Here is a 72,089-nt window from a genome sequence, read left to right as displayed (position 1 = left end):
CAGAGTTGTGCTTCGTTTGAACACCTCCTCCAAATCTAAAACACTTGTAGTATTAGATGCAACGGTGGCCAAGTTGTCCACCACCGGAGCACTGCGGTCGAGGGATATCGACGGCCGGAAGCCCGCTTGCTCACTCCCAAAAGCCGCCGGTACTGGGGTTCCGAGCCCCTGCACCGTTACTTTACTCCTTCTCAATTCGTCCATGTTGGTTTTATTTTCTGGGTGTCCTTCCCATAGCAATTTTTCTCCATGCACCAGAGAAGAGCAAACACTAGCCCATGCACAGTCAGAAAAGAAAAGTGCATGAACACATATTTACACATCAATAGGTATGCCCCAATCCGCCAGCTGGGGTCGCGCCTGATCTGGCCACTCCACACAGTCTGTCTGTCTGTCTGTCCGTCACACGCATTTTTCTCGGAGACGGTTATAGCAATTGACACGAAATTTGGTATAAAGGTGGGAACTGTGAACGCTCACGCATACAGTGAATTACATCCTTTTACGTCCAATTTAAGGGAGGTCCCCATACATGCAATAGGGAGGTGTAAAATTTTTTTTCATCAAATATAGTCATGTGGGGTATCAAATTAAAGGTCTCGATTAGTACTTTTCAAAGCCGATCTTAGTTTTGACATTCGTTGGAAGTGTGGGGAGCGCGGGGGGTTCAAAGTGACCACTTCTTTAAGGGGGCCATTCTCAGAAACTACCAAGCCGAAAAATCTGAAAAAAAATCAGGAGGCTGCCACTATACCACCACCGGGGGCTCCGAAATACCTTCCATGCCGATATCTCTTTAAATAAAGTTAATAATAGTATATTACTACAATTTTTTGTAATTGGTTAGAAACCCCCCTTACGTTCATCCTAGTACCATGAGAGCATGATCCTACCAAGTTTGGTGGAAATCGCACTATTGCTAACAAAGTTATAATAACTAAAATTTGTTGCTTCTTTGAAAATTGAAGACTATGAATATGAATATCACCCGAAAGTGGATACTCTCACATAAAATGTGAATATATTACGTGCTACGTACTAAGAAATACACAAAACCCTTCGTACCTGAAGCGTCCAGCTTCCGGTTTCCCGACTTTTTTTGGTATGCATTTACGCACAGAGTGTTGGACTCCCGCAACAGTACAACAGTCGGACTTCCAATTAAACACTGTCACCAGAGAACTCTCTCCCGGCTTTGGGAGCCCTCAAGTCAGGAAATCCCTTTCATTAACGGAAGGGAATGTGTGTGTGATAGCATAGCCAGGATAAAACTGTACACGCCCATGAGAGAATGATGAGAGGGGGAACTCGAAAGAAAAAGACAAACAAGTAGTAGTTTTGTGTATCTCTTATATAAGAATATTTGAGTGAACATTTTTCGCATTTGCTTCTAGGTCGTAATTTATATGCATATATTATCTCAGACTATGCGATCTGATTCTTATTCGGTCTTAGCTTCCAACAAATTTGCACAAAAGAGACAATTTTGACATACTAGACCTTTGCTAGTAATACTGCGGTTTCCACCAAACTTGGTAGTATCATTCTCAATATTAATGCCTACATTATTGCATAATGATGATTTTATGATTCTAGGATGCATTTCAAAGGATCTGCAGACAATTTCTGTAAAAGTTAGGAATATATTATTATTAACCTTATTTGAACAGATATCGATATGGAGGGTATTTCTGAGCCTAAACACCATATAGTGGCAGCTTCACATTTTTTTCAGATTTTTCCGTTGCATGGATTCTTAGAAAGGGCCCCGTATTCTCCCCCTTTCCATGGATTGTCGGAAGTGAAAAGGACTAATCGGCCTCTCATTTTATACCCCACATTACCATATTCGATGAAACCAAAAATTTGGATTCCCATTTCGCATGTGTACGATTAAGATTAACGAGAATATCCACTTTGGCGTGATACTGACATGCAAAGTCTTGAATTTGCACCGAAGCGACAACTTTGACCTAGTATAACTTAGTAATGGTGCGAATTTCCCTTGATAAGATCATACTTTATGCTGAAGCCTACATTGATGCATGATGATTGTGTGATTCTAGGATGAATTTAAAGGAGTTTTGCAGTCAATTACTAAAAATTACTTACTTTATTTAAACAGATATCGGCATGAAGGGTATTTTAAAGCCTGGGCACCATATAGTGGCAGACTTTTCGTTTGGGTAGTTTCTGAGAGTGGGTCCATGAAAGAAAAGATCACTTTCGACCCTCGGATTTTCCACCTTTCCACCAAGTGTCAACGCTGGACTTCTATATTTCTTGGAAGAAAAATTAGACCTCCCTTTTGCATGCATGGAGACGTAGAATGATGTCACTCACTGTATGCTTCAGCGTTCACAATTTACATCTGTCTAACAAATTTAATGTCAATCGCTATAACGGTTTCCAGGAAAAATGTGAATCACAGACATACGGACAGGCAGATAGTAAACCGGTTTTAATAAGGTTTTGTTTTACACAAAACCTTGAAAATGCATCCTTCGAATGGAGGCCCAGTAAAGGCAAACATTTTTGGCATCAAATTTTTATACCAATGCAGCTACGTGCAATAATACCATCACACAAACACACGCAACCACGACCTTGACCGGAAAGCCCCGCCCACTGGACATCATATTTTCTGTCCTGTAAAAATTCAGGGCTTGCCTAAGCAGTTTCACCTGCTGTGTATAGGCTTCATGGCCTGCTCACTTTAAATATATGATGACAAACCCGACCGGAAATCCATGGATCCCCTTCTGAAACGTCAACGCTGGAATCTATCGAGTTGGATAATTCAAATAAATCCATTGAAAATAAAATAGGTTGGACGGATCCATCTAAATGTTATAATGAGCGGAAACAAATTATTTTGTGTGCAAATGAACAAAGTAAGATTAAAAAATTCCATTTAAAAAATAATATTTTTTATGGTATTAAGTTCTGTTCAGTGCATAGACTCAATAAGAAACCCAGCGAGGAGACAAGGGAAAACCTAGGTGAGTAAAGCGGTCATGAAATATTTAAGAGGCTTTCACTCTGGAGTATTTAAACTGGAGAGATAAGAATTGGGTTTCCCTAACGTCAAGATGATGTCTTTGAAAGCTCAATTTTAAATAAAGCGATGATAACTCATCGCATGACCTTATGAACCTTAATTGATTGGGAGCTGGAATACTTACTGCGAATGCTTTTTTTCTTTTTGAACTTTACAAAATATACAATATGATACAAAAATGATATTTTAAATAATGTTAACGCTGCAACTACGTACTTAAGACTGCTCGTCTTAAAATTCGATTTTTAATTACAGGTGCCCACTCTATGTTCCTTAGTTAACAATGGGTTCGTAATAAATTAAAATACTATCAAATTCGACGAAATATATTCTGGAGGCATTTATGTGAAAAAAGTGTCTTAATGGATGGAAGTTACTTCGACCTTTTGTAACATGCAATTGGCGACACATGAAATGGAGATATTAGAACTGGGAACCCCCACGTAGCCAGCAAGTGGTATCGCCTTATTTTGAGTTTAGAAGAAAAAAAGAGAGCGTAAATAGCTTAGACTGATACTTTATGAAAGACGTCTTAGTTTTGGCGTCGATTGTAAAGGGAGCGGAGTGAAAATTGGAATTGCTAGTGTACCTCTTTTCCTCTTCAAGGTCTGCTGATTCTGGTCTTTCTCCCGCACTGTTTGATGTGGTAGGAGGTTGATGACACTACGGTTAGGTGTTATTTATCGCCTGTGACACCGTTGGGACTGCAAATTTCTTCTTTTGCTTGGGTCCTCTTTCTTCATTCTGCAACCCTTTATAGAAGCCTCTAATGGCCCTTATCATGTTTTTGATGACTTGATGCACATTTTGCATGTCCTTGATAAACTCGAAGAGCTCAACTATTTTAGCTCCCAGCTGCATGAAAAGTAGTTCCTAAACACTCCCCCCCCATTTAGTGGGGCATTTAGCGAGAATAGGGATTACAGAGGACCCCTACATCACAAAACTCACTTCCTGGGATCCTATCCTCCAACGGAGGTCATCCCAATAACAAAGAGTATAGCCTTGGGAAGCAAACCGTGGACACGGAGGTCGGTAAAAGTAGTCTTCATTCTGAAAATGGATAAAAACGATTCTTTTCACCCTAAACCTTTCAGACCTATTTGCTACACATTCTTTGTAGTGAAAACAGTAGAAACGTTTTTTGCCCACTATATTTGAGTTAATCTTGGGCTGCACATCAATGAAGGCAAGGCAAAGTATATGGTGGCAACGTCAGCACCGAGAACCAACCAATCAACAACATAAAACCGCACTGGTCAAACGGGAAGGATAAGGTCAGGAGAATACAACTTTGAGACCGTTGATAATTTCTATCTAGAGTCGAAAATCACAACCGATAACAGCTACGATGATGAAATCCGCGCACGGTTGTTGTCAGCCAACAGAGCCTATTTCAGCTTACAAAGACTGTTCCGCTCGAAACGTCTCACCATAGGGTCAAAGCTCTTACTGTACAAAACAATGATCTTGCCAGTTCTCATATATTCCTCGGAGACTTGGGTTCTTAGCAAGAAGAGTTGCGAACTCTTGACCGCGTTCGAAAGAAGAATCCTCCGAAGAATTTTTTTGCCCCCTACATGAGGATGGACGATTCCGTAGCCTACCCAGTGACGAAATCTATGAGCGATACCATGACCGTCCGGTTGTGGATAAAATCCGGCTCAATAGGTTACGGTGTGCCGGTCACTAAATCCGTATGGTAGTGAACGAACCCCTAGCAAAGCTAACAAATACTGAAGGAAATCTCCAGGGTTACTTTGACGATATTGTATTGATCTGAATGAGTGAATATGGTATCATTCTAAAGTTGTTGTCGCTTATAAGGTTGACTGACAGACTATAATTAATAGGTGCACTATGACAATCGCAGGGACGCAGTGCCATTTCCCTAAATACCATTATTTCCGAGTTGTCACAATCTCGGCAGATGCTACGTTTTACCTAATATTAGCACCAAGCGCCAAGAATTCCAGTTCGATGATCCTGCCTACTTAAAAGATAAAGGGACGCTGGTGGTGGTGGACGGTGTTAGGCTAATGAGAGGATCTTTCGTCAACTCCCCGCAACATCGAGCACGTATGCAGAATGTTGTACTTCTGTATGGTTTGAACCAAATTGTGCCAGAGGGCCAGGACATCAATGGAAGCCGTCAGGGATTTAGGAACAATACCTGCAGCTGACAATATTATGGGAAGTACAAACAAATTTCTTTGATTTCCCGAGCTAGTAGTTTATAGTTCATCTTCTTCTAAACGTATTTCCATTCAATGTTGCTATTATGGGGAATAGTAACATCAATAATATACGCGGAGCGCGCCTTATCAACTAATAGCACGTCAGACTTGTTGTGTGGTATGTAGCGATCAGTTAGAACTTGTCGGTCCAAATACATGCTGTAAGCAGAACTATCAAGTACTGCTTGCGGCTCATATCGGTAAACCGGACATTTTCCCATGATCCGGCCACGCTTGTATGCAAGGTTTTCATGAATCACTTTATAAACAGCATTATACCTGTTCCTGAAGGGGTAGCGAATGCATTCAATGCGCTCATTTTATTCTTCCTCGAGAGATGCATGCTTCAGATCACCAACTCGAGCATCGCTGAACATGTCTACTATTCGCAACAGATTTCTAATGTGGTAGTCAGTACCAGCATACAATTTGATGTCATCTAAGTAAATCAAGTTTGGTAGCTATATGGGTGTGCTCTGAGCTATTAGCACCCGTCCATGTATAATGGTGGACTTTTTATACCAGAAGTACTGCACTGACCAGGGCCCAGTTAAGTAACAACACTTAGTGTGTATTTGTTACACAATTGTTTATTTTAGTACTTCCGTGTTGTGATATAGAAACAAGACTATTGTAATATCGAAACAAGACTGATGTCGTATCGAAGCAAGCCTTGTATATTTATATTTCCCTAAAATTGTTTACATAATATACATATGTTCCTTATCTTCTATGAAACTATCTAATACATAACGGGTATATTAGGGTCATTCTGAGCAGCGAAGATGCGCAAATGCATCATCATTTATTATTCAACAACAGAACATGTTGTGAAGGAAAACATTTGACCTGAGCCGGGTATGACGAGATATGGAAAATGGTAAAGACCGAAATATTTATAGGGGTCATATGGAGGAAAGAAGATGCGCAGATGCATCTTCGTTTATTATTATTTAGAACCAGGATTTATGCTGGTCGTTAAAAGATGCCGACGGTGCGGACGGCTCCATAACTGGCCCTCCAGCTCTTCGAGCTGTTTATGGCTCGTCGAACTTCCTCTTTGGTAACATCAGCAAAATTCATGCTCGGCGTACTGGCATGGCGGGTGCCTTCGGCTCAGCATGCTGAGCGGGTAACCCTTAAAGTCCATCCCAATATTCTTTCGCTTCCGTCGCCGAAAACTGCACTGTCTGGACGCTCTGTTGGATTTTGTTGAGTTCAGCCTTGATGAATGTCAGAACATATAGGGGGGCCAATATAGACTCGCATCACTATCTCGTTGGCATGGTGCTCCGAGCTCGAATAACAATACCACCTAGAATCCCCTCTCACAATCAGGTGAGAGTGAACACTGAAGCCATCCACAACACAACCCTCCGCGACACCTATAAGAGGGAAACGGATGCCGCAATAACCGCAGTCAACAGAGGACCTGGAGATGAAGCATCAACAAATGATCTTCACAATCACCTGAAGAACGTTATCATGGATACGGCCACAAACATACTTGGCCCCAGCCGCAAAAGAAGTCGGAACGGCTGGTTTGACGATGAATGTAAGCTAGCAACGGAACGGAAGAATGCCGCATACCGAGTAATGTTGCATTCTCAAAGAACGCGGGCACGCGCAGAGACTTATCACGAGCTCCGTCGAGCGGAGAAGCGACTTCACAGACGGAAAAAGGAAGCGTGGGAGAACCAACAAGTCTATGCACTAGAAAAGTACAGGGAGCAACCGCACCAGGCGCGCAAGTTTTACCAACAAGTCAACAGGATGAAGCCTTATACACCTCGATGCTCCTCCTGCCGAGACAAAGAGGGAAATCTGATTTCCGACAGAATGGGCATATTAGATCGATGGGTTGAGTATTTTGATGAACTACTGAACAACCAGAACATCGGCGAATTGGAGGTCCCGCCAACTGAAGACGACGGACAAAAACTGCCACCACCAAGTTTAGGAGAAACAGTTCCTGCAATTCATCGGCTAAAAAATCATAAGTCGCCAGGAGCCGATGGAATTACAACCGAATTGGTTAAATATGGAGGCGACCAGTTACACCAAGTGGTTCATCAACTTGTGCTCAAGGTATGGGACAGCGAATCAATGCCTGACGATTGGCAACGAGACATTATCTGTCTCATACATAAAAAGGGAGATATCACACAGTGCAGCAATTATAGAGGTATCACGTTGCTGAGTACCATCTATAAGATATTCTCCACTATCTTGCTAGGCCGGATAGCCCCATACGCCCAGAACATCATTGGCCCATACCAAAGAGGTTTCACTCCAGGCAAATCAGCGACAGATCAGATTTTCTCTCTGCGGCAAGCGATGGAAAAACTGTTGGAATATGGACAACAGTTGCACCATCTGTTCATCGATTTTAAAGCCGCCTATGATAGCATAGCCAGGATAAAACTGTACACGGCCATGAGAGAATTCGGTATCCCGACAAAATTAATAAGACTGACTAGGCTGACCCTGACCAATGTGCGAGGCCAGATAAAAGCAGCAGGATCACTCTCAAGACCATTCGACATCAACGACGGTCTACGACAAGGGGATGCGCTATCATGCGTCCTCTTTAACCTGGCCCTCGAGAAAGTGATCCGTGATGCCGAGGTAAATGCAAGAGGTACGATCCTCTTCAAGTCCACCCAACTACTGGCCTATGCTGACGATATCGACATCATGGGAAGAACCACCCGAGACGTACAAACTGCCTTCATCCAGATCGAGCAGGCGGCACGAGATCTTGGGCTGCACCTCAATAAAGGCAAGACAAAATATATGGTGGCAACGTCAGCACCGAAAGCGAATCAACCAACAACATCAAACCGCACTGGTCAAACACAGACACGAACAAGAATGAGAATTGGAGAATACAACTTTGAGACCGTTGACAATTTCTCCTATCTAGGGTCGAAAATCACAACCGATAACAACTACGATGATGAAATCCGCGCACGGTTTTTGTCAGCCAACAGAGCCTATTTCAGCTTACAAAAACTGTTCCGTTTGAAACGTCTCACCATAGGGTCAAAGCTCTTACTGTACAAGACTATTATCTTGCCAGTCCTCATGTATTCCTCGGAAACTTGGGTTCTTAGCAAGAAAAATTGCGAACTCTTGGCCGCGTTCGGGAGAAGAATCCTCCGAAGAATTTTTGGCCCCCTACATGAGGATGGACGATTCCGTAGCCTACACAATGACGAAATCTATGAGCGATACCATGACCGTCCGGTTGTGGATAAAATCCGGCTCAATAGATTACGGTGGGCGGGTCACTTAATACGTATGGATGAGGATGATGCCACCCGGAAAGTCTATATGGGCAATATCTATGGTAGAAAAAGAAGACGAGGCAGATCCTACCTAAGATGGAGCGATGGCGTGGGTCAGGACGCCAGACAGCTTTTAGGGATATCGAATTGGTGGACCTCGGCGCAAAACCGGGATGTCTGGAGTTCCTTATTAAGGCAGGCCCAGACCGGATACCGGTCGTTGCGCCGTTGATGATGATGATGATCTGAAAAAATTCCACTAGTTCATCGCGTACGTTGCATTCTAAACACGTCTGGCGTTACTTTCGCCATACCGTTGCAACCTGCTGCATGTAAACGAAAGTTTCTGCTTTGGTATGTCCAGTATGCTGGCATTACCAGAGCTGAATTGTGTCAGCCTAGCAATGTCCTACCTTTGTCAGTCTCTTCTGTCACTTAAACCAATAACGCGAAAGCGAACCTTCTGACCGTCCAATCTGACAGCCGCAACCACACCACAATACCCAAGTGATTATAGTTGCAGCAGTTACCTATCAAAGCACAATCCAGATGCATACTTCGTCTATGCAAAGGATCCATTTCCGAGAATTCTATACACACTCTTTGGAATTTGTTCTGAACCTCAGATGAAACTTCAGCCGGACGTTGAAGGAGAGTACTTCGGCGAGTACTGTTACCTGCAGTGCCGCGTAATGTTGTTGATGCCGCACCTCTGTCCCTATCGACTCGCGATGACCTCAAATCGAACACGGGATGACGTGACACTGACGACGGGTGGGATACCGCAAGTAATAAAGCAGTACTTGTCTGTAACTCATTGTATATTGGCGTGTGTGTATTGCAGGAAGCGGGCGACAAATCTCTGGTGCAACAATGGGCGCTGTTATTGGCCCCGTTGTTTTTTCGTAATAGGAACGGATGATAAAGAGGTTCATATCCTCAGTCTGTTTCATCCGCTACCTACGCGAATCTGCTTAAGTGGTTAGATTACGGCCAAACAGCGGCAGCTCATTTTTGGGGTTTGCATTAATACCTAACTGTCAGGTGTGGTGATTGCTTCCTCAGTGAGTAATCCAAAAAATTGCAAAGTTGCTGTACTTTCCTCACTTACCCTTTGGACGCTGCGGTAGCGTATAGCCTTTCAGGCTGAAGTTATCTATTCCTCTTCCTTCCACAACCGGGCTTGGGGCCGGCTACGGCAGAGTTATTATTATTGTTATAGCAAAGTTAGCACAGTCTCGGTTTCATTACAAAACATATTCCAGGTGCTACATAATTGCAAAAAGTCCATCAAATCAATCTATTTACTGTAAGTGCTAGATAATTCACTGATTTAAGAAACATCGAAGAAAATTACCCAAAAATACGGCTCTCTGATGATGACAAGTAACGAAATTCTCAATACTGGAAGCTTCTATCCTCTCTTTCAGTCCTATGTACGAGTCCCTGATTGGAAACAATAATTGGAACTATGTGACTCTATCTTTCATTGTCGTTTGATATCTGGGATGAGGTTAACGTAGGTTGGACACACTTTCTACATTTATCTCAATTTCAATTTATTTTTTAAAATAAAATTTTTTTTTTAAATTAAATCAAATTAAATCGAATTTAGGCAGGAAAGTGCAGTGTAGAGGATCGTTGACGAAGACGGTACCTCAAAAACTCCGAGAGAAGTTTACAAGCTGTCTACTTAAATAAAGGCCTCTAAGCCTTAAGGACCATTCCCGTATCCGCTCTTTTTTTCTCAGCTCTTTTCTCCACTCGTTCCGCTTGGTATGTCTACCAATAGAGTAAAGGCAAATTTCTTGGTAACCGCCGTGGCTGTACGGATGCCGCCGTTTTGGCGGCCACTCAATTCGCTTTGGTCTATATCACAGTGGATGCTATCCGCTTCAATCACAAGCGTTCAATGAGGAGGCAATTGAGGTTGTCTTTGACGTTCTTGAGGACTGCTCCTGCAGAAGGCTCAAACAGCAACTCACAGCACAAAGCCTGTCAGTAAGTTTGACGGCGAAGCACGACTAATTACTGACAGAGCTTACGCTAGCTTACCGTGCGACAAGCCAACTGCTGCGTGAAATGAAGCAATTGGGTGGTGACAAAGTCGGCATCGAGCTACTTCAGTCTTTAGAGCTGCAGAGGTTTCCGAAGAGCGCACAGGCCATCCTGGCATCTCAACTGCAGCAAATGGTGGCATTATTAATCGCTACCGACTTTGAGTTAACAGAAAACGTCAGTGCTTTCGGAAAGTACGACTAGAACAAGTTGTAGATCCCCACTGAAATGGGCAATCGGGTAGTAGGTCATCGAAAACTTCAACAGGTACCGTGGCGTGCTGATACCATTGCAGGTTCGCCAAAAAGACCATGAAATTTACCATCCCCTGCAATTTCTCATAAAAAAATTAGACTAGCCGGGAGTTCTGACGACTGCTACCCGAAGTGCAACACCAATGCGCCTGACACCCTTAAGCCAGCGCAACTACCTGGCTGATATAGACGCTGAAGTCTCGGTTCTTTTCCTATAACGGCATCAGAATTTGCCACCGGAGTTTTTGAAACAGCAAATTTTTCGTATGGCTACAGGCAGGTAGACTTGAATCTATGACTTCGACTAGCGTTTCCATAATAATAATAATCATTGGCGCAACAATCCATGTTGGATCAGGGTCTTGAAGTGTGTTAGAGTACTTCATTCAAGACCGTAACGGTACACAACAGTATACTGTAGGAGGCAATGTGGTCAGCATTGCGCTAGACCGAGATTATTACCCTGATTTGACTCAGTTACTCATTCACAGCTGAGTCGACTGGTATCCGACGTCAAATCACGATACAAATCCCACTGCCACCAGCGAGATTTGAACCGCGACCTTCCGTACGACAGCCTTGCGCTCTAACCACTCAGCTATCCGGACAACAGCGTTTCCATGGTAATTCATTATTGCGGATATCAGTTTTCCCATCTTAGGCACGAATTTCTTGTGCCACTATGTACACTACACTATGTATCTACATAACAGGTATGTCATTGACCCTACAGCTTCCCTTGGGTTATCAGAAAGAATCTCATCCTACTCACGCAGCACTTTTCAAAAATACCGCAATGTCACTACCGAGCGTAATCTCTCTGAGCCCCCTAAACGTAATTTTTAACATCACTGGCTCCCCCATCTTTCCTAAAGTGCATCCATTACCACCGCAGAAACTCACAGTTGCGCAGAAAGGGATCAAAAAATTTTCATAAGCAGGGTATTTGTAGACCCTGAACCCAATGGCGAATGGAGACCGTGTTGCAACAATAGAGGTCTAAATGCTCAAACGATTCCTGACCGACACTCCATTCGGCTTATACATGCTTTCCGCATTATATCCCAAACTGCCCTATTTTCTCATCCTTGGACTTAGCTAATGCATACCATCAAATCCCTGTAGCTTGCGATGACATTCCGAAAACGGCAATATGCCCAACTTTCGGTCTATTCGAGTTCACTAGGAAGAATTTTGGACTGTAAAACGCGGGGCAGACCTTTCAGAGATTCATCCACTCTGCGCTGCGAAACCCCCACTTCTGTTTCATACATTTGGGTGATGTTCTGGTCGCACTTTCCTCTCAGTCCCTTCTCCAGGTGGGATCTAGTATTTAACGTTGAGAAATATAAATCGTACAATCGCCACATAACCACATAATTAGCCCTGAAGGCATTCAACCAGGCCCAGTCAAAGTACAAGCGATTTCGAGCTTCTTGCTTCCGAAGACTACTAAGGATCTGAGAAAGTTGTTGGAGATGTTAAACCCCTACCATCGTTTTTTGCCCAAGGCCCCACTATCAGCCGATCCCTAAGCCGTACTTGTCTGGCCCGAAACCAAAGGCTCCCGCCTGATTGTGCGGTCACTAGACGTATTCGAGCGTTGAGATCACCAAGCAACACTTCTGGCATTCCCTCAACAAGATACACCACTAACCGTGTTCGTCGATGCCTCAGTCATTGGCATACACCAAAAAATCACCCAAAACTGGCAACCTTTGAGCTTCTTTTCCAAATAACTGAATCCCGCTCAACGGAACTACAGCACTTATGATCGTGAGTTATAAGTCGCGTACCTGGAAATTAAACACTTCCAGCATTCCCATGACCTTTCACAGTGTTCACTAATCATAGGGATTTACTTTTGCTTTGAAAAAAAAAAGCCCGACAAAACGTACCTTCTGCAACTTCGGCACTTGAGCTTTATCAGCCAGTTCACTTCCGACATTCAACACGTGTCTCGAAAAGATAACGTAGTTGCTTATGCTTTATCACGTGTTGCAGAAGTCCAGCACCACGCCGCCGTTGATTTCCCGGGAATCGCGGAGGCGTATAAGAACCACGCAGTTCTTCAAAACCTGCGGACCAACTCCAAATACATATTGAGGGAGTTCCCCATCTTTGGTTCAACTTCTAGTACTGCGAGACCTCAGACATGTCAGAAGTGCAAGACTACAAAACATGTGAGGCAAGAAGGGGGCGTGTTCCCATTGTCCATTAATCATTTCGACACAATCCACTTCAATTTAATAAAAAAAATTTCTCTGAAAAACAAATTGAGTTCAATATCTCTAACAAAAAACCTTTTCCGAACTCCTGAATCCCATACCTTGCGTGTCAAACGCACACAAATTTGAATCGCGTTGGCCATCACATCGAAGAACAACTTTCAGTTTTTGACAGGGGAAATTTTTTTCCGGTGTCAGTGCAGAAAGGAAGTGCAAAAAAGTTTTTTGTTAGATAGACTGAATTCAATTTGTTTTTAAAAAGAAAAGACTTTTTGTTAAATAAAAATAATTTACAAATTAATTAGTAAAAAATTAGTAAAATAAATAAATACAGCATTACCATTATGATTGTTGTACATGTTGCCAATATCAACCAAATCGCATCTGCCTAGCTTTGTAAATTAGTCCGAACCGGACAAATTCGAGTCTGCACGCTAATTATTAGTACCCTTAATGGAAAGACGGAGGAACTCGCAAGAACTCTTTGGAACAACCGCGTTGATATATACTCTCTATAAACAAGTCGGAACACCGGAAAAGAACGTTTCGGATATGAAGGTTTTGTGTCTTCATCTTGCTACGCATATTTTTCCATTTGTATATTTTTCATGTACTTCGTCTTGCCTTCATTAATGTACAGGCCAAGATCTCCGGTCTCCTGCTCAATCTGGATGAAGGTAGCCGTAATATCTCAGGTTGTACTTCCCATAATGTCAGTATCGTCAGCATAGGCTGCCCGATCTAGCAGGATAGTGGAGAATATCTTACAAATGGTGATTGTGGTTAGTGACTTAACCCACAATACTGGGAACTCGCTCTTAAACCATAGTGTTGGGGTAGACTCACCACCAACCTTAGCTCCGATCGAAAAGTGTTGTCAGGCTTTGGTATTAAGAAAGAGACTTTATTCTTTGCTATATGTACTTTTATATAAATTATTTGCTTACGCATAAATTAATCGCTATCGTATTAATTTACAATGAGAACTTATCTTCTTCTTCTTTTTCTTCAGCCTTTGTCCCGTTCACAAGCGGGGTCGGCTCGTCGTGATCGGCTTCGCCATTTGGCTCTATCTGATGCCTGATCTGGGTGCAATCTCGAGGCTTTCAAATCCCCATCCAGCATTTGAAATTCGCTTGCACGCCAGAATTTGATGTTAATACACGGATGAATTCACAAACAAAATATGAAGGGTTCAGATTTCATTGGTAAAGCGTAATAGCTACGAACTTCAAATGCAAACCATGTGTGTTGTAGTTATATTGAAGTGTACAGATACAAAAAACGTTCACATTTCAGATTGCTATTCTAAATATTATACATGATGAACTTGAATTATTGTTAAGGTTAATGATACGTATGGATTTGTGGATTTCTGAAAAGATGGTACTCAGCAACGTGTACTCTATAATAACCTCCCTCTTTAAGGTTTTGTGGACAATGTCTGTCTGTCTGTCTGTGTGTCTGTCTGTCACACGCTCTTTTCTCCAAAACGACTAAACCGATCCGAACAAAATTTGATAGACAGATGGGAATTATGAGATTCCACGCATACAGCGAGTGGCATAAATTTAGGTGAAATTAAAGGGGAGCTTGCCATACATGCAAAGGGGGGAATCAAAAAAATTTTTCCCCGGGTATAGTCGTGCACGGTATCAAATGAAAGGTCTTGATTTGTACTTTCCGAAACTGACATTAGTTTTGGCGTGAATTGCAAAGTGCATGAGTAAGGAGCCAAAATGTACGCACTTAAAGTGAGGCAGGACTCATTTTCGGAAACTATCCAGCCTAAAAATCCAAAAAAGATCAGTGTGGTGCGCTTAGATGAAATCTAGGCCTCAAAATATGTCCCATTCCGATATCTGCTCAAATAAACTTAGTAATAGTATAATACTAACTTTTAGAAATTTACTGAAAAACCCCCCTTAAATTCATCCTAGGACTTCCGCATTGGACCAGCATAGAGGGCAATATTTTGTATATACTTGCTGAATCACTCGTCGCTTCTCACATCTTTTTCTTTTTTTCAGCCTTTTTCCCGTTCGCAAGCGGGGTTGGCTCTTCGTGATCGGTTTCGTCATTTTATTTTATCAAATGCCTGATCAGGATGTAATCGCCAGGCCTTTAAATCCCCATCCAGCGTATCAAGCCACCGTTATTTAGGCTGGCTTGTTGGTTGCTTACCGTTGACTTCGATGTTCAGAACACACCATCGAAAACGCCACTCTCGCAGTTTTTCCACGATCGGTGCAAACCCATATCGATTGCGGATATTCTCATTTCAGACGTGATCAAAATCTGTCACGCTGCCAGTGCAATGCAGCATCTTCATCCCGCAAGACGCCATTCATTGTCTTTTATAGTCGGCCAACAATCAAAACTATAGAGAGCGGCAGACGGACGACATTGCAGTAAATTTTAGATTTGAGACGTGCGCTGATACGTCGATCATGAAGAACACCAGTTGTGGAATGGCACCTCATCCAGGTTGCGTTAATGCGTAAAGCAATTTCATCACGCAGTTCTCTATTGGCTGATAGCATTGACTCGACATATTCAAATCACTGAGTTCTTTCAATGGCAATAACCTGCCCCTCGAGATATTTAAATTGCTCAGTTCCGGCAATGGCAGTAACCTGCCCAGAACTGAGCGTCTACAGTTTTTCATTAAGAAAGAACTCCCAGCAATCACCACGTAGAGGGGCAAAATTGGATCTGATGGTATAGCTGTTGGTGTTTTTCCAGGTTTTATGTTCTATCGTAGGTACCAAACTACATACTTAATTCTGACCTTACATACAACATTATGTCTAGTCATGTATTACACTGGTGCCATCTCGACGTAACCAGGATGGACCAAAATTTTTGACGCCGAGTCAACTCGCCATCTGCCTTGCTAACGTCTGCCTATTGCAAAATACATCTCTATATGCGATGAGCTCTAAGCTATCGATACTTTCAGTTCAACGCACTTCTGAATTGTCACCGAAAACTTTACTAGTTACGGATCATTGCGATGCAGATGTAGATCTTCGATTAGCCAGGTGTGCGGGATGCTTGCAAAAGAGCTTACTGAATCAATATATGATAACAATTAAAAAGGTATTTGTCCTCTAGTTGCCTGGCGTAGTGCTACCGAGTTGATTGTGAATTGTTCTTTGTAACCTCTTGATCTGAAGCGGTAGCTCTTCTGATCCTCAGACCGAGTGTTGTTTACCTTTCTGCTGTTGTTTACCTTTCTGCTATTAATTAAGATTATGAATTTATAAATTAGCATTCCGGGCTTCCACTAAGATGAGTGCCTAGGGGGATTTACTAGACGTATGTTCTTTATTACTTGGAGTGCATTGTAACAGAAATTTCGTTCAAAGTGTTGTGAAATTCTGCTTTTATTAACAAAATTCAAGTAGGTCAAAGCTGTTTTCCTGATATGTATTCACAATACCCCAAATCATCATAGAGAATAGCCTGACATGTTAAATTTAGTTGCACTATGATCCACCTAGATAAATAATCTTAAATGTAAATTAGACGAAACCTCTCATAATTAAAGCTTCTGGCTTCCTGGCTTGTTTTTATTGCTATTTTCACCCAGTTTCAATGATGGTCTTTAAATCATCACACACTTAATGTTGAGTACCTAAGATTTTAACGAAGGGCTCAGAAGTCCTTTCTCAATCAACACGGCCATCGGAGCAATATTTTCACCTCCCAAATGTGTAACACTAAATTATGTAACATACCATTTCGCTCTTAGGGAGTAAACCACTGCATGTTAGAGGCCGAAAAATAGAGCAAACATGTCGATGTTTAGTATAAGGGCTTATTATTGATCTGGTGGGAGCTGCTAGTAAATTTGACACAACTATTCGAAACGAAATGGGGGCAGTGATCAGACAACTTTTTAAGGATTTGTGCAAAACAAAACCTTATTATAATGGATCCAATGTCTGTATGCCTTTTTTTCAGTGTTGGGAGGTGAGAAGGTTCAAAACCTACCTGTGAGACTTCTGCTCACTAAAATCACTTCCTTCTCGTTTCACTCTCCCCACGAAACTTCTGTAAAGAATTGCGTCGCGGAGCTGGATTAACTTTTGTTTCTCACGCAGTTCTTCCTGTCTAAGCTATTGATGAATAATCTTCAATTCCCCTACAACTTGGTACTAAGTATTCATTGACTCTAGCATAAACTTCACAATATTTTCGGGTATAAAGCGCCTGTTTGCGACCGTTTCTATTCTTGTTCGGTACGCGGTAAACTTAGAGCAATCAAATATAGCGGATAGCTGAGTGGTTAGAGCACAAGGCTGTCGTACGGAAGGTCGCAGACCCGATCTCACTAGTGGCAGTGTAATTTGTATCATGATTTCACGTCGGATACTAGTCAAACCAGCTGTGAATGAGTACCTGAGTCAAATCAGAGTAATAATTTCAGGCAAGCGCAATGCTGACCACATTGCCTAATGCAGAGTACTGTTATCCTGTAGTGTATCGTCACGATCTTGAATGAAGTGCTCTAACACACTTCAAGGCCTTGATCCAATTGGATTGTTGCGCCAACGATTATTATTATTATTATGGTTATATTATGATTACTATCAAATAAGCTCCACATTACCGCATCTTAGGCAAGATGGTAACTTGTCGTGACCAAATCGATGTAAATAAGCACGATAACCTATATATCCACTTAAGAAGTGCGTTAACTGGTACCTTAATTTTCCGTGGGTTCGTTCAAATCATCTCTGAATGTCAGGAATGGCCCGATGTGTCCAGCGACCCGTTTGTGGCTCGTCCCATCTCTTCCGCCACTCTGGGATAGATTCCCACAGTGCCAGCTGCCGTTGAATTACGCGTCTGTGTTATTGGTGCATTCCTTCCTTGGCCTTTCACAGAGACAATAAAAAAGGAAATGCATGTACTAATACGCAACATTCTCCCTTTTTTCTTCAATTTTTAACAGCCATACCTTACGAAATAGAGTTCTCCCAACTTCCTTCTTCCGTTAAGGATACTGTGAGTCCTGAGTCGACATCCACTCGATGACGGACCGGACTATTTGGAAAGCAACCTACTTCCTTTCTTATGGTCCACGGACTCCTCTTTTGTAGGTTTAACAAAGTTTTTAAATCACTAATCACACCCAAGTTTTTAAATCACTAATTTCACTATTTTATTTATCAAAACCTACCACTTGTTACCTCTTCCTCAAAATTCTACAACTCATTTTTATATTTATATACAAATTCTCAATTTTTTCGAATACTGAATGATCGGTCAGAAAGGGATGTCGACTTCGTATTCAAACTTGACCGGTTCATATATTTCGGACTGCAGGCCTAACCGTTGGTCTGGTTGAGGCGAATAAGGGTGCATGTTTTGCAGAGATTAGCAAAGCCGAGGCCCGCTAATTAGAGGGACAGCTGATGAGCTGGACCGGCAGTCTTCAATTTGTAAAGGAGTCTTGGACAATTAAGTTGTTTTTTCAGAACAAAAGCGTGCGTTGTTTAAAAATTCGTAATTTTGTGAAAGTAAATCGACTAAAAAAAAGGTGGAAAATCGTTCATATGCAAACGGTTAATGTGGAAACCTGATTGCAGCCAAGTTCTGAGAAATCATTTCCAATGAACATGGTATTAAATCAACTGGTGCCTATCGTGGTGATCATTTACAAAAGGAACTATTACTATAATGAAGCATCTGGCGGCAAATGCGTGCTACATGGCGTTTTGTTTGATGTAGAACCCAACACAATGGATTTTGTACATAACGGACTATTCAGTCAAATTTCCTGATCAGATAATTTCGTATTCGGTCAATCCGGTGATGGTAATAACTGGGCCAAAGGACACTACACAGAAGAGCTGAGTTAGTTGATTCAGCATTGGAGGTTGTACGAAAAGAAAATCATCAATTACAGAATCGTGAATTTGTGCAGTAGAAGTGAGAAATAATTTTTAGATCACTGCGTTGCATTTCAGTTTCATTTTTATTGCCGGTGATTGATGGACATCACATGTGATTCGAGGAAGGCCCGTTGAAATGGATAGTGTGCGCTGCGACTTGATGCGTCCGTATTAGCTTTTTTTGCCTTCTTAGCGAAATTAACGAAATTTAATGGAAAGTAAAAGTACAGATTCGCTTAGTTGCACTGTGCAGCTTATACTCGAATTGTGTTTGCTGTGCTGTTTCGTGCCCAGAACAATCCGCCCTCGGTTCCGTCCAGGAGCAGGATAGATACGTGCTCGATGGAAGCTAATATTCAACTTATTCATAAAAAATCCAAACGCGGCTTTTAACTTATCCCAGGCACAGGTAGAGCGGACTAGATACTTGCGCATTGATTGCAGAAGAAATTACAATTTCGGTAGGACTCGCGAGGACAGGAACAATTTAGTTCCGCTAACCCTATGCAACCGTGTTGCTAACTAGCCTGCTTCGCGTCCGCCAACACCCGAGATTACACTCTTTGTCCTGACAGTCACTGAGAATTGTTTTAGTTTTTTTGAACGTGCTTCGTACTGAATTCACATTGTGATGGAATTCCTTAAAGAAGTGCAAAAAAGAAAAAGAAAACAAAATATTGAAGCATCCTCCGAGAGTGTAACCACAGTGATTCAGATTGAAATATTAAAGTTGGAGAATTAACAAATTTAAGTGTTTTCAGAGTAACCACCAAGAAAGTCTGAGTGCCTTAGAAACCCTTGGTCGTGTGCAAAGTGGGCCATCCAAAGATCTTTTTAAGGTTTTGTGTGAAACAAAACCTTATTAGAATCGATTCGATGTCTGTCTGTCCGTCTGTCTGTCTGTCTGTCTGTCTGTCTGTCTGTCTGTCCGTCTGTCTGTCTGTCTGTCTGTCTGTCACAGCCGATTTATTCGGAAACGGCTGAACCGATTGTCACGAAAATTGGTAGGAGTATGTGATCTGCCGTTCCCTTTACATGCAGCAACTGACGCCATTTTGTGTTAAGTTTAATGGGGGGGTCCCCATACATGTGAATGGAGGGTGCAAATTTTTTTTTCACAGAATGTAGCCATGTAGGGTATCAAATGAGAGGTCTCAATTAGTACTTTTCGAATCTGGTTCAATATTTGATATTAGATGAAACACAGGGGAGTGAGGGTTCAAAATATGACCCCCAAAAAGTGTAACAGGTCTCGTTCTCAGAACCTATCCAACCGAAAAATCCGAAAAAAATCACAGTAGTGCATCTCTACGAAATCTAGGCCTCAAAATATATCCGGTTCCGATATCTGCACAAATAAAGTTAATAATAGTATATTTCTACATTTTAGAAATTTACCCGGCACCCCCCTTATGTTCATCCCAGAAGTACAAAATTTGGCATGCGTATAACGAAGAACATAATGCACAATTTGGTAAAGTTTGAAGAAAATCCAACTATTATTAACAAAGTTATAGGGGGTGAAACTTTACAATTTTTCGTGAATTTCGTGCACTCTACAACCTGCATGACGTCGTCATTACATATCAATTTGTCAATACCACAACGAAGTAGGTTCGTATGAATTGGGTGTATGTAGGTATATAGTATATGCGTGCTAATGAACTTTGCGGGTAGAGCCTAATTCAGGTAGATATAAGAAGTAAATCGGAAATATGGGTACGATCAATTTATATACGTGCCTATATGTGTACAGTATTCGAAAATAGGCAGTTTGTTTGTTTAAGGTGAGCGTAGCATCTACGGCTGTAATATGTACATATGTCTCGGGTAGAAGAATGTGCGTTGAAATTTCTTAGATAAGATGAACACAAAACCTTTATACCCGAAGCACGAGCTTCCGGTATTCCGACTTGTTTTTGGTATAATTTCCGTACGACCGACATGCAAAACGGAAAAGTTGGAAGTAACGCTTTTTTAAAAATTGGTTTTTTTTCAAACCTCTTGTGCCTTAAAGTTGCCAAAATTCGAAATATTTCGAATATATTTTGAAGTTTTAGGATAATAGTTGGAATCAACTTCTGCTATTTACTTTTATTATATGTAGAATCTGAAGTAAATTCTCCATCTTCTTCTTTTTCTTTCTATAATTATTATTATTATTCTGTTAAGGGAAAGTCGCACCGCGTCCTTGAAGAACTATTGTGCCCCTTTTACTGGTTATAGTGTACCTGTTGATCATAGTATCTCAAGCAGGCCTGTAACCGTTAGGAACTTCAGTATGTTCCCCACTTCCAGAAGTTTCAGCTTTGCATCTGGTATTAAGTGTTCTCCCAGATGTATCGACCTACTTTGCACAAGTGCCGGACACTGTCCCAGGACGTGCATAGAGGTTTCGTCCTCCTCCTCACAGAACCTGCAGGCAATGTCCGTAGATATCCCTAGCTTCCCTAGGTGGTAGTTCAGCCGACAATGACCAGTGAGAATTCCCACTATGATTCGAAGGTTCTTTTTGGTGAGGTTTAAGCAATCCTTTGTGCGCATGGGTTCCTATCCCCCAATAAGCACCCTGGACTGCTCCATCCCTGGTAGGCCCGCCCAATATAGTCCCTCAACCGTTTCTCTTCGTTTCTTAGATTCATAGCCATGAAACCGTTTCCGATTCCACAGAAGGGTTCTGGCCCGTGTAAAGGCATCCCTGCTCCCTTCTTGGCTAGTTCATCCGCTGCCTCATTGCCTTCCAGCCCAGCATGGCCTGGAACCCAAAGTATCCAGACCTTGTTGGATGAGCCGAGTGTATTCAGTCTCTCAAGGCATTCCCAAACCAGTTTAGAGTTCACCTGGTTGGACCTAAGTGCCTTGATCGCTGCTTGGCTATCGGTGAGAATAGCTATGTTCTGCCCCCTGTAGTTCCTTTGCAGATTAAAGGAGGCACATTTGTCTATGGCGTAAATTTCCGCTTGGAATATGCTAGTGTACCTGCCCATTGGCTCAAAGTACACTTTCCTTGGACCAATGACACCGGCACCCGCTCCCTCTGCTGTGAGGGATCCGTCAGTGTACCAAGTAATCAGTTGCTGGTTTAAGCCGTATGTCGCAGCCACGCTCTCCCAGTTTGCCTTGTTACTCCAACGTGTTTCAAACTTCTTATCGAAGTGAAACCTCGTTGTCATGTTGTCCCTCGGTATCAGTAATGCGGGATACCGCCTAGAAGGGATATCAATCATCCTTCGATTTAGGCAGCTCCCCGCCTCACTCATGCTACCGGCCATCCTGAATATTGGTCTCCTTGCCTGCATCTGTATGTGCAGATGGAGAGGGGTTAATCCCAGAAGGACCTCCAGGGATGCCGTTGGGCATGTCCTCACTGCCCCACTGATACACACGCAAGCCAGCCTTTGGAGCTTATGTAATTCCCTGGCTTGTGTGCTGAGTTGGGTTCTTTCTGCCCAGATTACCGCTCCATAGGTAATCATTGGTCTTACTATTGCAGTATATATCCAAAGTAGTATCTTCGGGCTGCAACCCCATTTTTTTCCTGCTATGGATCTGTAAGTCATCAGAGCCCTCGTGGCTTTCCGACAAGTGTTTCCGACATGTGTCTTCCAGAGTAATTTTTGGTCTAGCGTGATTCCCAAATATTTGACCTCTGTTTCTCGTTTCACCTCCATATCATGTAATGTTATGGTTTTCAGGTGATCCAGCTTACGCCTCCTAGTGAATGGTACTATGGTGGTTTTGGTTGGGTTGATCCGCAGTCCCACCTTCCTGCACCAGGCACTAGTAACCCTTAATCCAGTTTGGATTCTATCATATAGGGTATCTTCATATTTGCCCCTACAGATTAGAACAATGTCGTCCAATATTAGTTAACACGTCCAGGAGTTCATACACTACCATACTCCACATCAGCGGCGATAGTACTCCGCCCTGTGGACAGCTTTGAGTGGTGTTCATGATAATAGAATTTGTACCTGTTTGTATCTCTATTTGTCTGCTTTCTAGCATTTTGCCCATCCAGAGTGCTAGGGTGTTTCCCACTCCTTTGCAGCTCAGGGCATCCTGTATCTCTGTGTGCGATGTGTTGTCGAATGCTCCTTCGATATCCAAAAACGCGCACAGTGCAATTTCTTTTGTTTCTATGGCGTCCCGTAGTACCTCTGTCAGCTGATACAGAGCAGTTTCAGTTGACCTTCCTGCCCGGTAAGCGTGTTGACAGTGATGTAAGGGATTACGCTTTAGAACGTTAGTTCTAATATAGTTGTCTATGACCTTCTCCACCGTTTCGAGTACGAACGATGTTAGGCAGATTGGTCTGAAAGATTTAGGGTGAAAAGGATCCTTTTTACCCGCCTTCGGAATAAAGACCACTTTTGCCCGTCTCCATGCCCTTGGTATGTAACCCAGTGCTATGCTCCTCCTTACCACCCTCAGAAGAGACTCTAAGATAGTTCCTAGGCCTCTCTGGATAAGTGCTGGGAAAATGCCATCTGCTCCGGGAGATTTCATTGGTTGAAAGGTTCCCACTGCCCATCTTAGCCTAGCTTCTGAGCATACCTCTTTTGCTAGTTTCCAGCTCTTTTTCCTTCCCCTTTTATTCGTTGTTGGGGTGTCAGGCAGATTATTGTCGCCTGCCGCCGAGGGGTAGGACCCCGGGAAATGAGTTCTGAGAAGCAGGTGTACCCTGTCCTCCTCATTCTCGGTGAATGTCCTATCTTCCTTTTTCAAGCAGACAGAGGATATTCCCCCGTCTTTGGCTACAACCTTGTACAGCCTGGTTGCTTCTGTGATCTGTTCAATCCCTTCACAGAATTCCCTAAAGCTGTTCCGTTTTGCTTCCCTGATGGCGTTGCTAAACGCAGTCAGTGCATTTTTATACCTCCGCCAGTCCCCGGTTCGTTTTGCCCGGTTAAAGAGATTTCGTACCTCCGTTCTCATTCTGGCTAAGTTCCTGTTCTACCATGGTACATCCCTTGATGACTTGACTGTCTTGGCCGGACGCTGGCCTCATATGCGTCAATGACGATTGTGTTGAGGTCTTTCACCACCGTTTCTAATTCTAATTCGCTCCTGATGTCACGGCCCCCTTGAAGGTGGGCAATGTTGTTGCTCAGGTGCATTGTGTAGGATTCCCAATCCGTTCTCTTGGGATTCCTTATTATTCTTTTTATTTCGGAGTTACCCTCAATGTCGAATCTGATTATCCTGTGATCAGACATTGAGGGTTCATCCGACACCCTCCAATTCCTGACCATCCCATTCATTAGGATATTTCCTAGAGTTATGTCTAGTACCTCTTGTCTGGTGCTGGTCACAAATGTTGGAGTGTTCCCTACGTTGTATATTTCCAACTTATTACTAAGAATAAATTCGAGAAGGTACTCACCTCTACGATTTGTGTCACTGCTTCCCCACACTTCGTGGTGGGCGTTAGCATCGCAGCCGAGAAGAAGTGGTAACGCCCTCTCCTCGCAATACGCCGTCAGCTTTGCGACTTGTTCCGGTGGAGCCCGGCTCTCGTCTCCTGGGAAGTATCCCGATGCTACAACTACCTCTCGAGTGCTCCTCCCGGCTTCCAATGAGACTTGGATCGCCACAAGGTCCCCGGTTAAGAACTCTGAAAGACATATGTATTTTAAATTACGTTTGAGAATTATGCAAGCTCTTGGTTTTTCACAAGAGGAGTCCCAAATTACCTAGGAGTCCTAGGTCTAGGTCGTCCAGCTTCTGCTCTTCACTGGGCAGCAGGTCTATTTCCCAGGTTGATCCCGTTCTTTCCGCCTCTATGGCTTCCGGGACTTCTTCAGGGACCTCGGTAAGTTTTCCACCCGATGCCTCCTCCGAGGTCTCTTTCCTTGGCTTTTCCTTGTGCACATGCACGGGTATGTTGCCAAATCGGTAGTTGATATGACAACTCCGATGTTTAATTGCCTCTAGGGATCGGTCATCTACCCCGATCGTGAGGAGTTTACCCTTTCCCTCCACCTTGCTTCTGAAGACTCTCCATAGTCGAGTATGGAGATCTTCGTTCTGAGCAATTAGGAGTCTCATAAGGTCTTCTGTTACTATTGCCGCGGCCTTTGGGAGAAAAACTGTCACCATGTGGGCTCCTGGTATATCATCTCCAGCACATGTTGACAGTTCCACCCCTTCCCATTCTGCGGTACCTTCCATCGCGCAGTCCACCAGTATAAGGCCTAGTCGAAAGCGTATCCCGGTGAACACCAGTTTCGACGTCCAACCCTTGATCATCTGCTTGACGACAAGTTCTTCAATGATTTCCTGTTCCTCCTGAGCGAGTATTTGCTCGGGAAACCTTTTTGGCAGTATGGCCAGTCGAATGCCCTTGACCGCACTAGCATAGCTAATGCTGGGCTTCCTGGGTCCTTCTTTCACTCCTGACCTGCCCGGGTTTTCTCCTCCCGTGGGTTCAGGTCGGGGTTTTTTGGGAGCATTCCCTTCATGCGGGCTGATCTCTGCTGCTCCCCGCTTTCTCGGCTCCGATAGAGATGGCTTAGGTCTGTCCTGAGCCTTCTTAAGGGCCTCTTCTGGTTTTAGGCCTTCCTTCAGATAGCGCAGGTACCATTTAACCCCGGCGCCACTGAGACCTGTCTCCTTCCTGACGTCTGTTATATTTATCTCAGACGTGCTTTTGCTGGTCCCTGCTCTTTGAGCAGTGGTGTTCGTTGGCTGTAGTCCATGGAGTATACCAATGCTCACCTTGGATCCACTGCTTGACGTCCCAACTTCTCCCTTCTTGGGTGTAGTCACCTGACTTTCAGTAATTCGGAGACGTGCCTCCGCCTGATTAACCAGTTTTGGTGCGGTACGGGGCCCCGCTTTTTTGGTTTTTGTTTTCTTTTCAAGTTTTGTACTCATTTGATTCCCACGAGTATGGCGGTTAAGAGGTCCGCCGTGCCATAGCCCCCCGTAGCACGGTAAGATCTAACTTACTCACTGAGGCGACCAGGTATCAGTGAGGCTCCGTTCGAATACAGTCAGTTATCCCCGACTGCAAACTATCCAATGGGCACGGTTCGCATGACACCCTGGATTGGGGGAGGTGTTTTTCGACTCCCCAGTCTAGATCCGTAGCGTTTTGTTAATAGTAGGGTCACCTCGTACAGGGTGTGGCTATCACCACTCACTAACGGTCTTGGTAGACGAGAGGCTTGGCCCCTGAAAAGGCACACACCGTCCCAGAGGAGAGACAACTCATCCTTAGAGAAAGATAGGTTGGCCTCGGGGAGCTATGTTCCGCATCAGTCTATCCTGCAGTACACTGCTTGACCCCTTTCTATAATTGAATATGTTCTAGCTTTTACTATCACTTGAGGGAAATTATTGAAAAAACAAGTCGGAATACCGGAAGCTCGCGCTTCGGGTATAAACGTTTTGTGTTCATTTTATGTAAGAAACGTATGTAGCATCAAATCCAATATACCCCTTCACATTTTTGCAAACAAAAAAAAAAAGCATACGTAGATATTCCAGTCATAGATATTATTCTCACCTTAAATAAACAAACTGCCTATTTCCGAAAACTGTACATATATATGCACATATACAATATAAATTAATCGGACCCATATTTTCGATTTACTTTCTGCGCAAAAGCATACATATGTATGATACATATATAGTACGCACATTAAATACGGCTGATTTAAGGGGGTCATCCCGTGTGAAGGCCGTTTTTTTTTGGTTTTTTTTAGAAACTGTTTGTGAAGAACTGGAGAAAGATACAAAAACGAATCACCATAGATTTATTAATATCTTGAGCGTGCATAATAATTTTTCTAGCCCGATCACATAGTTTGTTCTTGAAATACAGAGCAATTTATACACCCATCTCCCAGAAAAAGGTGTTTTTCTGCTGCCACGCTAGAGGTCGCTGCGATCATCTTAGAGAAAAAAAGTAAACGGCATTTTAACGTACAGACCTAACTACGGTCCGCAAACTAGGATTATTAAAAAATATTAAAAAGTAAATTTTTGGGGCCTTGTTAAACTTTTTTTTTTGATTTTGGTGTTTTTTTATGGTTTCTTCAATGAATAAAAAAAACTACAGAATGAATCGCAATTATCGTAGTTTGCGGACCGTGGAGATATGTTCTGAATAAGTCCTGCAAATTTCAAAGAATTTCGTTGGATAGACTTTGGGCTATGGTGGCAGCCGATTTTCAACACGCAGTTTCAAGAAAAACGCATTCAAAAAGTCGAATACGATTTTTAGCCATAAAACCTTAACTGACCATTAATCTGCTATCCCTAGTCCATAAACCTTAGGTTTCTTGAAGAAACACATGTAGGGCTTTGGTTTAAATTCTTGTCCTTTTAGCAAAGTCATTCGAACATCATTTGGACCAATAAATACGAGCTTTATTACGGCGATCGACGTAAATTTGGCATGTTACTTATCACGTGTTCAACACCATAATTTCCGAACGACTACGAATATCAAAAGATAATTTTGACTATATATTCTACACAATTTCTAGATACAATTGATGTCAAAAAAAAATTCAATTCCGTGGATCCGACACACGGGCTGCCCCCTTAATGTGCAAATATATCTATCTAAATTATATATATCTATCTAAATTGTATATACCGACATACACATGTCTGTTTGAAGTAATTAATATACATATACAAATGGCTAAAAACCTAAATCAAAATAATTCATTGCGACGCCATTTATATGAACTTACTTACTTGTGGAATGAAGTACATCCATCACGTCATACGGGTTGTAGAATGCACGAAATTCACAAAAATGGCAAAGTTTCACCCCCTATAACTTTGTTAATAATACTTGGATTTTCTTCAAACTTCATTGATTTTTTGCAGATTTTTCGGTTGTATAGGTTCTGAGAACAAGACCTGTTATAATTTTGATGGTCATATCTTGAACCCTAACTCCATTATCTTTTACCCGATATCAAATATGGAACCAGTTTCGAAAAGTACTAATTGAGCCCCTTCGTACCCCACATGGCCACACTTTCTAAAAAACTTGCATCCTCCATTCACATGTAGGTGTGAATTTCTTTGATTCTAAAAGGTGTATGACTTCATTGCAACATATCAATTCGTCAATACCACAACAAAGTGAGCTCACATAATGAGAGGTCGCAGGGAAACATTTCGTTTTAATTTGTCAATCATTTATATATCAATGTCAATTGCTCGAGACAAAGATATGTTTGTATTGATATTTGGGTTAGGCATTCAATATACGTACTTTATATATACTATACATATGTATACTTTTATGTACGAAGTAAATCGGAAATATGTGTACATCAATTTATATAGGTGCATGTATAAGTATAGTATTCGTAATAGGCAATGTTTGTTTGTTTAATGTGAGCATAATATCAACGTCTGTTATAGTGTGTGTACGTATTTCTTATAGTTTGAAAAAAATATTAAAGAATATTTAGGGTTTTTAGCGATATATGAACAAAATTTTTTTCTTCCTTAATTTCTGAATTTCACTAGTAATTGGGATTTCGTCTTCAGAAAGCACTATACCGAGTTATAGAAGCATCACATCCCCGCTGCCATTTTTCCGCGTCTGTCTGTCTGTCACCCCCGATTTATTTGAAAACAGCTGAGGCTATTGTCCCAAAGTTGGGTGAAAACCTGGGGTCTGCTCCCCATCTATGTAAAAGGAGGGAATAACATTTTTTTTCACAGAATGTGGTCTAAGTATCGATTTAAAGGCTTCAAACCTTTCGAAAGTGATCTTTTATTTAACATAGGGTATGAGAGCTTAAAATGTGTGCCCAGAAAGGGCGAACCTGCACAACCAAAAATCTGAAAAAAATCACCTATATGCACCTATAAAAAATCTAGACCTCAAAATCATCCCATTCCGATAAGTTCACTAATAAAGTTAACAATAACATATTACCATATTTTTAGAAAGTTACCTCACGTTCTCCCGTTAAGTTCATCCTAGAGGTACAAAATTTGATATTTATTCATCAATTTATAGCTGTCTAAGAAGTGTATGACGTCATGATCATATAAAATGATCTCATGTGAACGGAGGAGTTGCATATATCAAGGAATATTTTGAACTTATAGCTATGTACAAATGGAAAAGCGTTCTCACAAGAGATGAACACAAAACCTTTATACCCAGAACTTCTGGTATTCCAACTTATTTTGTCGTAGCTACGTACATGCACTCATTAGTGGAACAATTTCAAAGATGCACTACTGAAACAAAAAGAAATCAATTAAGTATCATAACAGCTTCAACGCTACGTAAGATTTTCTTTTTAAATTTATTTCTCCGAAAATTTTTTGTTTTGTTTGTTTTTTTGTTTTTTGTTTTGAATAAAAAACAAGTTATGAAGCCGAAAGCTGGACGCTTTGATACCTTTTGGAAAACCGAGTGTGGAAGTTTGTCCCACGTACCTTGCATCCTCCAAGTAAAATATACAGATATGTGACAACACCCAATTTCGCGTGATACTGATATTCAAACTCTTGAATTTACAGAAGCGACAACTTTGAATAATTGGGTGATTTCCACAAAACTTGATCAGATATATATATATATATATATTTCGGAACCTAGGGACCATGTAATGGCAGCCTCTTGATTTTTTTCAAAATTTTCGGTTAGGTAGTTTCTAAGAATAGGTTCGTGAACGACATGATCAATTACGAAACTCCGCATTTCCCACATTTCCAGCAAAAGTCAAAAATAAGACTTGTTTCGGAAAGTAATAACCGACACCTTTCACTTGATATCCCATATTTGCTGAAAAAAAATGAACACCCCCCCCTTTTGTCTGTGTCTGGTGCCCCCTTAAATTCGGCATTGAATGATTTAACTCACTACTTGAATGAGCGTTTTCAGTTTTCATTTTTCTAAACAAATTTGGTGTCAATCACTATAACTGTTTCGGTATCGACAGACGGGCAGACAGACAGAGAGGCAGATAGTAAACCGATTTGAAAAAGGTTTTGTTTCACACAAAACCTTAATAAGTCGGGAAACCGGAAGCTGGACGCTTCAGTTACGAAAGGTTTTGTGCATTTCTTAGTACGTAGCACGTAATATATGCATATACAATATTATGTGAGAATATCCACTTTCGGATGATATTGACATTTATAGCCTTGAATTTGCAAGGAAGCGACAACTTTGACGTATTATAACGTTGTTAGCAATAGTGCGATTTCCACCAAACTTGGTAACATCATGCTCTATGTTACACCCTATATTGTTGCGAAATTTCGTCGTCCTAGCATGAACTTAAGGGGGGTTTTGCAGCGAATTACTAAAAATTATAGTAATATACTATTATTAACTTTATTTGTGCAGATGTCAGTGTGGAAGGTATTTCGAAGCCCAGGCACCATATAGTGGCAGCCTCTTGATTTTTTTCAGATTTTTCGGTTATGTAGTCTCTGAGAATGGCCCCCGTAAAGGAATGGTCACTTTCAACCCCCCGCACTCCCCACCTTTCCAATAAATGTCAAAACTAAGCCCGTTTTTGAAAAGTACTAAACGAGACCTTTAATTTGATACCCCACATGACAATATTTGATGAAAAAAAAAATTATACCCCCCTTTTGCATGTATGGGGACCCCCCCTTAAATTCGACGTAAGAGGATGTAACTCGCTGTATGCGTGAGCGTTCACAGTTCCCACCTTTCTACCAAATTTGGTGTCAATCGCTGTAGCCGTTTCCGAGAAAAATGCGTGTGACGGACAGACAGACAGACAGACAGACAGACAGACAGACAGGCAGACAGACGGACAGACAGACAGACAGACAGACAGACGGTAAACCGATTTTAATAAGGTTTTGTGTTTACACAAAACCTTAAAAATGATAGAAATGTCAAAAAATTCCTGGAAAATTATTAATAAAAGTAAACCATGTGTCGAGGAGCAAATTTTTCTGAATGCACGGCTAAGTTCTAAATACCGAAAAAGCACTATTCAATATTCAAATTAATAATTGATAATACCGTGACAGATGTTTGTGTCTATATCTAATATTACATTACGGCTTTGAATTGATTTACTAATACTAACACAAGCATTGAAAGATTCATCATTTTGTGTGCACTCGCGTATGCCCTTACGGTTGATAAACAACACTTTATTTTCATTTATTGCACAATTGAATCGGTGGAAACGATAGTAACAACTATTAAAATGCGCCACTTATTGCAAAATAAAACCCAAAAATCAATTTAACATCTACAGCAGATGCTCTAATTCACAATACCAACCGCGACAGCAAAATTGCACTCATATGGAGCTACGAAGGGATCGCGCGACCACAATCGATTTTCCGGCAGTTAATATGATTTTCCGCCCTTAAATTAGTTCATTCCTCTCATCCCTAAAGTTTATTTTCAGACTTCTGGTAGGGTCCACACTGAACTAAAGCCAACCAAAGAGGCGATAACCACGAAACCTTACTATGTAGAATCCATTGATCTGTGTGAGGCATTTCAATCCTTGAAATGTCTAAATATCGAATCTCAAGATTGCGTACTATATATTCTGATTTACTAGAAAATTTATTCAGTATTCTGCCAGCAGTTCGCTCTTCACATCAGAATGTTTCGTGAAATTCTCATCAATCGGTTAACCTTGTTTGTAACGTTTATTCTGAATTTCAACGGTGTAAGTTCACTGTACGGAGTCGGAAGTGCGCCAATACATGTAAAGGTTGGGGAATTCGAAGTGTTTTGTCCAAGCGGATTTCGAGTAACAATCCCAGTAGACAATGGTGCCGCCTTTGGAACTTTCAAAGGCACGCACCTCAGCCAAGGCTATTTGGAAGTGGCTACGTGGTTTGTAGAAGTGCGCCCAAAAAATGGCCTACTAACTTTTGAGAATAGCACAGCGAATATTAAGACTGGAGATGAAATTTTACTGAACATCAACTTGACTGCATTTGGGCAGCAAAAGGACTACATATGGGACAGAGCCATAATAGGTGGAAAGAATTCCAAACCAGCTGCCGAATGTATGCCATGGACGAAAGTCCTACTAAATACTTTAGGAACAGTTACTCAGATGTCAGTTTTCGAATCTGTTCAACTGGATGTGTTCAACCAAGCTGGTTTCGAGATATCGATTCCAGTAGAAAGGGATGTCAAATCCATGACTTTCAAGGCGAAGCTTTACAGCAGAGATAATGCACTTCCAATCGATAGCTGGATTGCAAATGATGTGAGACCACAAAACGGGCAACTTATATATACGAACTGCACATCACATATTGAAACGGAGAATGTGTTCGATTACGAAATAAACCTTACCACATTTAACCAAAAACAGCGTTACATGAATGGCGTATTCCTGGTGTTGGCGTTCGTTCATTTTCGTGAATGTAGACCGACGCAACTAGCTCTTCCATCTGTGAAAGTGGAAGTGTTTTACCCAACTGGTTTCCAGGTATCACTTCCCGCAGAATATGGTGTCACTTCCATGACTTTCAATGGTAGACTCAACCAAGATTTAGATAATTTTGGAGCCAGTACGTGGATTTCAAACGATATACGCCCTAAAAATGGTCAGCTGACGTTTGAAGACAACGCATCAAAGCTCAGGATTGGAGACGTAATTTATTATCGAATAATTGTCACTGCATTTGGGCAGATAAAACAATACCCAGATAGAGTACACATAGTGACAAGCTACATTAACAAAGTGGGACACAGGAGCATTTGGCAGGCTCCTCCGATGGACGACACAAGTACTGAATGTAAGCCATCGATAACAGCGGTGAATGGTATTCAACAGAAGTGCGCGGAGCGTCTAATATTCGATGAGCAGTTCTCAGGGAGTCGAGTGGATACATCTAAGTGGACCCTACAAGAACGGTTTGGTGGTCAACCTAACTTTGAATTTGTTACATATTTAAGTCATCAAGATGTAATTTACGTCAACCGAAGCCATCTTTCCATAGAACCCAGACGCATGACGGATATTTATGGAGATAATATTTTCGACTCCAATCTCACTCTCAATCTTCAACCAGATTGCACTGGAGAACTAGAGACAAGTGATTGTATTAGGACAAATGCTGTTGACATAATGCCTCCAATAGCATCAGGTCAAATTACTACAAAAGGGTACTTCTGTTTTTTGTACGGTTTCGTTCAAATTAGGGCTAAGCTTCCCGATATTCCTTGGTCCTTCTTGCAATTCCTGTTAGAACCTTCGGAGAATGCGTATGGCAAATACAACTTCAGTTCTGGACAAATGCGAGTGGCGTTCATTACTGGTTTAGATACATGCACTCTTTCAGGCGGCATTATTTCCAAAGGTGACGGATCATTACGAAATCAGCATATATGCCAAAAATTATGCAGTAATAATCAGAAATGGAGTTCCGATTATCATATTTACGGTTTAAAATGGGCCCCAACCTCCATCACTCTGTCCGTCGATGGGGAACAATATTGCAAAATAAACCCGATGAAAAGGACCTACTTTACCGGAGGCCATGGAATGATGACATCCTCCTTAACATTCTCGCGCCCAACGACGGAGATGGCACCATTTGATCAACCATTTCACCTAACAATTGGTCTAGGCATCGGCGGACATATCGAGTTTGACGATGGACTACCAGATAAACCATGGGCAAACCTTGATCCAAGAAGCATGCGGAAGTTTTGGCGAGATATTAAACAAAAAACTTACCCTCGAGGAAAACTGGAAGTTGATTACATTAAAGTGTTTACTGTGTAGATAACTATGTAAATACCTACTCACGACTTATCGGAGAGTTTAGTGGAATAATGGTAGTATAATATTTAGTATGACATTCGATGAAATGCCACACAAAGAAAGTTTGTATAATAGTTGTGTTTTAATTTTGTTTTTCAGTGCTTTTGAATATGGACGATTTTCAGTTGTACGATTCATTGTATACAGAAATAAATTCAAATTATTTCCACTACGAAGCTCCCCATGCCTTAATTAGGGATTTTAAACGGAACCAATTTTCAGAAACAGACCCGCTGTAAAAAGTCATTAAACTGTCAATAATATATATATCAAATCGCCAAACCAATTATTAGATATTGGAATGGAACTAAAAGAGATTGAAATTTGCAGGCTAGCAACCTGAGGAAGCCCAAATTCCTCTTGCTATCGAAACGAAATGGCCGGTCAACCAACAAATTGTTTTTAAAGTGCGCATACACTTCTCAACAACGCTATCGAGGGTCCTCAACATGCTGGCTTTCTCCAAGTTGAGTAAAAGTTACACCATTACATATTGTAACTAAGTGATGTTAAATGATGGGACTCTGGAGAACATACCTCTCCAATCTGTAGGACGAGTACTCCGAAAGCCCGCCGAAGTGCCGGCCGTGTTACGTACCAACGAAGGCTTCCGACACTCAGGAGAAGGAGGCTTTGTACAAACAACTGTAACCAGTTCAGAAAAGATTTCCTAAAGATGAAATCATGATCTGTACGGGTGATTTGAATGCCTAGCGTGGGTTCTTATAACACATTCCTTCGACATTTGATGGAAAACAATATCTTGGTGACCGTAATAATTACATCGAAAGGTTTATGGGTTTTTGCAGCCACCTCCTGCCATTGGCAGCGTATTTTTCGAACCTAGATACTGCCAGGTTTTGTCGGGTTTCAAACGGAATCAGATTGACGATATTGCGATCTGCAGTAAATTTAGAAGCTGCCTTCGGGGTGTGCTTCTAAACAAGGACGCCAACACCGACCTCAAAAGGGACGGTTTCTCGACAGCTACTTGCCTTCGCTTATGTATTTCATCTGTGAGAGAATTACCTGGCTGATCGAACAATAGATGAATAGTTAGTCTACTTGAGAATGTTTTAGGAATTGGGTCGCCATTCAAAATGTTTTTGTAAGAGGCTGACAGGCTGCTGAATCGCGGAAACGGATTGACAAAAGTGATTGAGAGTGTTGCTGGTCGCGAGTGGAGGCGAACGTGACGCGCTCTGTTATCTTGACAAGTCTTGCAAATTTATTAACGCGCTTGTGCGGAAAGTAGAAGTTACCGCATAAAATAATGATTTCGCTACCATTTACCGCCTTCAAAGCCTCGTGCTCTGCTAAATACAGCAAGAAGATATTAGAAGAAGAAGAATGAAGATCTGACGAGCCTTAGCAAGCTCTCCACGGAGGTTTTCAATATCTGCCACAGGCACAAGTATCGACAGCCATACAAGGACTGCCTAAAGAGGTACAAGTCGGCCACCAAGGCTGCGATGAAGCGGTTCTGGTTGGGCCATGTTCAGAAAACACCGGCGAGTCTGAAAGACTCAGTAAGATTCTGGCCAAGGAACATTTCTATCCCAAAAAATCAGAAAGCTCCTGGATCGAATCTTTTGGTGAAATCCTGGAGCTACATACTTACAAACCTCCACCAGCCAAATCTCGCCAACATGCATTGAATGCCATGCCCTGTAAGTTGAGGCTTAAGAATATACTCAAAGTCTTCTCTGTTTGTCGTAAGAGGCGACTACAAGGGATAAAAATTTGTGGGGTAGCAAATTTCCGAACTTAATTACTACCTTAATGTCAACAATGTCTTGGATAGGGGCTGAACTCACGGCTTGCACAACCCAGCTTTCGCTCGACAGTGGTAGAGCTATCTTACTGATCGGGCGGCAAATATACCGAGTAACCCGCATGAGAATATCGACGAGCATTGGGCTGCCATCCTGCCATGCGTCCGGATAGCTGAGTGGTTAGAGCACAAGGCTGTCGTACGGACGGTCGCGGTTCAAATCTCACTGGTGCCAGTGAAATTTGTATCGTGATTTGACGTTGGATACCAGTCGACGGCTGCGAATGAGTACCTGAGTCAAATCGGTGGTTAGAGCACAAGGCTGTCGTACGGAAGGTCGCGGTTCAAATCTCACTGGTGACAGTGGGTATACCGCATGACATCTATCGATAGTGATGTAAAGGACGTCAACAGTCGACTTCTCATATACAATGATGAGCAACTGAAGCGGTGGAAAGAACACTTCACACGGTTCTTAACCTAATCACAGCCGGTAAGGTTCCTCCTCTTGGAGATGATAAAAATGGCTAGTCGCCGCGCATGCGGGTACGGACTGTTCCTCCAAGCAGAAGTGTTATAATTTCGGCCTCCAATGCACTTAAACGGAGTACCGCCACTAGACTTAACCTGCAGTTACTGCAGATCTGCTGCTTCAACTCATATGGAAATCTTGGGAACCCGAGGTCTTTCCCAGAGAGTAGAAAAGGGGGATGATCGTTAAGATCCCAAAGAAGAGGACCCGTTTTGAGTATGACAATTAAAGGGTATCTGCGTGCTCCCTACAGTCGCAAAGATAATAGTTAAAATAATTGTGGAACGTGTCAAGAAACATCTCTAAAGCTTGATGACAGAGGGTAGGCTGCTTTCCGCTCCGGATCCCCCTACATTCACCACGGCAACACCCTATGGATTATTTTGGAACAGTGCGCGAAATTTAGAACTCCGCTGCGCCTGCACTTCATCGATTTGAAGAAAGCTTTCGATACCGTGAACAGGGAGTGTATCTGGAGTGCTTTACAAAGGGGAGGCATACCGGAGAAATTAATAGCTATCATCAGAGCTACATATGTCAAATACTCAAAATGTCAGCTGCCAGAGTTGAACCCTGTCACCGATATTATTTCTCTCTGTTATCGGTGGCGTTCTTCATGCTACCTCATCCCGAGGATGTGGAGCAGTTCACTGACATTTTTCACAAACACCTCGACTACTCTGATGATATCTGTTTACTCTCCGGGTCATGGACCTTGGTCAAACGGTGTTAGATTTTGAAACAGAAGCAAGTAGAGTTGGACTGAAGATAAACAGCAACAAAACAAAGGTTCTCAATCTTACAGGCGACTCTGTCATCCAATGTCGCTGTAGCTGCCCAGCATATTTCGAAAACAGCCCCTTTCGGACTCTTTAATTTCACTTTTGATTTTTGGGTTTTGCAATCCGGATAGCTAAGTGGTTAGGGCACAAGCCTATCGTACGGAGGGTCGCGGTTAAAATCTCACTGATGGCAGTGGAATTTGTATCGTGATTTGACGTCGGATACCAGTCGTCTCAGCTGTGAGTGAGTACCTGAGCCAAATCAGGGTAATAATCTCCGGCGAGCGCAATGCTGACCACATTGCCTCCTAGTGTACCGTTATGGTCTTGAATGAAGTGCTCTAACACACTTCAAGGCCCTGATCCAATATGGAGTGTTGCGCAAACGGTTAATATTAATGCGGCGGTAAACCTTCACTGCTGTACTATGAAACCTTCACTTTAGTTTCATTTAATTGGATGATGTTCGTCTTTCACTGAGTCTGAACAATAGTCTAGTAGTCTAGAGAAACTGAAATTTTTGCAACCGGAGTTGGTTTTATTTCCTGAAGATATCTAGGCAGACTCAGTTAAAGTGCAAGCGATTCCGAGGCTTCCCGGTTCCGAAAACAGTTTAGGATCTGGGAAGGTTCTTGGGCACGTTAAACTTCTAACGTCACTTCTTGCCCAAGGTCGCCCACTATAAATCGACTATTATCACTAACCTGTCTGTCCCGAAGGCCAAGGACTCCCGCCTAATTTCGTAGTTCCGAGTGGCTGTCTATGCATTTGAAACCGCCGAACATCAGCTGGTGAGAGCTGCACTTCTGGCATTCCCTCTGCAGAATACAACCCAAGTTGTACGTCGTTGCTTCGAACGTTGCCGTAGGGCCTCGATGCAGGCCCACACAATTTTAGCCTCGACGTCGAAAGCGCACTAAAGATGGTCTCCCTGGGCCGCAAGAAACGCTGCTAGGAAGAGTAGATGCGACGCGTCTATTTCCTATTACGGCTGCCACATTTGATCTGATCCTCCCAGAAACACCTTTTGCTTTAGAAGCGAGCATGTTGCATAACGAATGCTATCATCCAGTTACGAACGCCCTGGAAAGACTTGGGCATGACTATGTAAAATAATTCAATGTGTGTCTGGTCGACTGTCTGTCTATCTCCCCATTCATCCAATTTACTCTGGAATTACTGAACCTACTATCATCAAATTTGGTTAGAACATGTAGACTGTGAATCCTTTTACAACTAGAGGGAAGAGGGTGTAATTTTTTTTCTTCCCAATATGGTCATGCACTCTTCAGAACCGATCTAACTTTTCGTATCAGCTGCAAAATAAGGGAACTAAGACCTAAATAGTATCGTTCTTAGAACCTATAATAACTTAGAACCCATAATGACATAATGGCCGGGGACGACCACGAGGGGAGAGCTATCCCAACACCTAAAAAGAAAGTTAGCAAAATTAACCACCTAAATTCTGTAAGGTGATGGCCATGCACTTCTTGGGAATATTTCCTTTTGGGAAAGCCTAAAAAGCTGCCAGCGGGGTTTTGCGGAATTATATGAGCAGCGAAACACGGATTAATATTTTATTGCTAGCCGAAGACGGCTTTACGGGGTCTTGCCAGGGCAGAGGCAAATCGTCAGCCGCTGCCTCATCTCTGCCCTGAGAGCAGCGTGACCAAAGCGGCTTGCAGGTATTAAGTGCTCCTTTATATAATTCGTAGAACAGGACATGACTGGGAATTATATTGAGTGTAAATCCACGTATTCTTTGGGCCAAAACTTGGCCAGAGCTGAACACTTACGAACTCGCAATCCCTAAAAAATATTTCATTGTCCTTCTTGGCGTTTCACGCGGGAAATTAAATTTGACAGTTTTATATTTTTAAGAACAACTGCCAATTGCTGGGCTGCTGAAATTTCTTGGCTCGAGTTATGACGTCAAACAATATGGCGCGGGGTTTTCAACAATCAGTTTCTTTTCAAAAACGATCTTTGAGAGTTTTAGGTAAATTGCACTTTAGAAGTTATTTGCGTCATTAGCGAAAATGAGGCGAGGAGTCTATTATTACCAAAGTGATAATAGGTCAAAGTTTCCAATCTCAAGTGAAACAAAATACATAGGATGCATTCTATGTATGTATAGAGTAATATTCATTAATGCGGGTTGAGACATTTTCTTAATTAATTTATATTAGCCAATATAGGATGCTTTCACGTAGTGACCAATTCAAGCCTTTTGGAGAGTCAGAATATGTCATGCCTGAATGACCATGTAACCCTCCGGTGATCGAGGATTAAGTGGGGCCTTAATAATATTCGCTATTAATATATGTGTTTCCGGATGGCTTCAGTGGTTAGATCGCTGGGGTATCGTAGCAAAAGCTCGCGGCTGAAATCTCACTGGTGGCAGAGGGATTTGTTTTCTTGACTGGATGTCGGATACCAGTCGACTCAGCTGTGAATTATTATTAATATATGCATCTTCACCCTATTACGATAGTCACTCCTTTTTCAGTTGGAAATTGAGTATGCACAGAAACTATTCCCTCCAGTCCATTGCCTCGGATGAGGACGCACTACGCAGTGCGTCTGAATTTGGTTGAAATTTAAAATGCTGATAATTTAAATTTTTTCAAAATTGAAAGGTTTGTTAGATTGTTTCACAGAACTGATTTCCGTTATTGATGGAAATAAAGCGGGAAGTTGATGGCTGCGAGTGGGGGTTACGTGATATATTCATGCATTTATACCATGAAACAAGTCGGGAAACCGGAAGCTAGGCGCTTCAGGTATGAAGGGTTTTGTTTACTTCTTCTGTGAGTATATTTAAGTGTAGAACTATTTCATTTGCACGTAGCCCATTATCTAATTGCATTTAGCATGTCTGACTACCCACTTCAATGTGATATTGATAATTAGTTGCAGTAAATTTACATGGAGGGTATTTTGAAGCCTGGACACTATATAGAGGCAGCTTCCTGAATTTTTTCAAATTTTTTGGTTGGGTAGTTTCTGAGAATGGGTCCGTTAAAGAAATCGTCAATTTCCATCCCTCCTACTCCCCGCCTTTTTAACAAATCTCAAAAATAAAACCGGCTTCGAAAAGTACTAATCGAGACCTTTCATTTGATACCCCACATGACTACATTCGGTGTAAAAAAATTGTACGACCGCCTTTTACATGTATGGGGACCCCCCTAAATCTCAACGTAGAAGGATATCACTCACTGTATGTGCACATGAGGTCCGCAGTTGCCACCTTTTCACTAAATTTCGTGTCAATGGGTATAGCCGTTTCTGAGAAATATGCTTGTGACAGACAGACAGACAAACAGACATACAGACAACAAAACCTTAAAAATCGCAAAGTGCAGAGTAATGCTAGCTCTAAGAAAAAGAAATTTATTATTGGGCTCGTCATAGAAGAATAAACTGACACGGTGAACAATAAATTTAGATGGTCCCAAATATTTCGATGATCCGATCGAGGATGTTAATAATTGGCTCCTCATTCACTTCTGCTTATATAGAAGTCCTGGGAATAAGAAATGGAAAAGAGGGAATGATCGATAATATTGCGAAAAAGGCGTTCTTCTACAGTTCGTCAATTAGTAAGATATTTGCGTTTGTAGAGTTTAAATCATCGCTTTACGTACTCCGCACCGCTCTTGAGAAAGCTTCCAATAGCGCCAACAAATAGAATATCTGGAGTGCTCTTCGCAGAGGGACTTTTCCGGAAAAGCAAACAGCTATGACGAGGTAAAATGTTACTTGCAGCATCGAGGCAAAATCTCAGAGGAGTTGGCTGGCCTTTTCGTCGTTTTCCATCGACTTTGACGCCCACACCAATTTTAATAAGTGAATCGTTTGCGCGACCACACCATCAAAGATGCTCGTCTCGTAATTTTTCCACGATCGATCGTAGATCTTCTTATTTCGGATGTGATCATAGCATGTTGCGCCACCGGTTCAACGCAATATGCGTATCTTCATTACCGCCAGGCACCGTTCATTGTCGTTTATAGTCAGCCAGCCCTGAAAACCATAGAGGGCGACAAGGCGTCGATCACAAAGAACACCAGTTATGGAACGCCACTGCATCATAGTTGCATAAAGCAGTTTCATAACGCAATTCTCCATTGGCTGATAGCGTTGATCCGAGATATGTAAATCGCTCAGTTGTGGGCAGGTCACTGTCACTGACAATTATAGTGCCTGTTTCATTGGAATTATTAGTCAAAAATTCTGGTTTGTTTCAACCAGTTTCAGTTTCTGACCAATTTGGGGGTCGTTACAATTACGCCATTCTGGTGTGGAGCTTAGACAAATCTCCACTAATCGCACACTGCAGCGACTCCACAGTGCTATTAGACCCTAAGAAACCGTAATGCTGCTGGTGCTGGACATTGGATATCCCTTGTGATAGTGTACATAACGATTCTTCTTCTTCTTTTTCTTCAGCCTTTGTCCCGTTCACAAGGGGGTCGTCGTGGTCGTCGTGGTCGGTTTCGCCATTTGGCTCTATCGGATGCCTGATCTGGGTGCAATCTCGAGGCTTTCAAATCCCCATCCAGCGTATCAGCCACCGTTGCTTAGGTCTACCTTTTGGTCGTTTACCATCGACTTCGACGTTCAGACCAATCTTTGCAAGTGAATTCTCGTTTGCACGAATTGCGTGACCATACCATCGAAGACGCCTCTCTCGCAACTTTTCCACGATCGGTGCAACCCCATAACGATCGCGGATATCCTCATTTCGGATGTGATCTAAACGTGTGACGCCACTAGTCCAACGTAGCATCTTCGTCTCCATTACCGCAAGACGCCGTTCATTGTCTTTTATGGTCGGCCAACGCTCAGAACCATAGAGAGCGACTGGACGGACGACATTGCGGTAAATTTTAGATTTGAGACGTTCGTTGATACGTCGATCACAAAGGACACCAGTTATGGAACGCCACTTCATCCAGGTTGCGTTAATGCGTGAAGCAATTTCATAACGCAGCTCTCCATTGGCTGATAGCGTTGACCCGAGGTATTTAAATCGCTCAGTTCTAGGCAGATCACTGCCGCTGACAGTGATTGTGCCTGTTTCATGGGGATCGGTCGTCAAAAATTCAGTTTTGTTTAAATTCAATCTGAGACCGTGTTGCATGAGGCGATCATTCCATTTTTGAACAAGTTGCTCGAGATCATTTTTGCTATGAGATGCTAGGAAAACATCATCTGCATAAAGCAGTGTGTAGGGTGCTGGACATTGGATATCCCGTGTGACGGTGTCCATAACAAGGACAAAGAGGAGTGGTGAGAGGGCACTTCCTTGATGAACTCGAACAGAGACACGAAGCGGTTTTGATACACCCGCCATACTTCGAACTTTACTTTTCGGATCGTGGTAGAGCAATTGAACCCAGCGCACGAGTTCTTCTGGCACGAAGTGTTGTCGTAAAGCATACCAGATGAGTTCGTGTGGTACACGGTCAAACGCTTTCTCTAGATCCAGAAAGGCAATGTAAAGAGGGCGATGCTTCTCACGGTGTTTCTCCATGAGTAACCGCGCAGCGTGTATTGCGTCAGTAGTTCCGCAGTTCTTGACAAATCCGGCTTGATTCACGGTTATTTCAACGATTTCGCGAATACGGTTGTCAAGAATGCGTTCAAAAATCTTCATGGTATGGGAAAGTAACCGGATCGGACGGTAATTTGAACATTCTGCTGCGCTACCTTTCTTTTTCCATATTGGAACAGTGGTACTTTCTTGCCAGTCAGATGGTGTTCTTCCTTCCTGAATAACCCGGTTAAAGAATTCACTGAGCCACAGTGTTGAGTCCCAGCTCTTCGCTTTCCAGAGCTCAGATGCGATGTCGTCAGGTCCTGTTGCTTTCCCCGATTTCATTTGTTTTATTGCCTCCTCGACTTCAGTTGCGCTGACTGGTGGAACTGCTCCAAATGTCGGCAATGATTGTGGAAGTGGAGGATGAGCAAATTCTTCACTTGAAATCTGCTCGAAGTATTCTCGCCATCTATCCGTTGCGGCTCGACGGTTGGTAAGCAAAGTACCGTTCTTGTCATTAACACAACAGAAGTGTTCGATATCCTGTGTGCGTTCATCACGGCTTTTAGCAAGTCGATACAGATCTCTCTCGCCATCCCGAGTGTCGAGTTTATCGTAAAGATTTTTGAAATGGTTCGCTCGGGTGACAGCGACCGCTTTCTTTGCTTCCCGGTTGGCATTCTTATAAATTTGCCAATTAGCAGGTGTTTTATCGTCGAGAAATTTGTGGTAGAGGCGTTTCTTTTCACGGACCTTCATTTCAACATCATCATTCCAAAGCCAAGTATCTCGGTTGATGTACCGCTTACCCGGCTTGGTAACCCCGAGGGTTGCAGAGGCCGCTTTGTGGATCGTGTCTTTCATTTGGTTCCATGATTCTTCCACATTCGTAATGGTTGGCAATCGCATGAGTGAGACCGCATCTTCTTTCTTCTCACCAAATCGCCACCATTTAATGCGCGGCGGGCCAGTGCGTTCCTCACGCCGTTTTATCGGTGGCTTGATTCGCAGGACAGCAATCAACGGCCGATGTTGAGGTGCGATGGTCTCATAGGGAACGACTTTGCAATCAGTGACAGTGAATGTTGGCGTCTTATGAGAATATAGTCGATTTGCGTTTTATTGTTCCCACTATAAAATGTGGGAAGATGAGACAATCGTTTGATGAACCAAGTATTCATAAGTACAAGGTCATGGGTGTCCGCAAAATCTATTATACGCTCGCCACCTTCATTGCGCGCTCCGAACCCCTTTCCCCCATGGCACCTGTTACCGTCTGCCTTTTCACCCACATGACCATTAAGGTCGCCGGCAATGATTATGTAATCGTCAGCAGGCACGTGACAAGTCTTTTCATCGAGAAGTTGCCAGAAGGCATCTTTCTCGGCATCAGGTCGACCTGTCTGTGGTACATACGCGGTGAAGAAGTGAATAGTGCGATCAGCTGATATAATGGTGAGCTTGATCAGCCGATCATAAAATCGTTCGACTTCTTTAATGGCATCACGGAAACCCTCTGAGATGGCAATGCCAACACCATATTGAGTGTGTGGGTTACCAAAATAGAGAAGTTTGTAGCCATTTTTACCGCGTTCGCGTTCAATGTCGCAGCTTTTGGAACCAGACCATCGGGTTTCTTGCAGAGCGCAGATGTCAATGCACCTTTTCCGAAGGGCTCTTGCGAGTTCCTCGGTCTTTCCAGTTAGGGTACCAACATTTAGCGTGCAGACACGTATTTGTTTTGTTCGTTGTGTGCGGACTAACTTGCTTACGTCCTGACGCCGTCCATGCGTCAAGAACCCTTGCCCATTTCTCGACAGGACCGGGGCCCGTCCTGCCGCGTCGACTGAGGTGGACGCCCTAGCATTTCTCCGAGGCCTGTGACTTAATCCGATCATCATGTTTGTAACGACATTCTATGCATTTTCTTGGTCGACCTGTCGCGGGGCCTGTCACCAAGAGAGATCAGGTAGGATTTAGCATAGTAGAATAACTCCAACTATACTCTATTTATCTCTTTCCCTGATCTCAGCATTTTATTTTTGTTTCACTGAGGATAGTACAGAGTACGTTGCCTCAAACCCTCCTCCTTTACCTGGGCTTGGGACCAGCATACTATGTTAATAGCATGGCGGAGTTAGTGTACATAACGATTATGTTGCGTGAAACGATTATTTCACATTTGGACAAGTTGCATAAGATCAGTTTTGTTGTGAGACGCTAAGAAAGCATTGCTTCATAGATTGGATGCATCTGCACACTTCGAACTTTACTTTTCGCAAAAAAACAATTTAACCCATCTCCCAAGCTTGTCCTATACCGGGAGTTGTCGCATGTCACCATGGAAAATACAGCGTGTATTACGTCGGTAGTTCCGAAATTCTACACAAACCCGGCTTGATTCTTAATAATTTGAACTATGTCGCAAAAGCGGCTGTTCTAAGCGCGCTGAACACTTTTCAAAATATAAAAAAATATTATAGTTGGATAGCCTTTCTTTTTCCATGTTAGACCGGGTGTGCTTTGTTGCCAGTCAGATGGTGATCTGCCCTGCTCAAAAGCCCGATTATAGATATCGCTGAACCATAGATCGCTAGGTCAGACTCAGACAAAAGAACTCTTTAAATTGGTTGGGAAATTCAATACATCTCCTTTGTTTTTAAACTGACAAACTGACCCAAACAAATTTTATTACACAGATTTGCATCTAATTACTCTGGCAACAGATCTGAACCTCATCTATGCACAAAGATAGTCCATTGTGAGGCAGCGGAATAAACCATGTTTTAATGTTTCTGCAACCAAATAAAGCAAATGGTGCAAAGTCGTTGTGTTTTGAAACTAAATTAAATCATTTCATTTCTTTTCGTTTCCCGATTTGAAGACTTAGAAATCTAAAAATCCATGCTCCTCCAACAGTAAACACGAAAAAAATCTCTCCCCTTTTTCTTTTCCGATTTTTGATCCCTCACGCTTCACTATTACAAAACAACGTGTCTATTCCGATGCGCGGGTCCGCACCGGATTCTAAAATAGACGCTAATTAGGATTTCGCGACGGCCTATCGAATGATAAACAGAACGCGAACTAAAATTGGAAATTGGAAAAGAAAAAAAAACGGCTCGACCGCGCGCGTGGAACGTAAGTCTCCGGACCCGAGTGCCGCGATCAAGGAGGGGAAGATCCAGGACGGATCATCGTCTCAATTACTGTCTCCTCCGCCTCAGATCTTGTATGAGGCGCGACCTCTGAGGTTCCCACCCTTCCTCGACATCCTCAGGCCAGTTATTCATTTTGAAGATGTCCCTTATAGAAATTCCGCGGGAGAAAGGAGGATACGAAAGGGAGGAATTCCTCAAATTACGATTAGACTATTCATGCATCATTATTCATTGTTCCAGCAAATTTTATAACATTAATTATAACAAAAAAAATTAAAATAAAAATAAACAATATGTAAAATTCAAAGAAGGAAAATAATAAAAAACAAGTCGGGAAACCGGAAGCTTGACGCTTCTCCCTATGTGAGGAGCATAACATAGTTCTCCATTGGCTTATAGCATTGACCCGAGATATTGAAATCGTTCAGTTCTGGGCAGGTTACTGCCATTGCCAGAACTGAGCGATTTAAGTATCTCGAAGGGCAGGTTACTCCCATTGCCTCTATGTCGGTGCAAAATTTAGTACACTTAGGATGAACTTAAGGGGAGTTTTTTAGTCTATTTCTAAAAGTTGATAATATACTAATAGTAAATTTTTTGAGCAGATACCGGAGTGGGACATCTCTCGAAGATTAGATTTCACATAAGTGTTTTACACAAAGCCTTAAAAAGGGCTGCAGATGAATAGATTCTTCATAAATGTGACTTTAATATTCCACGCGAATGTCAATTATTCCGGGTAATTATTATTGGAACCAGTAAACTCGCGTGAAATTGCTAAGTTTGAACTGCTATAACTTTGGCGTTAGTTGCCTGATTTCCATGAAATTTAGCACATATGTACGAAATATTGTCCCCTATGCTGGTACAAAATTCGGAAGTCCTAGGATGAATTTAAGGGGGGTTTTTCAGAAAATTTCTAAAAAGTAGTAATATACTATTAGTAAGTTTATTTGAGCAGATATCGGAATAGGACATATTTTGAGGCCTAGATTTCATCTAGGCGCACCACCACGATTTTTTTCGGATTTTTAGGTTGGGTAGTTTCCAAAAATGAGTCCTGTCTCACTTCAAATGCGTACATTTTGACTCCTTACTCACGCACTTTGCAATTTATGCCAAAACTAATGTCAGTTTCGGCAAGTACAAATCAAGGCCTTTCATTTGATACCCTACACAACTATACCCGGTGAAAAATTTTTGAATCCCTCTTTTGCATGTATGGGGAGCCCCCCTTTAAACTCCACCTAAATTTATGCCACTCGCTGTATGCGTGGGATTTCATAGTTCCCATCTGTCCACAAAATTTCGTTTGGATCGGTTTAGCCGTTTTGGAGAAAAATGCGTGTGACAGACAGACAGACAGACATTGAATCGATTTTAATAAGGTTTTGTTTTACACAAAACCTTAAAAAGAAAAATAAACAAGTCGGGAAACCGGAAGCTTGACGCTTCAGGTATAAAAGGTTTTGTGTTTCCCTATGTGAGGAGCATAACGTAGATCTCCATTGGCTTATAGCATTGACCCGAGATATTGAAATCGTTCAGTTCGGGGCAGGTTACTGCCATTGCCAGAACTGAGCGATTTAAATATCTCGAAGGGCAGGTTGCCGACATTGCCAAAACTCAGCGATTTAAATATCTCGAGGGGCAGGTTACTGCCATTGCCAGAACTCAACGATTTAAATCTCTCGAGTCAATGCTATCTGCCAATGGAGAACTGCGTAATGAAATTATTTCACACATTAACGCAACCTGGATGAAGTGGCATTCCCCAACTGGTGTTCTTTGTGATCGACGTATCAGCGCACGTCCCAAATCTAAAATTTACTGCAATGTCGTCCGTCTGCCGCTCTCTATAGTTCTGAGTATTGGCCGACTATAAAGGTCAATGAACGGCGTCTTGCGGTAATGGGGACGAAGAAGTTGCATTGCACTGGTGACGTGACACGTTTTGATTAGATCTGAAATGAGAATATCCGCGATCGAACGGGTTTGCACCGATCGTGGAAAAACTGCAAGAGGGGCGTTTTCGATGGTGTGGTCACGTAATTCACACTAACGAGAATTCAACGACCAGTATTGGTCACAACATCAAAAACAATGGTAAGCAACCAAAAATCCGGCCAAAACAATGGTGGTTTAATATGCCGGATGGGGATTTAAAGGTCTCAAGATTACATCCTGATCAGGCATTTGATAAAATAAAATGACGAAACCGATCACCACAGGCCGACCCCGCTTGTGAACTGATGGCTGAACAAAAAGAAAAAGATGTGATTAGCGACGAGTGCACGACAGCTCCGTGTAATATAGCTAAAAATTCCATTGCCCTCTATTTTCTAGAAAGTGATTTAAATAAATCATTTGACGAAAAGCCCTGTGTTGATAATGGTCAACCTCATACGCCCCTGTTTATTATCATTATGAGTTTAATATTATTAGCAAATGCCGACAATTTAACCAACATCAAATATAAACAAGTCGGGGAACCGGAAGCTGGACGCTTCAGGTACGAAAGGTTTTGTGTATTTCTTAGTACGTAGTACGTAATATATCCATATATTATGTGAGAGTATCCACTTTCGGGTGATATTGACATTCATAGTCTTCAATTTTCAAAGAAGCAACAAATTCGAGGTATTGTAACTTTGTAAGTAATAGTGAGATTTCCACCAAACTTGGTAAGATCATGCTCTATATTATAGCCTATATCATGGTACTAGGATGAAGTTAAGGGGGGTTTCTAACCAATTACAAAAAATTGTAGTAATATACTATTATCAACTTTATTTAAACAGATATCGGCATGGAAGGTATTTTGGGGCCCAGGCACCATATAGTGGCAGCCTCCTGATTTTTTTCAGATTTTTCGGTTTGGTAGTTTCTGAGAATGGCCCCCTTAAAGAAGTGATCACTTTCAACCCCCCGCACTCCCCACCCTTCCAACAATTGTCAAAACTAAGATCGGTTTGGAAAAGTACTAATCGAGACCTTTAATTTGATACCCCACCTGACTATATGTGATGAAAAAAAATTTTACACCCCCCTTTTGCATGTATGGGGGCCCCCCTTACATTCGACGTAAAAGGATGTAATTCACTGTATGCGTGAGCGTTCACAGTTCCCACCTTTCTACCAAATTTGGTGTCAATCGCTATAACCGTCTCTGAGAAAAATGCTTGTGACGGACAGACAGACAGACAGACAGACAGACAGACAGACAGTAAACCGATTTTAATAAGGTTTTGTGTTGACACAAAACCTTAAAAAGGGCTAGGGAGAACTAGATTCTTCTTGAAAGGAATTTTAATATTTCACTCGAATGTCAATTATTCTCGTTAATTATGACGTCAGCATCTTATCTGTATGACTTAAAATGCTGTTAATTAGCACGAAATTGATAAGTTTGAACCGCTCTAACTTTCCATTAATAGTTGGATTTTCATGAAACTTGGCATGTGTATGCATGTGACTGTCCTCTATGTCGGTGCAAAATTTAGTACACTTAGGATGAACTTAAGGGAAGTTTTTTAGTCTATTTCTAAAAGTTGATAATATACTATTAGTAAATTTTTTGAGCAGATACCGGCATGGGACATCTCTCGAAGATTAGATTTCACATAAGTGTTTTACACAAAGCCTTAAAAAGGGCTGCAGATAAATAGATTCTTCATAAATGTGACTTTAATATTCCACGCGAATGTCAATTATTCCGGGTAATTATGACGTCAGCATCCGATTTGCATGGCTTTGGAAGCAGTAAACTCGCGCGAAATTGCTAAGTTTGAACTGCTATAACTTTGGCGTTAATTGCCTGATTTCTATGAAATTTAGCGCATAAACACGAAATATTGTCCTCTATGCTGGTACAGAATCCGGAAGTCCTAGGAAGAATTTAAGGGGGGTTTTCAGTAAATTTTTAAAAAGTAGTAATATACTATTAGTAAGTTTATTTGAGCAGATATCGGAATGGGACATATTTTGGGGCCTAGATTTCATCTAGGCACACCACTCTGATTTTTTCGGATTTTTGGGTTGGGTAGTTTCCGAAAATGAGTCCTGTCTCACTTCAAATGCGTACATTTTGCCTCCTTAGTCACGCACTTTACAATTTACGCCAGAACTAATGTCAGTTTCGGAAAGTACTCGAGACCTTTCATTTGATACCCTACACACCTATATCCGGTGAAAAAATTTTTTGAATCCCCTCTTTGCATGTATGGGGAGCCCCCCTTTAAACTCCACCTAAATTTATGCCACTCGCTGCATGCGTGGGATTTCATAGTTCCCATCTGTCCACCAAATTTCGTTCGGATCGGTTCAGCCGTTTTGGAGAAAAATGCGTGTGACAGCCAGACAGGCAGACAGACAGACATTGAATCAATTTGTTTTACACAAAACCTTAAAAAAGAAAATAAAAACAATGACTCACCCAGGTCGTCACTCCGAGCTCGGATTGATGCTGGTTTACTTTGTTCAAAGTTGCTTACTCTCTATTTTTAAGTAATTGCTTAAATACAAGAATTAGAAATTAATGATCAATTTCTGCCTCATCTTCATTTGCTTCTGTATTAAAAAAAACCAAGTCTCTTCTCTCTTGGATGGAAAACGATTATAATATATATATGCAAATATTAATAACACCAAGTGCAAGTTATGCAGGTAGCAGCTGTCGCCGTTGCGCATGCTCTGTGTTCTTCTCTAAATATAGTTATGAACATTTTGAATTCACTATAAGAACTACCTAAAGCCGTAATTTTCACTCTTGTTCCGCAATCAAATGATACTACTACCACACACCTACATTCAGGTACTAAGTCTCGAAATACTAAACCACCTAAAAATTGAAATAAACTAAATGGTGTCGAAAAATCCTATATTCTAATCCAGCTGGATAACAATAAAACTACTTTTTCTCGGTGAAAACCAGCAAACGTGTCAGCATCGTTGTAATACAAGGAATCTGCTTCTGTTGATGCATCATCTGGTAATCGGGCGTATACGATTCAAAGTCTAATACAACCCTTTGACAGACAAACGTTAGTAGTTTAAGGATATCATACTTTATTCCGTTACTATCAAGTTCATGACAAAAAACTGAATAAACCATGAGCCCTTTGTTATATTTCGCTACGAGTAAAAGCCGGGTATTGTTGAATATGCAATTAAAAAGTCGGTATGAATTGGAATTTTGTAGCTCATAGACGATTCACCATCAGTTTCAGTTGTATGTTTCGACAATAGAACACCACCATCTAGCTGATCACCCTGGCATGTTTGTATAAAAAATGGTTTTGGTTTGCCAGCTAATGTTGGGCAGTGATTTGCTGTGAAATGTTTGCCCGAAGGAATCCAGTTTATATTGTACATCGTTTGCGTAGATATAACCCAATTCACCGTGTGGGAAAATTGTTATAAGTAAACAAAAAACGAAACGAAATCCTTTTAAAGATGGCGTGCAAAGTTTACTATTAGATAGATCCATAATTATCCAGGGAAGTAATCAATACTCGTAGATATCCGTTGCGTTCGCTTTTTCAAGTTTAAATCCCAGATTGAATATCCTTGAAACTGCAGTCTCCCTTACTTCTGATGATTGCCGCACATCCACACTTCCACACTTTCTGATTATCACTTTTAGTTTTTTATTACGATTATTAGTTCACACACAATTGCCTACTGATGTAGGTTTACCACTTGCACAAAAAAGAATTTCCCGTCTATGAAAATTTCAAGCACTCAATTTTGAAAAATTTTTGATGTCCATATAGCCGTTAACATTCGAAATTTGTAGAAAAGGAATCACATTCCTGATAACGTCGACGATGTCAAAATTTTTCTCGTGTTCACTTTCCAATGATGTGGAATAATACGTGGTATTAATGTAATAGTTGAGTTCCCATTTAAATTCAAATTTTATAAAAAATGTTCATCATTATTACCGTCATTATATTGTTTATATTCTTGTATTCAGAATCAGCTGGTTCGTTCTCCTTTGAATCATTTTACAGAAGTTTCCCCTCCGTACATATAGTTCCTCTGAGAATTGCGAAAGCAAGCATCGGACCGAAGAGGTAAATGAATGCATCCAATCCCTCGAAGAATACGTCCAGAGGTTTCCTAAAAGTCCAGGGCGATCCTGTCCAAGGCAATCTTGCATCTCTTGTCCGATTATGCGTTTGAGCCACTATATTTGTAATTCAGGGAAACCAGTAAAGATCAGTTCTTATTTGACCATGGATCCTTATTTCTTCATTTCTCCATTTATTTTAACAGCTTATTCCCGGGATAAGCTCGAGCAACTTTTCCGCTCCGACTCCGACGATGCCGGCGTGCCTCTTCCAGCCAACAACTCCTCTTGCGCACTGCTTCAACGCTCCTCCACCTTCTTCTTTTCCATGTACCGCTTCAACCTCTTCCAGCCAAAAACTTCTCTTGCGCACTCCTTCAACGCTCCTCCACCTTCTTCTTTTCCATGCACCGCTTCAACCTCTTCCTAAATTGTCAACTCCTGTAATTAACTCCCGCAAAACTCTCGGATGACCAAAAAGTCATCCCAACCTCATAATTTTTTTTCATCTGTGTGCAGAAAACTTCCACACACAGTGTTTTTTCATGAAGAGACAAGAATCGAGTTGCTCCCCGTCGCAGAATATTAATAAAAAAAAAAAAACAAGCAAAAAGGGATGGCGGGGGGAGACTTCACGTACAGCGACCTTTGAACTAAGCTGGTGCTGCTGCCTAAGGCTGGCAAACCGCCAGGGGAACCGTCCTCACATAGACCCATATGTCTTCTAGACACTATGGGGAAAATGGTGGAGCGGGTTATTTATAATAGACTACTCCCAGTCGTCGAGAGGCAAGACGGCCTTTCAGATAGGCAATATGGGTTCCGCAAAGCCAGATCAACCATTGATGCCATCAAAATGGTTACTGGCTTGCCCGAAAATGCAATTCCCGGAAGGGGTTCTACCAGCAAATATTGTGTGATGGTCACCCTGGATGTCAGGAATGCATTCAACTCGGCCAATTGGAACCTTATACGAAAGTCTCTGGCGACGATTGGTGTTCCCACCTACCTCGCCGCTATCATAGATAGCTATTTGCATGAGCGAACATTGTGGTATAATACCGATGATGGACCCAAGGAGTACGTTGTCTCCGCGGGTGTCCCCCAGGGCTCTGTACTGAGCCCACTACTGTGGAACATCATGTACAATAATGTGCTTAACCTTCCGGTTCTAGAGGAGACCTACGGTGTTGGGTTACGGCGATGACATAACGCTAGTTGTTGTCGCAAAGCATCTCGAAGATGCTAGAGTATACTCAAGCGAGGCAATCAGGTGCTGTTAAAAGTTGGCTAAAGAGCTCTGGTTTGACACTTGCGGAGGAAAAAAATAGAAGCGGTCCTCATCACTAAGCGCCTGGAAGAGACATTACGTCCTGTATTAGAACCGGGATCATATCATCACTTCCAAGCCGACCATCAAATACTTGGGTTGCGGTAATAGAATGGAAGCTCAGCTAGAAGCAACACAGTGCAGTATATTTGCGATAAATCATCCATTGCCTAGTATGGCCCTGACGAGGATGATACCGAACGTGGGAGGGCCACGGCATACCTCTACGTTGCTTATAGCCAGGGTGGTGACCTCAATCATGCTCTATGCAAATCCAGTTTGGAGAGAGGCTGTTGCGGATGTCAGGGAACGCTACCAAGCTGAGTTCAGTCTACACGAGGACAGCCCTGAGGGTATGCTCTGCCTTCAGGACTCTCTCAGATGATGCAGCATTCGTCATCTTTGGAATGATGCCGATTGACATCTTGAGAGATGAGATGGCGAACATATACAATGCGAAACCAACCTCTTCCTCATCTCACACGAAAAAACCTGAGAGAGAGAGATCCATAAATAGATGGCAAAAGCGGTGGGAACGCTCGGGAAAGGGTCGGTGGACTCACAGGCTCAAAGAGTGGTTGGAGAGACGACACGGTAAGATTAATTATAATCTCACCCAGTTTCTCACGGGACATGGAGGATATCTCCAATACCTTCACAGGTTTAAATTGGAGACCTCACCCGATTGTCCAAATTGTGATGGAGTCCCAGAGGACCCAGAGCATGTATTCTTCCACTGTCCAAGGTTTGTGGAGAAAAGCAGGAATCTAGAGGAGACTCTAGGAGAGGTGCTGGTACCAGAAAATCTGGTGCCGCAAATGCTAGCACGTCAAGAGAATTAGAATGCGGTCAACTCCATGATCGCATCTACCCAAATAAACTGCGAAAGGCAGAGAGGAGAAAAGCGCGGTCACGTGCACCGCGTATATAAGAAAGGTGACTAACCTAGAATGAGCTGAATGTAATATCTCACGGTGGTTCCGCGAGCCAGGGATGGAGTCGGGGGTGGTTTTAGTGGGTAAAAATCCCACACGCTGGTGTGACCAGACCAGTGTCTTTTGAAGATTTCCACCTCCTCACAAAAAAAAGACAAACAGACAGACAGACAGAAGGACAGACAGACATTGAACCGATTTTAATAAAGTTTTGTTATGCAAACAAAACTTTAAAAAGAAGACGGGGCTAACACTGCATAAGATGAAACGATGGCGTAGGCCAGGAGGCCAGGCAGCTTGTAAGGATATTGAATTGGTAGAGCTCGGCGCAAAACCGGGATGTCTGGAGTTCCTCATTAAGGGAGGCCTAGACCAGATAACGGTTGATGCGCCCTGAATGATGATGATGATGAATGGCCGGTAAAATGAATATTAATTTATTGATAAATAATATTCCAGAGCTGCTTCATGTAAGTACACATCTAAACAATACTAGTGTTGCCAGATGCAAACCATCAATACATTCATGAAGTTTGACATTTTTTAAAGTATAAGTATTCAGAACGTTTTGACATACGATTATTTAGTGTGGTGTTTACAGTGGACTTAACACGAGAACATTTTCGGGCGATGATTTATTGTATTACGATTTTCGACGCTGATTATCAAGACAAGCATGTTTCGATCATCTCCATTTGACTTTTGACAATGAAGTTCCATCCTTCGCCACTGTAAAAAACTGGTTTAATAAATTTGATCATGGCCGTAGTTCACTCAAAGACGAGCTCAAGGAAGGTCGTCCAAAATCAGTTATTGCACCAGAAAACGTTGATGCTGTGCAAAATATGCTAATGGTAGATCTACATGTAACATACCGTGAGATTGAGGCATCCTTAGACGTGAGTACAAGAAACATGAATAATATTTTACATGAACACTTGTAGCTAAAAAAAATTTGTTATCGTTGGATACCCAATCAAGTTGAAATACCGGAAGCTGGCGCTTCGGGTATAAAGGTTTTGTATTCATCTTAAAATATGTGAGAAATTTCTACGCACATTTTTCCATCCGTACATACTACAGACATAGGTATTATTCTCACCCTAAACAAACAAACTGCCTACTACCAAATGCTGTACGTATCCATGCACGTATATAAATTGATCGTGCCTATATTTCGGGTTTACTTTATGCACAAAATTATATGTGTGTTCGTCTGTTCGGAGTAGTTGATATTGATACAAATGACTAAAAAACTGAAACACCCGACCCCGTTCTTATGAACTTCCTTCGTTGTGGTATTAACGAATTAATATGTGATGATTCATAAAAAATGGCGAAGTTTCAGCCTCTATAATTTTGCTAATAATAGTTGGATTTTCTTCAAGCTTGACCAAATTGTGCATTATATTATCCCTACGTTTTTAAGATTTTGTGTAAACACAAAACCTTATTAAAATCGGTTTACTGCCTGTCTGTCTGTCCGTCTGTCTGTCCTTTTGTTTTTTTTTGTGGAGGTGGAAACCTTGGAAAGACACTGGCCTAGACACGCCGGCATGTGAGATTCTTACCCATTAAAACCACCCCCGACTGTGTCTGTCTGTCTGTCCGTCACACGCATTTTTCTCGGAGACGGTTATAGCGATCGACACCAAATTTGGTAGAAAGGTGGGAACTGTAAACGCTCACACATGCAGTGAGTTACACCCTTTAACGTTGCATTTAAGGGGGATCCCCATACATGCAAAAGGGGGTCTAAAAATTTGTTCCATCAAATATATTCGTGTGGGTAGTACTTTTCGAAGCCGGTCTTAGTTTTGACATTTTTCGGAAAGGTTAAGAGTGCGGGGGGTGAAAGTGAAAGTGATTATTTCTTTAAAGGGGCCGTTCTCAGAAACTGCCAGACCGCAAAATCTGAAAAAAATCAGGAGGCTGCCACTATATAGTGCCTGGGCTCCGAAACACCTTCCATACCAATATCTGTTGAAATAAAGTTAATAATAGTACATTGCTATACTTTTTTATAATTAGCTAGAGAGCGCCCCTCCCTTGAGTTCACCCTCAGCCATAACAGGCAGCATGATCTTACCAGATTTGGTGGAAATTGCACTATTACTAACAAAGTTATAATACGTTAAAATTGTTGCTACTTTGAAAATTGAAGACTATGAATGTCAATATCACCCGAAAGTGGATACTCTCACATAACATATAGATATATTACGTGCTACGTACTAAGAATTACACAAAGCCTTTCGTACCTGAAGCGTCCAGCTTCCTCTTTCCCGACTTGTTTATTTTTTAGATGGGCATAAGGGGGATTACCGTGTAAATTTCTAAAAAATAGAAATATACTGCTATTAACTTTATTTGTCCAGATATCGGAACCGGATGTATTTTGAAACCTAGATTTCGTAGAGGTACACTACTGTGATTTTATTCAGATTTTTCGGTTGGATAAGTTCTGAGAACGAGACCTGTTACACTTTTTGGTGGTCACATTTTGAGCCCTCATTCCTCTATGTTTCACCCGATATCTAATACGGAACCCGTTTTGAAAAGTACTAATTGAGCCCATTCAGTTGATACCCCACATAGCCATATTTCATAAAAAAAAATGTTGCTCCCTCCATTCACATGTATGCTGAGCCCCCTTAAACTTAACACAAAACGGCGTCACTTGCTGCATATAAAGGGAACAACAGATCTTACCAATTTTCGTGACAATCGGTCCAGACGTTTCCGAGTAAATCGGGTGTGACAGACACACGGGCAGACATCGACTCGATTCTAAAAAGTAAACACAAAACCGTAAAAAAGACTCGCGGTGCAAAGAAATGCTCAAAAAACACAATCACGGTTCGTCAAGTGCCGTATTTAATATCTAAACAGGTGACGAAAAATGGATCTATGCATATGACCCCGAAACAAAACAACAATCGTCTGTATAGGTCTTCTAAGATGAAAAAAAAATCCAACAAAAGTTACTCGATGAACACCGCCAAGCAAATGGTCGCCTGTTTTTTCAGAAAAACTGGACATGTGGCTACAATTCCATTAGAGAATCATAAGACCATCAATTCTGAATTGCACAGAATCATGTGTTTGCCCGAAGTGTTTGCTGAAAAAAGAAAAAATAAGCGCACTGGGAGAATAATTCTTCAACATGACAATGGGAGCTCTCACACATCACATGAAAAAACTGAATATTTGACCGACCAAATCATGGAATTAATGGGTCATCCGCCGTACAGTCTGGACTTGTCAACGATTTTCTACGCCCGAAGAAGCAGTTGAAGCGTTCAAAAGACATATTTTTGAGATACGCCTTTCAGAATGGTAAAAATGCTATGATAAATGGTTTGAACGAATGCAAAAATATATTGATCATACAGAGGAATATCTATTTTCGATCCTAAATGACTGTGTTTTAATCATTAGGCTAAATTCATGTGGAGAAGCCTACGTAAGTAATATCGTTCGTCTTTTTATAATGAAAGTGGAGTATCGATAATTCGTATATCAATTTCCAGCTATTTCGTACAAATTTTCCGATCCACAGAGTTAATTTTCCCTATTTTGCACTCTCGATGAATGGTAATCCCGACATTTCGTACCAAATCACTCCCTGATTATACGAATTATCGAGATTTTACTGTATTACATTGTAATATCACATTCGTCAAAAAGTGATGTGATATCATATTACCGACTAAGGCATCTCTATTGAAAAGTACTGGATTATACAATATTTGGTGAAAGAAAAGCACATCCCCCTTTTGCATATATGTAAACCTCCCTTGAGTTCCTCATAGAACGACGTAACTTACTGGATGTGTTGGCGTTCAGAGTTCCCACCTTCCTACAAAATTTGGTGTCAATCGGTACAATCGTTTCGGAGAAAAGTGCGTCTTTCAAAGAGACAGACAGACATTAAACCGATTTTAATAAGGTTTTGTTTTACACAATACCAGGAAAAACAAGTCGGAATACCGGAAGCTCGCGCTTCGAGTATAAAGGTTTTGTGTTCATCTTATGTAAGAAATTTCAACGCACATTTTTCTATCAGTATATAGCTACAAATCCAATATAAGCCTTCATATTTTTCCAAACTACGAGACATACGTACATATTACAACCATAGATATTCCGCTCACCCTAAACAAACAAACTGCCTATTTCCGAACACTGTACACATATATGCAAGTATATAAATTTATCGTAGCCATATTTCCGATTTACTTCTTATATCTATCTGAATTAGGCACTACCCGCAAAGTTCATTAGCACGCATATATTATATACCTACATACACACATGTCTGGTTGCCAAATAACTAAAAAACTAAAACAAAATAATTCTCTGCCACCCAATTCATAAGAACTCATTTCGTTGTGGTATTGACAAATTGATATGTGATAATGACGTCATGCAGGTTATAGAGTGCACGAAATTCACAAAAAATTGTGAAGTTTCACCCCCTATAACTTTGTTAATAATAGTTGGATTTTCTTCAAACTTGACCAAACTGTGCATTACATGCATGCCAAATTTTGTACTTCTGGGATGAACATAAGGGGGGTGCCGGGTAAATCTCTAAAATGTGAAAATATACCATTATTAACTCTATTTGCGCAGATATCGGAACCGGATATATTTTGAAGCCTAGATTTCGTAGAGATGCACCACTGTGATTTTTTTCAGATTTTTCGGTTGGATAGGTTCGGAGAACGAGACCTGTTACATTTTTTGGGGGTCATATTTTGAACCCTCACTCCCCTATGTTTCACCCAACATCAAATTTTGAACCAGTTTCGAAAAGTAATAATTGAGGCCTTTCATTTGATACCCCGCATGGCTACATTCTGTAAAAAAAAATGTACTCCCTCCATTCACATGTATGGGGAGCCCCCCCCCCCCTTAAACTTAGCACAAGAGGGCGCCCCTTACTGCATGTAAAGGGAATACCAGATTACATACTCTCACCAATTTTCGGGATAATCGGTCTAGCCGTTTCCTAATAAATCGGGTGTGACAGACAGACAGACAGACAGACCGACGGACAGATAGACACCGTCTCGATTCTAATAAGGTTTTGTTTCACACAAAACCTTAAAAAGATAAGCATGTCGGAATACCGGAAGTTGGGTACTTCAGATAGAAAGGTTTTATGGTCATCTTATGCAAGGAACTGCCTATGCACGTTTTCCTAGATAACTACAAATTCAAAATATTCCTTCATATATGTATTTCTAAACTTTCACATAAATATACATATTGAAAGCATAAATATTATACTCAACCTGATGAACATATATGCATATATAAAAATATACACGCAACACAAATTGATAGCACGCATTTGAATATTTCCACTTTACTGCATGGACTAAAAAAAATAATTTTTTTTCGAAAAACAACATTTTTTTTATCCTATAAAACTACATAGCTAAATTAACTTAACTTATGCACTACCTTAACAGCCTAGCTTAATCTAAGGTAGAAACTATGGCTTAAACTAACTTATCAGTAGAGAAGAAATTGTGAAAACATGAATTGTGTTCTGGAGGAAAAGTCGAAAAAAACCTCCAGCTGCATGCACTAAAGCATATATATGTACATATATAAGTAAAAAAGTTAAATACCGTTGGCACCAACGTCCATCTGAATGGAACCCAGCAGCCCACAAAAAATGCTTTTGGCTGGTTGCTTTCGATCGCAGGGTGGAGACTATTTCATCAAAGGGTACCTCTTGCCTCAACCCGGAGAAGCACCGTGACCGGAACCGGCTACGGGGACATTTTACTTAATTCATTTGCATTTTAATTACCTCGACAAGGGTATAAATTATATTGTACGAAACCGCCAGGTTTGCACCTAGACAAGCCTCAGCTAATACAGCAAATACATCCTGAGCCCGCTATCTACTGAAGAGCTGAGCGAACCGAGTTGCTACTCGAATTAGTGCGGCCCGCCATCTCCTAATGCTCATTGGAATACAATGAATTCTCATGGAATACAAAACTCTAATCTTCTATAACTTTGTAAGTAATAGTTGGATTTTCTTCAAACTTTCCAGAATTATGTCTTATATTATCACTTACAGTGGTTCGTAATAGAATAAATTATAGAGTGATGTTCGGGTAAATTTCTAAAATATAGTTAACTGCTGTTGTTAACTTTTGAGCAAATAACGTAGTGGTATCTGAGGATTAGATTTTGTATAGATGCATTGCTGTTTCTTTTCATAGTTTTCATGGATGGATTCACTTTTCACTTTTTGGGGCAGACATTTTGAGCCCTCACACCCGTGTATTTCACCCAATATAAGAGAGAGGATCATTTTCGTACTGACTAAACCCTTTTCGTTTGATACCTTGCATGATCATATTCTGTGCGAAAAAAATGCTGCTCCTCCTTTCACATACACGGAGAGCCCATCTTCAACCTAATAAAAAATGATGCCACTCGTTGCGCGCGTAAAGATTGACAGATTACATATTCTCACCAAATTTTGTGATGATTGCCTTAGCCATTTCAGAGTAAATCTCGTTGACAAACGGACAGACAGACATTGAGTTGATTTTAATAAGGGTTTTGGTTCATACAAAACCTTAGAAAGGAAAACTAAGATGTTTCCTTGTGACCCGCCGCTCATGTAAGTCACTTTATATGATGAACACGTCAGCACGTCTAAGGATGCAATAAATACACGTGAAATAGCAAATTTTGACCTTCTATAATTTTGTTGATATTGTCTTACTCATGCATTTTGCAATTTGCGTCAAAACTAAAATCTCCTTGTGAAAATGCTAAGTGAGGCCTTTCATTTGATACCCCATATATCCACCAAATTTCGTTTGGATCGGTCCTACCGTTTTGGAGGAAAATGCGTGTGACAGAAAGACAAAGAGTGAATTGATTTTGCTTTACACAAAACCTTAAAAATGTATTCCATTTTGATTTGACATTGTGAAAATAAATTGTTATATGTTTTATTGGTGAGATTATTTCCGACTTCTGGTTCTTTCAGGTTATGACAATTCTGGCAAGTACAGTTATAGAATTTATTGCTAAGTTTTATCTATTTTTTATACTGCTTACATGTTAAACTGAAGTGTTAATGGTTTCTTCCATAGGTCAAAGTTAACAAAAACGAATTATGTCCATTACCTTGTGTAAAAACAAAACCTTATTAAAATCGGTTTAATGTCTGTCTGTCCGTTTTACACAGAAACGGCTGAACCGATTGTTACGAAATTTGGTGGGAACATGTCGTCTGGGTGTCCCTTTGCATGCATTGCATTTTGTGTTGAATTTTAAGGTGGGCTCCTCATACATGCGAAAAGAGAGTGTATATTTTCTTTTCACAGATCATTACTTTTCGAAACTGATTTTTTTAAGTTTTTGTGTGAATCGATTTTTGTTAGAATCGATTCGATGTCTGTCTGTCTGTTTCAGCCGATTTATTCGGAAACGGCTGGACCGATTGTCACGAAAATTAGTAAGTGTGTGTGGATCTGTTGTTCCCTTTACATGCAGCATGTGGCGCCATTTTGTGTTAAGTTTAAGGGGGGCTCCCCATACATGTGAATGGAGGGTGCAAAATTTTTTTTCGTAAAATGTGGGCATGTAAGGTATCAAATTAAAGGGCTCAATTAGTACTTTTCGAAACATAGGGGAGTAAGGGTTCAAAATGTGACCCCCAAAAAATGAAACAGGTATCGTTCTCAGAACCAATCCAACCAAAAAATCTAAAAATAATCTCAGTGGTGCATCTCTACGAAATCTCTTGGACCTCAAAATATATCCGGTTCGGATATCTGCACAAATAAAGTTAATAATAGTATATTTCCACATTTGAGAAAATTTCCCGGCAACCTCCCTTATGTTCATCCCAGAATTACAAAATTTGGCATGGGTATAATGAAGACCATAGTGCATAAGTTGGTCAAGCTTGAAGAAAATCAAACTATTATTAACAAAGTTGTAGGGTGTGAAACTTTGCCATTTTTTGTGAATGTCGCTCTACAACCTGTATGACGTCATGATTACATATCAATTCATCTTATGAATGGGGTCGGAAAGAATTATTTTGTTTTAGTTTTTTAGTCACAATTACTTCAAACAGAGATGTATGTATGTAGGTATATAGTATATGCGTGCTAATGAAGTTTGCGGGTAGTATCTTTTTTTTTGTGCGTACACAGAGGTGGAAAATCTTAGAAAGACACGTCCGCCGCAGCTCAGCGGGCGCGTGTGGGATTTACACCCACTAAAAACCCGGTCTCTCCAGCAGCAGCCCCAGCCCCAGCCCCGCAGGACCAGCATTGAGGTATTACTTCGCGGGGTAGGTTTGCTCTTAGGCACTCACCCTTCTCCTATTTCCGGCTTTCCTCCTTCTTTATTCCTTCAGCAACTCCTCCTGCATTTGGATGATTGCGGAACCAACCGCAAGCTCTCCGGGGTCCCGCTCCTGCCCAGCACCTGGTCTAAGCTCCTTCTCTCCATCGCAAATCGTGGGCAGTGAAACATCACATGCTCTGGATCCTCCGGTATGCCATCGCATCTGGGACAGTTCGGAGAATCATCCAACCCAAAGCGGTGCAGATACTGCCTGCAGCAACCACCGTGTCCCGTGAGGAACTTGGTAATGTGGTAGTTGGTCTCCCCATGTTTTCGCTCAAGCCACAACCTAATGTTGGGAATGAGCCTGTGCGTCCACCGACCTCTTGTAGACTTGTCCCATCTGCGTTGCCAGAGATCAAGCGACTCTGACCTTGCCGCATTTCCACGCTGTGCATGCCCCTCCATATGTCTTGCATTGTACAGGACACTCATTTCTTTGGCCAGGATGTCAAAGAGGATCATGCCTGCCACCACCAATACTGCCTCATCTGATGTGGCTCTGAAAGCACTGCAAACCCTCAAAGCCATCCGCCGGTAAACCGAGTTCACCTGCTTCCGTCTCTGAGAGTTTGCATGCGCCTCTGCCCACACAGGCGACGAGTAGAGCAGGATGGAGCGCACCACTCCGGCAGTGTTTCAGTCCACCAATATTTGGCAACATTTTTGCAAGTGCCGTGGTGGCACTGGCTGCCTTTTGGCATGCATACTCTAGGTGTTCCCTAAAACTGAATTTGGTATCAATTATTACCCCCAGATATTTGATAGCCGGCTTTAATACGACCGTATGTCCACCGACCTCCACTTTTACAGTATTATTTTTCCTGCGTTTCGTTATTAAGACCGCTTCCGTTTTCGCGTCCGCCAAGGTCAGCCCGGCCTTTTCTAGCCAGGACTTTACCGCTCTCACTGTTTCCGTTGCGTAAACCTCCACATCTTCTGGGTGTTTTGCTGCAACAACCACAGCTAGGTCATCAGCAAAACCGACAATCGTAGTCCCCTCTGGGACGGGAAGAGCAAGCACCCCATTATACATTATATTCCACAACAGGGGACCAAGTACCGATCCCTGTGGTACCCCGGCTGTGATAATGTACTCTTTGGGGCCCTCATCCGTCGCGTACCAGAGAGTCCACTCTGAGAGGTAGTTTTCCGAGTTGAATGCGTTTTTGACATCCAACGCCACCACGACACAGCAGCCGCCAGAAATCAGTGCACCTTTTGCCAGGTTTACCACCATGCCAATTGCGTCCACCGTAGAGTGGGCGCGTCGGAAACCAAACTGGCGTTCCGACAAACCATTGTTGGTTTCGACGATGGGCAGGAGTCTCTTGTAGATGACTCTCTCCATCATCTTCCCCATTGTATCCAACAGGCAGATAGGACGATAAGACGCTGGGTTTCCAGGTGGCTTGCCAGGCTTCGGAAGCAACACCAACTTTTGCTTTTTCCACTGGGCAGGGAATATTCCTTCTTTTACGCGCGCCTCGAAGGTGTTGGCGAAAAGGTCGGGCCTAGTTCCACTGCCAGTTTCAAAGCTCGGTTGGGGATGCCATCCAAACCTGGGGCCTTGTTGTCACCGAACCTACCACATATTTCCCGCAGCTCCTCCACAGTTACAGACGGTATTATGCCGTCATTTAGCTGGACAAAAATTTGCCTTCCCCTATTTTCGTGGTGAGGGAACAGAGTGGTGACAATCTATTTCAGGAGGCGCGGACAGGTCACCTGGTGTGATTTCCGCAGCCTTTTCATCACCACTCTGTAAGCCTCGCCCCAACGGTTTATGTCGGCATGGTCGCACAGCTGTTTGAAGCAGTTCCTTTTGCTCCTCCGAATGACTTCCTTTAGGCGGCCACGCAATTGCTTGTGTGCCTCCTCTCCACCGTCGCCACCGGGTTTTCCCCTGAGCCTCTGGCAAAGCCTCCTTGCCCGAAAACATGCGGCTCGCAAACTTGCGATTTTGTTGTTCCACCAGTAGTTGGGTTGCCTACTAGGGAGCAATCGCCTTCTGGGCATAGTAGCATCGCATGCTTCCGTCACCCATCGAGTGATCTGCGTGGCTTTCTCTCCAGTCGTACCATTCAGGGATATGTCGGATTTGAGCGCCGCGGAAAACGTGTCCCCCTCGAAAGCTTTCACTGTCCAACCAAGCATACCACCCGGCATTCTGCGAAAACTCTTTTTCGAGCTCGATCCGCCCTTGATCTCTATGCAGATTGCCTGGTGATCGCTGTGAGTATAGTCCTCACTGACATGCCAAGCGATTCTACTGGCTAAAGTGGCACTCACGTATGTCAGGTCCACTATAGACCCCAGGCCCCTTCCCCGGAAAGTGTACGAAGACCCAACATTCGCCAGTACCACGTCCAGCTCCGCGAATGCTTCGAGGAGAACACGTCCCCTGACATTAATTATTCGGCTGCCCCATTCAAGGGCCCACGCATTGAAATCGCCTCCTATTATGATCGGCCAACGTCCTCTTGCATCCAAAACAAGAGCGGCAAGCATCCGCTCATACTCGACGAGTGTAGCGCTGGGTGGAGCATAGCAGCTGTAGATGTGGATGCCCTTCACCTTCGCTCTGATGAAGCCCTCCTCCGGGTGCTCCATTATTTCCTGGAAGGCTTGTTCTCCACAAGTCCACAGCGCTGCTTGGCCCGTTTGGTCTTTGCGGGTAGTATCTAATTCAGATATTTGTACATTAAACCAAAGTAAATCGGAAATATGGGTACGATCAATTCATATACAGGGTGCGGCAGCATAACTTCCTTTTTTCAAAACTCAATTAAAACTATTGTATGCATCGGAAAGTATTTATTTATATTTTATAATGTAGGTACATGTCTAAAGTGTTTATTTACATTGTTTTGAACATTAAATCTGTTAGGTGACGTCCCCCATTCTCCATACATTGCGTAAACCGATTTCTGGCGTTTGTCATGACTTTTGTTAGCATAGCAGGTGTTATGTTGGCAATTTCTTCTTGAATGTTGGTCTTCAAATCTTGTAGGATTCTTCGACGGTTCACATAAACACGGAATTTCAAAAAACCCCATAGAAAAAAATCACAAGGGGACAGATCGGGAGAGCGTGCCGGCCATTCTAAATCGCCTCTAATTAAGATAAGGCGCTCTGGAAAGTGTTCCCTCAAAACAGCCATCGATGCTCTTGAAGTGTGTGCTGTTGCACCGTCTTGTTGGAACAAAGTGTCCCCCAAATCCAAATTTTCTAGCCGTGGGAAAAAAAATTCTGTAGCATGTTTACATACCGGTCCGAATTCACTGTCACTGTAACCTCATTTTCCTCCAAAAACCAGGGACCAATAATTCCAGCTGAGGAGATTGCACACCACACTGTGACTTTGGGTGAATGCAAAGACTTCTCGAGGGTTGGTGTCAGCCCAGTAGCGCATGTTTTGTTTGTTAACCGACCCACACAAATGAAAATGGGCTTCATCACTAAAAAAAAGCAATAGCACACTCGGGAACGACATCAAGAAGAAGCTCATACGCGTTCATCCGAGAGTTGAAGTCACGTTCTGAAAGTTCCTGCACTATCGCCATCTTATAGGGATGAAAATGAAGATCATCACGAAGAATTCTTATCACAGAACGATCGGATATTCCAAGCGCAGATGCGTGTTTGCGCGCAGAACGCCGTGGCGATCGCAACATTGACGCTCTCACCGCTTCAATGTTCTCAGGTGATCTAACGGGCCGAGGGACTCCAGTTCTTCCTTTTGTCGCACTTGCAGTTTGTCTGAATATAGTGACCCATGTAACAATTGATTTGCGGTCTGGGACGGGAACCAACGGGGCTAAATTAAAGCGATTCCGAAATGCACGCTGTGTTGCAATAACCGAACATCCGCTTGAAAAGTAAACCTCAACGGCAAAGGCACGTTCATCACTATTCCAACGCATGACGGCGATTGAACCGTGTCGGGACAATACTTTACAGTCCCTCTTGAGCGAGACCACTAGCGCTCCGCTATGACATCAACTAACTGAGAGGCACGCATTTTAAAAATGGAAAGAAAAAGGAAGAAAGGAAGAAGGGGGGATATGGCACGGCGGACCTTCTAATCCTCGTGGGAATTAAATGAGTACAACCAAAAATGAAAAGAAAACGAAAATCAACAAAGCAGGGCCCCGTACCACACAAAAACTGGTTAATCAGGCGGAGGCACATCTCCGAATTACTGAGAGCCAGGTGATTACTCCCAAGAAGAGAGAACTTGGGACGTGAAGCAGTGGATCCAAGGTTAACATTGGTATACTACGTGGACAACAACCAATGGAACAAGTCGCAAAACAGACGAAGTATTGTGAGAAGAGGGCGTTACCCCTTCTCCTCGGCTGCGATGCCCACGCCCAATACGAAGTCTGGGGAAGCAGTGACACCAACCGTAGGGGTGAGTACCTTCTTGAATTTATTCTTAGCAATAAGTTACAAATATATAACTTAGGGAACACCCCAACATTTGTGACCAGCACCAGACAGGAGGTACTAGACATAACTCTAGGAAATACTCTAATGGACTGAATGGTCAGGAATTGGAGGGTGTCGGATGAACTCTCTATATCTAGTCACGGGATAATCAGATTCGACATTGAGAATAACTCCGAAATAGAAAGAATAATAAGGAATCCCAGGAGAACGGATTGGGAATCCTACGCAACGCACTTGAGCAACAACATTGCCCACCTTCAAGGGGGGCGGTGACATCAGGAGCGAACTGGAACTAGAAACAGTGGTGGAAAACCTCTCACAGTCGTCATTGATGCATATGAGGCAAGCTGTCTGGATAAGACAGTTAGGTCCTCAAAGGAGGTATCATGGTGAAACAGGAACCTGGCCAGAATGAGAACAGAGGCATTTTCCCAGCACTAATCCCGAGAGGCCTAAGAATTATCTTAGGGTCTCTTGTGAGGGTAGTAAGGGGAGCATAGCACTGGGATACACACCAAGGGCTTGGAGACAGGCAAATGTGGTCTTTATTCCGAAAGCGGGTAAAAAGGAGCCTTTTCACTTTAAATTTTTCAGACCAATTTGCCTGACATCGTTCGTACTCAAAACGGTGGAGAAGGTCAGACAACTATATTAGAATCTGACTTTCTAAAGCGTAATCCCCTACATCACTGTCAACACGCTTGCCGGGCAGGACGGTCAACTGAAACTGCTCTGTATCAGCTGACAGAGGATACTACGGGATGCCATAGAAACAAAAGAAATGGCACTGTGCGCGTTTTTTCGATATCGAAGGAGCATTCGACGACACATCGCACACAGAGATACAAGGTGCCCTGAGCCGCAAGGGAGTGGGAAACACCCTGGCATTCTGGATGGGCAAAATGCTAGAAAGCAAGGCAAATAGAAGTACCGACAGGTACAAATTCTATTGTCCTTGAACACCACTCAAAGCTGTCAACAAGGTGGGGTACTATCGCCGCTGATGTGGAGTATGGTAGTGAATGAACTCCTGGATGTTGTAACAAATACTGGAATACAATTCCAGGGTTACGCGGACGACATTGTTTTGATCTGTAGAGGCAAATATGAAGATACCCTACGCAATCGAATCCAAACTGGACTAAGGGTTACTAGTGCCTGGTGCAGGAAGGTGGGACTGCGGATCAACCCAGCCAAAACCACCATAGTACCGTTCCCTAGGAGGCGTAAGCTTGATACCTGAGAGACATAACATTACATGATATGGAAATGAAACGAGAAATAGAGGTAAAATATTTGGAAATTATGTTAAACCAAAAATTACTCTGGAAGACACATGTCGGAAAGCCACGAGGGCTCTGATGACTTGTAGATCCCTAGCAGGAAAAAAATTGAGTTGCAGCGCGAAGATACCACTTTGGATATATACTGCAACAGTCAGGCCAATGATTACCTACGGAGCGGTAATCTGGGCAGAAACAACCGAACTCAGCACACAAGCCAGTTAATTACACAAGCTCCAAAGGCTGGCTTGCGTGTGTATTAATAGGGCAATGAGGACACGCCCAACAGCATCCTTCTGGGATTAACCCCTCTCCATCTGCACATACAAATGCAGGCAAGGATGGCAATATTCAGGATATCCGGTAGTATGAGTGAGGCGGGGAGCTGCCTAAATCGAAGAAAGATCGATATTCTTTCTAGGCGGTATCCCGAATTACTGATACCAAGGAATAACATAACAACGAGGTTTCACTTCGGTAAGAAGTTTGAAACTACGTTGGAGTAACAAGGCAAACTGGGAGAGCGTGACTGCGACATACGGCTTAAAAAAGCAACTGATTACTTGGTACACTGACGGATCCCTCACAGCAAAGGGAGCGGGTGCCGATGTCATTGGTGCAAGGAAAATGTACTTTGAGCCAATGGGCAGGTACACTATCATATTCCAGGCGGAAATATACGCCACAGGCAAATGTAACCGCCTTTAATCTGCAAAGGAACTACAGGGGGCAGAACATGGCTATTCTCACCAATAGCCAAGCAGCGATCCCTCTGTGGAATCGGAAAACGGTTTGGTCGGGCCTACCAGGGATGGAGCAGTCCATTGTGCTTATTGGGAGATAAGAACCCATGCGCACAAAGGATTGCTTAAAACTCACCAAAAGAACCTCCGAATCATAGTGGGAGTTCTCACTGGTCATTGTCGGCTGAACTATCACGTAGGGAAGCTAGGGATATCTACGGACACTGCCTGCAGTTTTCGTGAGGAGTATGACGAAACCTTCTATACACGTCCTGGGGCAGTATCCGGTACTTTGTGCAAAGTGGGTCGAGGCATCTGGGAGAACACTTAACACCAGATGCAAAGTTGAAAGATCTGGAATGTAGGGAATATACTAAAGTTCCTGACGGTTATAGGCCCGCTGAGATACTATGATCAATAGGTACCACTATAACCAGTAAAAGGGGACACAATATATCTTTAAGGACGCGGTGTGACTTTGCCTTAACAGAATAATAATAACATATATATGTGTGCTTTTGTGCACGGAGTAAAGTGGAAATGCGTGAAGGTGTGTTACATCAATTTAGAAGCGCACATATATACATATGGATGCATCGTCATAGCGGTAACAGACAATGTTTGCTTATTTAGGGTGAACACAGTATTCTTTGATTTGCATGTATATATATATCAAGGAGTTGGTTGGCAAAATAGAGCAGGATATTTTGTATTCTTAATTATGTACGAATGGAAAATCGTTCATAGCGAGTTTTTCACATAAGAAGAACACAAAACTTTTATACCCGAAGCGCCCAACTTCCGGTATCCCGACTTATTTAGAAATTAAGGGGGTCATCCAGTGTGTCGGATCCGAGTTATCGAATTTTTTCTTTTGACATGTATTGTATCTAGATATAGTGTAGAATATACGGGCAAAGTGATTTTTTGATATTCGAAGCCGTTCGGAAATTATAGTGTTAAACAAGTGATAAGTCACATGCTAGATTTATGTCGATCGCCGTAATAAAGCACGTATTTATCGGTCCGAATGACGTTCGAATGACTTCGCTAAAAGGACAAGAATTGAAGCTAAGGCCGTATATGTGTTTCTTCAAGAAACCTAAGGTTTATGGACTAGGTATAGCAGATTAAAGGTCAATTAAGGTTTTATGGCTAAAAATCGCATTCTACTTTTTAAATGCGTTTTTCTTGAAACTGCATGTTGAAAATCGGCTGCCACCATAGCTCAAAATCTATCCAACGAAATTCTTTGAAATTTTCACGACTTATTCGGAACATATTTCTACGGTCCGCAAACTAGGATAATTGCGATTCATTCAATAGTTTTTAATGATTGAAGAAACCGTAAAAAAACATCGCAATTAAAAAAAAAAGTTTAACAAGGCGCCAACAATTTCGTTTTTAATATTTTTTAATAATCTTAGTTTGCGGACTGTAGTTAGGTCTGTACGTTAAAATGCCGTTTACTTTTTTTTCTTTAAAATGATCGCAGCGCTTTCTAGCGTGGCAGCAGGAAAACAGTTTTTTTGGGGATGGGTGTGTAAATTGCTCTGTATTTCAATAACGGACTATGCGATCGGACTGGAAAAGTTACTATGAACGCTAAATATATGAGTAAATTAATGGTGAAAAATTCGTGTTCGTACCTTTATCCCGTTCTTCACAAAACATCTCTAAAAAAAGCCAAAAACGGTCTTCACACGGGATGACCCCCTTAAAATGCCTGTGACAGCTAAAATGGTTAAGAAATCAAGAAAAGGTTTTCTCAACACTTTTTGCTGAAAATAGACTCTCCGCCTTATTTTCACATACGACGGAAATCACTTCAATGGTGCGAAGACCGTTTTTGGAAAAAAAGGAAGAAAGGATTGTCCATTCACGCATCAGTTTACCACTTTCCTCTTAAAAACTTACTTGAAACTTGAAGTAACAGACACTAAACCGGATCCCTTCACGTAGATAAGATTCGAATTGCTCGCTCGATGACGTCACCGCGTTTTCTTTTACGCCTTGTGAAGGATTCAATTTTTAAACCATTATAATTAACAATTTTTAATAGATATCGTAATTTGGCAGGGGAAACTACTGCTTCGGCGTAAAAAAACATATAGTCATTTTCTAACGCGGGGAGTCTATTCCTTGAGGAATCGCGTGGCGTACAGTTTGTGTGTACGGTAGTTTTAAGACACTCTGTACACTAAACCCCAAAAGGTTACATTAAATAATAGGAGAAGTATTATAGTATCTTTTGGTAGTTCTAAATGTACAATGGAAACACTATAATTGCAATTTACTTTTTGCAGTTAACCACCCGAAATTCTACTTAAGCAGTGCAGGTAAAATAGATATGGAAGCATTAGATTAAAATACTGCCCAACATTTATTGCAAACTCTTACATGACATATTGGCTATATCAAGTACTGACTTCACTACATAAAAGCATTTTGTTGATATTCATGTGTCAGGAACTCTGTACATTGTACTTAAATATTGTATTGATATGGAAATCATTAAAATCAGGGGAAGGCGGGGAGATTACCACAAAACCTTAGCAGAATTCATTCAAATTATCTCATTATGTGAGACTTGATACTCTCAGAAATATAGAAGTATATTAAATCTCAAGAGAACGACTTGCGCATCCAGATTTATAATCAACTCCATTTAATATTCAGTCGACGGTTGCTTCGTAGATGTAAGCAACATACAAAATGCTCCGCGAACATTTCCTTACTGGTCTTAGTTTACTAGTAACTTTTATTTTAAACTTCAAGCAGTGTTAGTTCCCAATTAGTTCTCGATTCTCTAAAAGTAAATGTGTTCTATCCAAGTGGATTCCAGGTATCAATTCCGGCAGAAAATGGTGTCACTTCTATGACTTTTAATGGCCAACTCAACAGCGAATTAGATGGTGTGGAAATCGGTATGTGGTTTGACGATGACGTGCGTCCGAACAATGGTCAACTAATATTTAAAAACAGCACATCAAATCTTAGAATCGGAGATGTAATTTATTACCGAATAAGCGTTACCTCTTCTGGACAAACAAAGCAATACGAAGATGGAGTATACGTTGTGGCGGGATACAATAACAAAGTGGGAAGTACGAACATTTGGCATGCTCCGTCGATGGATACCACGAGCGCTGAATGTAAACCATCGATAACAGTCGTAAATGGCGTCCAACAAAAGTGCGCCGAACGTTTGATATTTAGTGAAACGTTCTCAGGTAACAGA

The 72,089-nt window shown here is 42.0% G+C and overlaps 2 protein-coding genes and 1 pseudogene across 2 annotated transcripts in view; 2 read left to right on the top strand and 1 right to left on the bottom strand.

Annotated features, from left to right (window-relative positions):
• Positions 1-31,623: 31,623 nt before the first annotated feature.
• Positions 31,624-33,995, top strand: LOC119648725 (beta-1,3-glucan-binding protein-like). The gene has a single exon (XM_038050536.1). The coding sequence runs from the start codon at positions 31,640-31,642 to the stop codon at positions 33,782-33,784; it is 2,145 nt and encodes a 714-aa protein (XP_037906464.1). The 5' UTR covers positions 31,624-31,639; the 3' UTR covers positions 33,785-33,995.
• Positions 33,996-50,532: 16,537 nt separating this feature from the next.
• Positions 50,533-51,111, bottom strand: LOC119648506 (annotated as a pseudogene).
• A 20,399-nt stretch (positions 51,112-71,510) lies between these two features.
• The window catches only part of LOC119649838 (gram-negative bacteria-binding protein 3-like), a 1,598-nt gene continuing 1,019 nt past the window's right edge, over positions 71,511-72,089 (top strand). Inside the window, exon 1 of the mRNA XM_038052183.1 lies at positions 71,511-72,089. This exon is cut by the window's right edge and continues 1,019 nt beyond it. Within this exon, the coding sequence (XP_037908111.1) occupies positions 71,727-72,089 (363 nt within the window). The 5' untranslated portion in view covers positions 71,511-71,726.

This window comes from Hermetia illucens, chromosome 2 (genome assembly GCF_905115235.1).
Source record: "Hermetia illucens chromosome 2, iHerIll2.2.curated.20191125, whole genome shotgun sequence".
NCBI lineage: Eukaryota > Metazoa > Arthropoda > Insecta > Diptera > Stratiomyidae > Hermetia > Hermetia illucens.
This window is presented reverse-complemented; position numbering and strand designations above follow the sequence as displayed.

Bases quoted from the DNA above. Each gene is read 5' to 3' on its own strand.
- LOC119648725 (XM_038050536.1), top strand. From the start codon at position 31,640: ATGTTTCGTGAAATTCTCATCAATCGGTTAACCTTGTTTGTAACGTTT.